This window comes from Anopheles ziemanni, chromosome X, assembly GCF_943734765.1.
Source record: "Anopheles ziemanni chromosome X, idAnoZiCoDA_A2_x.2, whole genome shotgun sequence".
Lineage (NCBI taxonomy): Eukaryota > Metazoa > Arthropoda > Insecta > Diptera > Culicidae > Anopheles > Anopheles ziemanni.
Window position 1 is genome coordinate 11712352 of NC_080707.1, and position 72089 is coordinate 11784440.

General features: G+C 41.1%; 3 protein-coding genes across 3 annotated transcripts in view; 2 read left to right on the forward strand and 1 right to left on the reverse strand.

Annotated features, from left to right (window-relative positions):
* The first annotated feature begins 3526 nt into the window (after positions 1-3526).
* Positions 3527-6983, forward strand: LOC131291064 (fatty acid hydroxylase domain-containing protein 2). Its single transcript, XM_058320253.1, has 3 exons — positions 3527-3759; positions 4926-5630; positions 6773-6983. The coding sequence occupies exons 1-3, from the start codon at positions 3527-3529 to the stop codon at positions 6927-6929; spliced, it is 1095 nt and encodes a 364-aa protein (XP_058176236.1). The 3' UTR covers positions 6930-6983.
* A 2954-nt stretch (positions 6984-9937) lies between these two features.
* LOC131291066 (uncharacterized) lies at positions 9938-57099 on the reverse strand. The gene is made up of 11 exons (XM_058320254.1): positions 56899-57099; positions 45033-45398; positions 33932-34234; positions 22581-22955; positions 17822-18030; positions 17555-17746; positions 16920-17490; positions 15329-15742; positions 12001-12248; positions 11767-11931; positions 9938-10267 (listed from the first exon to the last, which is right to left on the reverse strand). Exons 1-11 carry the CDS (start codon positions 56972-56974, stop codon positions 10007-10009), a joined length of 3180 nt encoding a protein of 1059 aa, XP_058176237.1. The 5' UTR covers positions 56975-57099; the 3' UTR covers positions 9938-10006.
* Positions 57100-71961: 14862 nt separating this feature from the next.
* LOC131291067 (uncharacterized) overlaps positions 71962-72089 on the forward strand; it is a 6809-nt gene continuing 6681 nt past the window's right edge. The window contains exons 1-2 of the mRNA XM_058320255.1: positions 71962-71968; positions 72068-72089. The exon at positions 72068-72089 is cut by the window's right edge and continues 861 nt beyond it. Coding sequence (XP_058176238.1) covers positions 71962-71968; positions 72068-72089 — 29 coding nt within the window. The remainder of the gene's footprint in view (positions 71969-72067) is intronic.

Sequence of the window (72089 nt, forward strand, 5' to 3'; positions counted from 1 at the left end):
TATGAGTTTATAAATTTTTTTGTTTGTTGTGTCGAGGTGAGGGCGATATATTAATTTAGCGTCTAATGTTAGGCCAAGGTATACGACCGTTGCACTCCAGTTTATGGTTCTCCCATCCATATGTAAGTTTTGGTGAGGTTTTGGAATGATGCGTTTTTTAAATGTTGTTGGAAAGAATATGGTGTGAGTTTTCGAGGGGTTTCCAACCCGTTGTGAAATAGAACAGTTGACAAAACTTGACGTACTGGACTTACATTATTCAAATATTTAAATTTTAATTTATTGCTATTCCTTCTGAACTTTTTTTTAGTCAAATTCTGCGAGTCATTTAGTGTTAGTGCAACCTAATACGCCGAACATCATGATCGACAAGGGCACCATAGTATCGGTCTGCAACTCGTGATAAGCGTCCTGCCAAATCAAAGTTCAATAGGTCCAATAGTCTCATGGGGGTACATTTATTTGTAATCTCCTTGCTGAGACCCCCGCTTCCATGCGCTTAAGCTTGTTTGTGCGGTTTAATAGTCTTATTTACTTGCCGTTCCCTGTTCGTCAATGTGCATGTTTGTAATCAATTTCGGACATGACGAATTTTTGTTTTTGGTTGCTGGCTCTGATTTCGAAGGCCAAGGATGAGGGTTCATGTGTAGGAGTTGCTTGTTTTGAAAGTGTAATATAATTCTAGACGGAAGCAGACAGGACATCTTTCCTAACCAGCAGAATGAGCACACAGGAATCATAATCTATTTCCCGCCCGTTTGGCTTCCCACTCCCGATTTGTTTTATCTTTGTGGCGTAACGCACAGCTCGTGTTTTTGTTGTCTGACAAATGCAAGTGCATCGCCGGAAACAAAGAGCAGTGATTTGGCGAAGTGTGGAGGCAGGTCAGGGGAGAGCGTGCAGTTGCATTCGCTGCACTCCAGACCGACACCTTTCTAGCAAACCGCCCCACAAAGAGAAAGCTGCTAAGCGAGCGCGCGAGAGAAAGATAGCGTGCGAAAGGGGGTTATATCATATTGAGAGCAGAAGGAGAATGTCCCCGTCGGTCAAAGAGGGATTTGTTTAGGGGGCTTTGGGTTGGGGTAGCGAAATGGGAACTGTGAAATAAGGGTGGCAAATGAGCCCACTCCAGCCCGATTGATTATATTCACTTTGTTTGCATTATATTGATAAGCGGCCGTTTTGTCTGCCACCTCGCACCCGAACCACTGTGCGCATGCTTTGCGATGTGTTTGGCATTTTTACACTCGTGTTTATCTGGAATTCTAGAAAAAAGGATACTAAGATAAAACGAGACAATCCTGTGAGAGAAAAGTCGCCACTTTCTATCAAAACTTCTCTCTCGCTATCCTGTTGCATTGTTGACTTTTGCTCTCTGATTGCTTGGATCAGCGTTCGGCACACTTTGATTTTTGAAATATTGTTTTTACCGTAATAATATTCAAACCTTAAAATTGTTTGGAAAATTATTCCACATACCAATCAATCTCATTTAAGATTCCAACTTAAGATTCAACTCAACGCAACATGATTATATGTTTTTTTTTTAATTTTTCTTGCTTTATTTGTTATGTTGAACATTGTGAAATATTCATAATTTACTCCTAAGTTGTCTAACTATGCTAGAAAAATAATAAACAAATAATAATAGTAATGATATAATAATAATCATGAGTCAAAATGCAAAATGTTCTAGTGCTCAACCCGTCGTAGTATAGTTTTTGATCTAGATTCGAAGAAAAATTATATTTTCTCAAAAAAATTGTTAATTATTTGTTTAAATTATGGTCAGCTTGCATATGCATTATTTGTGAATTGCGAGCAGCAATAATTGGTTGATAATAAGCAAAGCTTTGGTTCAATTGCATCGATTAGTGTCAAATTTATGAGTTAAAGTTTACAAACACATCGGAACGTGTTTTCGTAGCAGGTACACTCGAAATAAACGACGCGCAACGAAAATAGAAACAGTGAAGGGGTTAAAGAAATACACATAGTTTAGGGACCATTTGTACTAAGCATTGAACATTTGTTAGGAAAAATAATTTTTCTTGCGGTTGAGTTTTGTCTCGTTTCAATTACTTTTACAGAGTTTTCTTTGTGTAATCTTGCTGAACTCGTTTCAGTTACTTTTATATAGTTTTCTTTATGTAATCTTGCTGAACATTGTGGAGTTTTGGCTGAAATTGACACACTTGGAAAAGATCTCTTATAATGATGTGAGAAAAATGTCGGCACGCATTTAATAAGGACCAAATAGAATAAGAGTGAACAAGACTAGGAAGAAAACAGAGTTAAATTTCTTAAATTTTCCATAATCCGTTAAGAGCTTGTTGTTTTGTTGTCACAATGAGCTTCTTAGCAACAAGTTTCCCGACCCCTGACCTCTTATGACTCGCTCCCGTCTCACTTTCTCCGAGCGTATCGTTATCCACGACCTGCCCCAGCCACCCGGTCGTTGTCCGTTCCCGTTTCGCCGGAGAAAACCCCCAATTGTTGTTTGTTGTCGCCGTAGTTGTCGGCTCCGTGTGCGTTCGCACTGTTGTTCAACACAGCCAGGACTTGCTCCGCCAGCTCGTCTCAGTCTCGTTCGTGGACTGGTTGGCAGCAGGCAAGCTTTGGCCGGACTGAGTTTCCACCGACAGGACATACCGCGAACGGAAATCAAACTGACACACGCACTCGCACGGGAATGAGCATCCATCAACCCGCGAGGAAAACCTAAAACTTTCGGCTAAAAACGTCTGCCTGTTTTTGTGTTCAACATTTCCACAGTGTCTCCACCACCGGAAGTGGCGCGGAAGGTAAATATGGTGTGTTATTCTGAATGTACGACCATTTTTCCCACGCAATGTGCCTTGGACAACGGTGTGGAAGGTGGAGGGGAAACAGGGGATAGGGTTGCTTAAAGTGGTTTGAAATGATTGGAAACCTAAGCATTCGATTTGTTTCTCTCGTTTTTTTTTGACGAGAAAAGAGGATTTTCCGGCGTTATTGCGTAACAGTTGGTGTGTTTTGTTTTGATTTTCACGTTCTTCGGTTGGTTGTGTAAGTTGTTGTGATGGTTTTATGTAACGCGTCGGAGTGTCCCGCTTTTTCTGTGGCCAAAGCGCTGCTGCGTAGTTGCCCCGCAAAAGGGGAGGGGGCAATGCGGAAGCGCAAAGATGATCGTGAAGAAAAACCCCGGACCCGGGGACACAACAAAAAAGGGGAACCGCCGGGAGCAGCGGGGTCGGAAAATCGATTCATCGATTTTCCCACCAGCAGCGGTACACACAGGTGTGCCAAGAAAATAAACAACGCGGCAACATCAAAACAAATACACAAACACACGAGCGGAGGTCCTGCGATAGTGGGCAAGGCGATTTGATGACGCGTGTCGATTCCCGGTCGACGACTCCTTCGCAAACTCTCTATCAAACGTTCTTATCAGCCGGTTTTCGGGGCGGGTCTTTTACTTCATCGTTTGGTTCGTTTGAATTTGTTTTGCGCACTACACAAAAAAAAAAAAAATACCGGATCTAAGATGGACATGGACGCTGGCAACGTCTGCGTGGAGCCCGGGGCGACACCGGGACCGTCGGAGGAACCAGCGGACTCGGAACGGACGCAGCGGAAGATGTCCGTGGCGGCTCCTACTGCGACGTCGTCGTCGATTGAATCGCAGAATCCACGGCTGCTATCGTCGCTGTACAGCTTCCTGGTGATCGTCAGCTTCTTTCTGATTGGGTTTGCCGCGTTCCGCAACACGCTGACATGGTGAGAGTTGAAAACACGCACGACACATATCGGTTGGGCAAGGTTAAAGGTCAGCCTGTCTAGATGAGTACACAGTACGTCATTCTGGTAAGAGGAATACTGCGGAAACATTAGGAACTCTGCTTGGTCCTACCTGATATGCGGTAGTCCAAAACATTAAATGATAAGAACTGTTCTTTTAAGAGCTCTCTGAGCTCCCTCTACCAGAGTTATTCATAAACCTACATATTTTGAACTCACCAAAAGGTGGGTCAATTCACTGAGAGTAGCAAAAGTAAGCAGAGCCAATGATCGAATGGTTCACAATATTTTTATAAGAGACTCTGGACCTTTTTGACCTTCGACCATAGAACCTCAAAATTCTACGGCGCCAGAACAGAGACTTCTGAGATACGTAACTACTATTACTTAGAGTAATAGAAGTATCTCCATTATACAACAGGTATTCTGAAGCAAGCAAGGCTTAGTTCTTGGCGTGGCTGTAGGCAGAAGGTAGGGAATCATTGCAAATGTTTGAGAGAAAATATCACGCCCCTCAAGGTTGTACGGTTCAGCATGGAGACTTCTGCTGCTCACTTGCCTCTACTTGGAGTTGCGACAGTAAGCTGAGTCAAAGTTTTAATACTCCATACTCTTTTTCAACGTTACAAGATGAATATCTCCAAGGAGATATGTACCCCTTCTGATCGGTAGGTAAGAAAGGTTTAGTTCCTAATATTTTCCATTGGCAGAAAATAGAACCTCATAGCAATGTTTTGGTAGGATGAGTGTACCTGTGAAATATGAGGATTTCAGGTTCAGAATAGAGACTTCTACAACTCACTTGTCTCTACTTGGAATACAAGTAACCAAAGGACACGGGGGGAAGTACCCTTTCCGACCTACAGGTCCGAAAAGTTTTGTTCTTGGTTTTTCCATGGGTAGAAAAAAGAAGTGAGATATTCTGTTACATCTGAGGATTTCAGAATACCGTAGATCAAGAAGCTTTAAGGTTGTATGAGACATCTGCCACCTACTCGCGTAGATCCAGAGTCTCTGTAGGTCAGAAAAGCTTAGTTTTTAGCTGTGCTAAAGCAGAAAGGAATGAGTGCAGAGATCTAGGACCCACAACTGACCCTTCTGCTATGCTAGGGGGTGATAGTAACTCTGTCCGTTTTGGTGTGCAGGCATCTGCAGCGGTTCTGGGGTGCGTCGGGCGACTTCTGGCAGTCGCAATGGGACCGGTTCATCGACTTCACCGGCGACGACCCGGCCCGGCTGTGGGTGCTGAACACGACCATCTTCACCATGGCCGTGTACTGGCTGTTCGGTGGCATCTACACCCTGTTCGACGTCAGCTGCCGGCCGACCATCATCCGGCGGTACAAGATGCAGCCGGGCACGAACGAGCCGGTCGACCGGCGCCGGCTCGCCAAGGTCATCGCGACGGTGCTGATGAACCAGACCGTGGTGGGCGTCCCGATGGCGTACTGCATGTACCAGGCGATGCGCTTCCGCGGCCTGACCGACCTGCGCGAGCTGCCCACCTTCCACTGGGTGCTGGCCGAGCTGTCCTTCTGCATCTTCATCGAGGAGATCGGCTTCTACTACGCGCACCGGCTGCTGCACAGCCGCCACCTCTACCGGCACATCCACAAGCGGCACCACGAGTGGACGGCCCCGATCGCCATCACCGCCATCTACTGCCACCCGGTCGAGCACGTGTTCAGCAACCTGGTGCCGCCGTTCCTCGGCATCTTCATGCTCGGCAGCCACGTCGCCGTCGCCTGGCTCTGGTTCACGCTCGTCATCCTCTCGACCCTGAACGCGCACTCCGGCTACCACCTGCCGTTCTTTCCCAGTCCCGAGGCGCACGACTTTCATCATCTCAAGTAAGTGTTGAGCATAGCAACTCTTTTTAGAGATTTGAATCGCACTCCCGAATCGTCACGATGAGTCGAATCTTTTAGCTACTCTTTTTTTATTCAAAACTCGAAACATGAGTCATTAGTCCCCACAGCGATTTGAATCCCTAACAAGGTTCCTCCCAAGATTGAGTCGATTTGCACGCCATCTTGGAATTTTAATAGCCAACATAATAAAAATAGTGTTGTGCCTTATGAATCTTTACGTGAGTTTCATTCAGACGAATCTTTCACCTAAGATTCATTCAGATTGGTTCATGAATCTTCTGGGATTCGAATCATACAACATTGATGAATGATGATGATGATCTTTCAAAACTTTCATGAACATTCAGGAATCTTTTATGAATCATTCACGAATCATCAAGATTCCTTCCTTGAAGCGTCTCATCCCATTTTTTAAATCTTTAGAATTCACGAATCTCTCGTTAAAAGATTAATGAATCTCCAAACGAAATTTTTGGACTCAATACTATCGAGAAATGAAAGATACTGTGGCTGTTCCAACTCTTGAAGCAAGTTCATTCCTGTATCCTTGATCCTAAGTAGAGATTTGGATCCCAAGTAGAAGATTCGAATCCCAAGAGTGAGTAAAAGAGTCACTAGGCACCACAGAGAGTTGTATCTGTAATATGGAATTTAATCCTAAACAGCGATTGGACTCCCAACCAAATGAAAAAAAAACTTCATTTGAACACTTTCTCTCAAGTTTATTTACACTTTATATTACACTCATGGGCTCTCTGTCCCTGTCCTTGTTTGAGATTCAAATCCCTGATTGAGAATCGAGTCCCTAATTGAGACTCAATTTCTTGTACGAATTCAAATCTCTTTAGCGATTAGTAACTCTTTTCCTCACTATTTTGGATTCGAATCTCCATTTTGGATTCAAATCCTTCCTTAGAACTCGAGTAGCTTTGGTGACTAGTAACTCAGTTATCTACTGACTCACTCTTTTGGAGTTCGAGTCCATGTTAAGAGTCCATATGAAATAGGAGTCACAAAAACTATTCTTGAGGTTTTAAATAAATCAATTCAGTAGTAAGATTGAACTCACTCCAGGGTACTCTGTCACCTGATGACAATTTCTCCACCTTCCCGTTACGCAGGTTCAACCAGTGCTTCGGTGTGCTGGGAGTGCTGGATCGGTTGCACGGTACGGACGCGCTGTTCCGCACCACGAAGGCGTACGCCCGGCACATCATGATGCTGAGCTTCATACCGGCCCGCGAGGCATTCCCGGAGCCGGCCAAGAAGGCATTCTAGAGCTCCGCAATGGCAATGGCAGGTAGCAGTCACACCTCGCACATCACTCCACAACACAAACTCTCACCGCCCCGAAACCCACACCCAGTTGGGTAGTCCCCCTTTAGGCAGCGAGCTAGTACCAGGTGCAGATGGAGGATGGGACGGGGACGTCTTAGTACACGCGAAAAACCAGCGAACACGTGAAGGCAAATGAAAGCAAGAGCTGGAAACGACAGGAGTACAACGTTCGGTTCGGGGCAAACCGAAACCTCCGGAAGGCATCCGAAGAGTATAAATTTATCACATTTTTGACGCCCAGTAAAATATACACACATAGTAACATAGTCATCAAGAGGAAATTTAGTTTCAGTTTAGAAAGAAAGAAAAGTTCACATAAGTTTGATGATGTATGATAAATATAAGAGTAAATCCGAAATAAACAAAACGTGTAATATTTTGATTCAATTTCAGCATTTCAGACATTTTCGATCACGTGGTACGAAAGAGGCGAAGGAAAATTAAATTGTGGTGTTATTACATTGTATCAGAAATCTTCAAAATCTTCGTTTCAACCATGATTGTTTCATTTGTTTTTAGCAAAACCAATTTACATTTCAGCAAACAACTGTACGATTGTTCATTCTACAGAGAAGCTTGTACAGTATAATAAACAAGTTCGCGTAAGGCATTTTTTTCTTTTTTTTTGTTTTCTTTTTCAAACATACTTTCTTGCTCAATATTTTTGGATACTTTAATATTCTATGTATTTATTGTAGTAGTTGTATAATCGTATAAGCTGTTTCAAAGGAACAGAATTTTGAAAATAAATTCTGTTGGTTTCAGTTCCGGATGTAAAATACCCGGGTAAAGTAAGGATGTAAAGTCCGGGTGCTTGCTTTGTTGATCAGTTGAGTTGTTTGGTTGTAGACATTAAGATTAAAGCATTGTTTTGAGTAATTACCGAACATGTTACTTGGGAAACAAGTCTCGTAAGCCCTTAACGGGGTAGGCATGACCGAGAGGTCGTTACGCCAAGAAGAAGAAGAAGAAGTTACTTGAAGCACTTGAAGCAATGGGTTGTACCTTCACGTAAGCTTAACGTTGCTTAGCAAGCTCCAATGGTCGACGCAGCTTCACAACGAAAAAGCTTTATAACATAGCTTTCGAGCAACAAAGCTCGAACATACGTATTTTAAACTGCAAACGAATTTAAAAAAAAAACCTTTCATTGTTGGATTACTTTATTTTTCAATCGTTTATGATATGTATAAGGAGATTTTACAGAAGTAACTTTACTCATCGTTTGGAAAGTGATTACTGTAAAATCTACAAATACCGCAAATGTAATTGACCTTTTACATCTGATGTAAAATATTGTATGTGTTGAAACATTTATATTCTTGGATCAGAATTCAATATTTGTTTAAAATAAATGGAATATTTAACCTTTTAAATAATAGTATATATTCAATTCTTTAAGAAATATATAAATCGCAGTACGAGTAGAAACCAAATGTGCTAAAACAAACTTACCTGAAACTTATCTTAGCATCAAGAAAGGTATGCCTCGCATGTGCATCTTCTTAACATCTTGACTTCAACAACACGATTGAATAAAGATATTGCAGTACATAATAAACAAGTGCTCGTTTGTGTTTTGTTTTAATGTCTTTAATTTCTTCCGTTCGTTTCCATTTGCACCGGGTTTTTGCTTTCGTTTTTCATTACTCCTACCCGGTTCGCTTCCCGTTTCCCAAGCTTTACCCTACTTTCCCACGTTTTCTTTTGGAATATTGTTTCATTGTTTTCTGTTTTTGGGAACATTCACATTCACATTATTCTTCTTTGGTGGGAGTGTATGGCGGGTGGTGGGGGGATGCCGAAGTGGTGATTGGGGGCCCGACCAGGGGGGTTTCGGCAAAAAAGAGGGTCCACAGCAGGAAAAGCCTTGACGGTAGAGATGTATCCTCGCTCTAGGAGTTTCGCTAGGCCAAAAGTGTGCATCATTTGTCGTTAATTTGTTTGTTGTTTTATTGTTTCCAAGTTCCCTCCACACTTACACACACACACTCACAGTTACCTACACATATGAATGCAATAACACAGTGGCCCATTTCTGTGCGTGTTGGCGTGGACCGATCACTTAGAATGTACCAGTTAAGGGTAGTGACTCTTTGGGGCGCTGCAAAAACCCTCAAAAACCCTTTCGAGCAAAGGACATGAACGGGTCTTTACCTCCTTTTTTTATTTCCCCCACGCCCGAACTGGAACGACTGTTGCTTTTCCTTGTGTTGCTATATATTTTGTAGTTGACGCGCCAGACGCTCTTTGTACTCCCACTTGAAATTTAATATTTGTCTCTTCCCATTTTCCGCTACACTAACAACATTAAAAATTTTCCTACGGTTGAGGGTAAAAAACGGCTATGTTTATCTTGTCTTGCGTGTTCGTTTCGCATTCGGTTGGTTTGGAGTGGGACACTGGAAAGGATGAAAGGAACAACAACGGGAGGTGTGAGAAGGAGGAGTTGGGTGATTCACTAATCCCTAACAGCTCCATGACAGAATGGTGGAGCGACGGGATACGATACAGGTGACGAGCGGTATATTACGGAAATGGATACATAATTGTTGAGTTTGTGTCCACCATTTTTTTTCCCTTCCCTTCCCTAGCGTCCATTCTCTTCGCCTGCTTCGCATTGCAAATGGTGGACCCACCTTCGCCCGGTTCTGATATATTCATTCGTCAACGCGTTTCAGCGTTGTTTGCTTTTAACCTTTAAGCTCTACCTTTTGCTCCGGCTGTCTTACTCTGCTTATATCTCTTTGGAAATGAAGCTATGCTTCGGGATGCTGCGACTGAGCCATCCTGCTATCTACCTTAAAAAAGAATCAATTCCCATTCCCCTTCCTATCACTGCGTTCTTATTTTGTATGTTTCCTCTTGCAGTTAATTGTTTACCTCGGCAAACGACTCTTCCCTTACACAACACTGACACCTGGAATCTCTCTCTCATTTGGAACTGTTTGAAGCAACTAAATAGTGATTTACATTCAACGGACTGGAAAGCGAGCTTGGTCGTGGAGTGTGTCCACTCACTCCAAACCGTCGGCAACACCGTCGGAGGCGCCCTCCGGCAGCGTTCGGTTCAGCTCCTCCACCAAACGGAACGCGTCCTCGACGTCGAGCTCGTCCTCCGGCTCTTCGGGCGTCGGTTGCAGCTTGCCGGCCGCCGGATCGCCCTCCTCTCCGCCGCCCGCAGGTCGCATCAGCACCAGGAAGATGGAACCGCGCGCATTGCGCAGCAGCTCGATCACCTGCGCCGTCGGCATCGACTCGACCGAATCCTCGTTTACCTGTTTGGGATGGGTGAAAAGGCGAAAATGATAGATTTTTGCTCAATGCTGCATTATATTATTTATATGTTAATAAAATATCAGTGTGTTACATGTATATTAGTTCAACTATACGTGTTGTTTTATGCAGAATCGATAAAGCGTCGATTAAATTGGTTAGTTCCAGCTTGGGATTGAAATATGTCTGCGTTAGGTTTTTAAGACAATTTATAAAATGTATACAGGTTATAGGGCCGAATAAATCAATAAACTTGACATTGAAATTGTAAAAAGAACTTGGAAGCGATAGTTTTCATGACCGGGAAAATAACGAAGAATCCACAACTCAAAATCTTGTCAATAGTGTGCCAAATTAAATAATGCAATTAGAGTGATGAATATGAAACTAATAACTATTCCAACCACATTCGACTGACACAAAATAGACTAGTAGTTTTCATACAATATTCATTTAATAGGGTTAATATTACGGAAAAGCCAAACAAACTTTTAGGTTTGAAATGTTTAAAAAGCTATCGTTTATACCCAATTTGTTAAATTTTTCGATGGTGTATGTTACTCTTCTTTGTATGTGAAAAATAGGTATTCCTATTATATAAGTGAAACAAAGAATAACGTAACTGTAAATTAATGGCCTCTTAACATGAAATGGTTTTAAGATGTGTAGAACAGAAAATGATTGAAAAATATTTGGAAATCATTAAACTTTTTTTAGAAAACAAGTAGTGTAAATGGAAAATCCTTTTCAGTACAATTAAATATATTGAAAAAAAATCTATCCTTTTCTTCAGATTGCAGGCTGAAGATTGATCATTTATATACCATTTTCTATTTTTAGATTGTGTATGTTACTCTATTTTGTATGTAAAATATTTAAATTCCTATTATATAAGTAAAACAATAACGTAACTGTAAATTTAACTGGCCATTTAATTGGAAAATGTTTTAAAATTTGTGGAACAGAAAAAGAAAAGTTGGGAAAATAATTAAAGTTTTTTTTTAGAAAATAAGTAATACAAATTGAAACCCCTTTTCAGTACAATTAAATATATTTAAAAAAATAAACTAATTCCGAAATCGTGTAAGGGCATCAATTTTCTCAGATTGAAGGCTATCATTTATAAACGATTTTCGTTTTTCCGATGGTGTATGTTACTCTACTTTCTATGTAAAAAGATGAGAATTCCTGTGATATAAGTCAAACAATAAAGTAACTGTAAATTAATGGCCTTTTAACTTGAAATGGTTTTTAAATTTGTGGAATAATAAAAATAAAATATTAAAAGAATATCATTTTACTTAAAACTAAATCCGAAATGGTGTAAGGGCATTCCTTTTTCCTCAGATAGAATACTTATGTATTGTATTGATCTTAGTAAGGGAAGGTTTAAACAAGGAAATGCTTGCATTTTGCGTCAAGAGACCCGAGTATTATAAGCATTCAAACGGATTGGACTTAAAGTTAGTTGAAGTGAGATCGCGCATAGTTAGAGGCTTACCGATAGCAACACATCGCCGACACGCAGCCGTCCGTTTCGGGAGGCCACGCTGTCGGGATGGATGGCACTGATCACCGTCCGGGCCCGTCCGCTTCCGTCCGGCTCCGACTTGAGGCTGAAACCGAGCCGACTGTTCCATCCTTTGTGCAGGTCGGCGGTGAAAATCTGCAACGCGGGTGAGAAAAACGCGCATTTTAAGAACCACTGGAACTTTTATCAAGTGCGCAAGCTTACCTCGCATCCCTCAGTGTCCCGGCCAAGGGCAAGGGCCGCGTAGTGCTCGTACAGTTCGATCTCGGTGGTGGGTGTGGTGGAGCGGGTGGCCCCCAAGCTGCAGCTCGGCGTTTCCGACGCGACGGTCAGATCCGGCGTCACGGATTGGGCCCGGGTCGCATCGTGGTTCGGCTGCAGTCCACCACCGCCACCGCCGTCCTCTCCGTCCAGCATGCTTGCGCCGTACCATTTCAGCAGGCTTTGCTTTCCTACGGCAACCACAACGAAACAAACATTATTGAGATACCAGGACAAAATTCAATCTAAATCATTAAGTCACACCTCGAGAGTAAAAATAAATTCTTAAATGATGTCATAAAACCTCCAATAAAATCAATTCAAGTGTATAAGGGAGCCCACTCTACAGAACAACAAAATCATTTCTAGACTTAAATAGTCTTATCGTGAGAACTTAACCAAGCCAGAAGAATCTCTTTAAGTACACAAGAAAACCATACGTTAACAACAAAGTTATGAGTAAGGTCACACAAATTCAGATACAATTTGTTGTTATTTAGAAATGCAAAAGAATGCCAAGAAAATATCATAGACAAAATATAATATTGTACTTCGAAATATGATGACGTACCATATTAATGTAAAAAATAAGGAGTTGCAAACACTTTGCGAAATAATTATACATTTATAATATGACCCAAATTTACTCTTATTCATATATAAACGCTAACACTGTACGAGTATTTCATGATACAAAAAACGTTTGGTAGGATTTCGTAAAATTCCATTTTCGTATATAAATGGAATGATTGATGTCTATATAATTTTGGCTGAACCATACTTGAAACAAAAAATGAATAATTATGTCATTAAAAATGGATTCCAATAGCTTAAGTCCTTCAACGTTTTCAGATCGTTTAGGATGAAACAAATATTGTTAGAACCCCTCTAAAACTGGTAGTACATTTTACTACTGCTCTTCTGCTACATCATGTTATTTCCTCCAGAATTTTAGGTTTTGCATCTGATAATGGGTGATTGATCAGTTCTTCTGCATCACATACTTCGATATGATTTGTTTTCATATTTGTTTTGTTTTATGTTTGTTTTTTCGATTCCAATAACCACTTCATTTAAGTTTTCTTCACTTTTTATGACATCAAAATGGCACTTCAATGGCAGTCTACAGTTTTAATAATTCCTCCTAAGTGGATATGGTTTTAAGGGAAGGTTTTAAGACGGACTTAACGACATATTCAAAGACCATTTAAGTTAACAATGCTTTTAGACTCACTGGTCGGTTTTATAGCTATCTTCGTCAAGCCATGCAAAATTTCATTTCTGCTACACATTTTGAAAAGTATTTTATCAAGTTTCAAAACTATGTGCAGTTTGATTTAATTGTAGCTAAAAATAAAAATAGCGCAAACTTTTGCACAACTGATAAATACGTTTGAAATTTTTAAAATTTTAGTATTTAATCTAATGTCAGAATGACAAATTGTAAATCATATTTTTATTGCTATTATTGAGAAGATTTGCTGCAATCAAGCGCCGAACTTTCCGTCTACCAACAACTGGGCGCCTCCATATTGACAGATTAAACCACGTGTTGTAAGAAATACAAAGGAAAGCTGACAAACAGAGCTCTGGATTTGTAGTCGTTCAAAGTAGTTGAGCAAACAAAAACAGTGTGCAAAAAGGTACGTTCCTGGTAGGTTTTATGATAGTTTACAAATAATTGGCAATATTTTTACAAAAAATGTTATTACCGTAGAAGCACCATACTTGGCGCGGGTCCAAACTTGGCGCACTTTCTAATATTTTCTTCGATATTAGACTATTTCCAAATAATTTCAGCCTAAAATATGGAGTTAAATATTTGTTTATGTTTGTACAATACATCCGCATCAAAACATGTTATTGGTTTTTAGTTATTGAATGTATATATAATTAAATGAAAAAATCTATCTCACAAGTGCGCCAATTTTTACTCGCGTTAGCAACGCTGCTTAGGAGTGGGTTCAACTGTTTCCAATAATTTATACGCAAAGGAAAAATTATTAGGGATTTTATTTATCAGAAACTGTTAAAAAGTAAGTATTTTCAATGAATCGTGGTTAGATTCGGTGCTTTTTGAGATTTTTATGCTAATTTTGAAGCGAACAATTTTGCGCCAAGTTTGGCTCACATGTGTTCCTAATTATTCACCGTGGAGAATATGACTGTTTGCGCTGCTAGATATTTTTGAATCATAGAAGGCTTTGATGAATAAGATTATAAAAGTTTGCGATGAGATAGTTTTATTTCCACGAGAGAAGCCAAAGTCCGCTGCAAAAAAAGCTAAATTGTTTTTTAAATTGCTGTTGAAAAGTGTTTCTATTGGTTTAAGTTGACTTTTGAATATAGCTGTTGAATTCAATGAACTACATCCATTTTGTTTTAAGTGCGCCAAATTAGGAACACATCGCGCCAAGTAAGGAACATTGCAAAAACCATGCGCCAAGTTAGGAACATAATGTGCCACACAAAGAGTTTCTGAAACTTGAAGAAATAACAATTTTAGAGTTTCTCACTTATTTTTCTTATATTCTATGGTAGTTAGGCTAGCACTGTGCAAAAAATGGTATGATTTGACCGAACATTTTTTTTGTTATTCAACTTGTTATGCAGAATTTCCTTAACCGCGCCAAATATGGTACATCTACGGTACTCATTCTTCGTAATAATCGTAGCATAGACTACGGAACTGTTCAGTTCAAATTGGCTGTACCGTTTCTGAGAAGGATTCTTCGAAACTATTGGGTAGTCGTAGAGCAGCAACATTCGTGTTAGGAAAGTCTGAAACCTGACAGAAACCATTATCTCGGGATATTCCAACCATATCAACCATGTCTTTCACTAATAGTACCAAGCAACAATTTTTTTGTGGATTTGTTAATTTTGAAACCTTTAGAGTAGTTAGATTGATGCTGCATTGATTTTGTTACAATTTTAGGCATCAATCATAGAGGAATAAAATTCATTGTTATCAATTCAAAATGTTCTAAAATTAACCTTAAAACCAGATACTTGGTCCCACTTGCAACTTTCAGCGTGTTAATTATAATTTTTTAAAGAGTAATTTATAAGTTCACTTTACTTGAATTAAAAAGAACTACGCAATCGAACTAATTATAGAAAAACGAACAAAATTTAAATTTCTTGCAGCTTTCTGTACAAAATATTAATCCCATACGATATGATATTGACAAAAATGTGAAATATTTGGGTTTGAACTTCATCCCCGACACTTCACTCTATTCGATCTACAAAGCCTCCGGCGTCTTACCTCCCTGCTGTACGGCGTCGACCAACTCCGACGGGCCGCTGCTTGCCGGCACGTTGACGGACGAGTAGAGCGGGGACTTGCGGGCGAAGTGCTGCACGTAGATCGCATCGGTGTACGCGTCCTCGCCGGCCTGCAGGTCCCGGTCGGTTTTGCACGCGACCAGGAACGTCTCGCACGGCAGGCTGGTGAAGTCCCGGCCCGCTTCCGGCGCCTCTCCCCGGTCGGGGGCGTTGGGAGTGCTGGTCGCGTCACCACCACCACCGCACGACGCGTCCAGGTCGAGGAAGGTTGGTCGCGAAAGTGGCACCCCTGTCGAGCCGTCGCCATCACCGTCGCCGAGAAGCTGCCCCTCGCCGCTGCACTCCTCCGCGAGCAGATAATCCAGCTCCCAGTCACTGTAGTACCGCTCGTCATCTGGTGGAACGCGAGCGAAGGAAACAGATCAGTTTGGTGAACATTCATAAAACACAGAGACGCACACAAAAGTAACACTGTTCACCCTAAACCCTCGCTTTTTTCGCTTCACTTCTCAAATGTTGCCCTCAACAGACATAACATTCAGTAACTAAACTTATTGTTTATAACAGGGGTCGCCAACTAATTTTATCCGGCTGGTACTAACATTTAAGTACTTCATACTAAAAACCCATAAAATTCAAGTTTTTTTTTACCATAATGAAGATTAAAATTGATGAACGAGTTGTTCAATACCAGGTGGCTTAACTTTTTGCTATCGTATCGTATTTTATCCATCGTATTTTTATTATTGATCATACTAAAATATCGTTGCGTCGTGAGTCTCGTCCAAAATCCGACAGTTCCGTTGATTCAAAAGGGTTTAGTATTGCTTTGAAAACATCAAATCATCGTTTAAGGTATCCGGGCCGCGTTTTCGGTTTCTCTTTAATCATCTGGCCCTTTTGGAAAGCGCGTTCCGACTCCTGCCGTAAATGATGATTACCTTAACCCTTTTGAATAGAGTATCAACATTCTAAATGGTAAAGTAACATTTGAAAGAGCGGTAAGATAAAATATAAGAAATTGTATCATTAAACATTCTTGGACATTTTCATACTTCTTTTCGTTGAATTTTGATATATTAACATTTTTTTTTGATCAGTTGTGCTGTTAATTAATTTCTTTAATTGTACTTTAAAATAATTCCCTACTCAAATTATTTTAGTATATCTTTGTTTTACCGGCTTACTCTCAGTAGTGAAAATGACTTGTTCAATATTGCTAGTCTTATATCTAAATGGATTTAAAAACTAAGTTTTTGCCTCTGGATTTTGGACGAGACCCATGAGACTGTTTGAAATTTAAATTTTCCTTTTTCTGAAAAACAAAGTTGGCATCTTGACAACGAACAAATACAGTAAAAATTTAGATAGGTTTTTGTATGAAGCATTAACATTTTCTTACGGGCCGTACTTTGCCGACCCCTGGTTTAAGATATCCGGCCCGCGCTTTTGGTATCGTATTTAATCAACTGGCCCTTTTCAGGAACTGTATGCCGACCTCTGCTTTAGAGCATTGACCCAACCACCAGCTAATTGTAACGGTGGTGAGATGGCGGTGCGACGTCACGTACCTTGGCTGGCGTTGGAGGCCGCATCGGAGCAGCTGTCGGGATAGTTGCAGCTCTGTTGGCCACCGGTGGTGCCATGCGGGCGCCGATGGGCCGGAAGCCCCCCACGTCGCAGTCGCCGGGAGTTGGCGTCTTCGGCTTTGGCTGCCGGATCGGAGTGTTCGGTGGTGTGTTGCTGGCATTGTTGCTGCTGCTGCTGTTGTTGGCGGGTGGCGGCAAGCGCTGAGAGGAGACTGCGAGCCTCGGGCCGGAGACACACCTTGGGGCGTGCGCATCGGTCGGCGGAACCGGGGCGGGACGAGCTGAGGGAATCGGAGTCGGCCGACGATGGATCGCGGTACAACCGCAACAGCACGACGTCGGCCGCCCGGCGCAGGAACAGCACCGCTTCCGAGTGCGTCATCGACGAGATCGGCACATGGTTGACCTCGAGGATGCGGTCACCGGGCCGGATGCGGCCGTCGGTGAGCGCTGGCTCGCGCATCAGCATTCGCACGTAGTGGCCGTGCACCGATTCGTCGCTCAGCGTGAAACCCAGCGAGCCCTGCTGCTTGGTCAGCACTATCTCGAACTCCTGCAAGGCGTTAAGAAGAGTTGAGCTTTAAGAGGAACATAAGAGAGAGAGAGAAGGGACTTACCCCAGTCAGCGAAACCGGTGACTCCTGGGCTACCGGCTGCGGCCGAGGGAAGTACTCGCTCGAGAGCGTCACCCGAAGAGGCGGCTTGGGCGGTTCGGTCTGGGGTGACAGCTGCAGGTGTTGGTCACCCTTCGGCCGCGCGACGGTGAGGGTCATTTCGTCCGCGGCACTCCGGAGCACCACCAGGGCTTGCTGGAATGGAAGGAGGAACGCGTGAAACATGGCACTTAATTTCCAGACCATGCGAGAGGTGTCAGATTTACTTACAAAGTTCGTGAGCCCCGTGAGCGGACAGCCGTTCACCTCGAGCAGGATGTCGCCCGACTGGAGCAGCCCGGTAGCCCACGCCGCCTGGTGCGGAAAGATCCGCTTGATCCGGATCAGTCCCGGGTACGAGGCCGCCGAATCGATGCCACCGGATACGGACAGCCCGACGCCTCGCGGGCCCTTGGTCAGCGAAACGTAGAAGATGCAATCTGAGGACAACCGGAGAGATGAGCAACCGTTAGAAACAATCCACACAACTCGAAATCGTTAATAGATAGTCAGAGATAGAATATTGATAGTATTTGTATTGGTTACAGTTATTTAAAATTATTTGGTACAAATATCATACAAATGCAATTGCAGAGTAGATAAATGTAACACTTTGGAAGATGAAATGGTTTTTTTACAAATGGAATATATATCAACAGTAAAAACGAAAGAATGCCGCAAAACACTGAATAGTTAGACTTATCCAATGTTAAATGAAATTGCAAATCCAGTATAATTTCCCCCTAATTCTGGAACCAGGAGTTTAGTTACGAATCCTGGTTGAATCACTCAAAAGATATGAGAACCGTTGCAATAAATGGAAACTAACGGAATCGACCTTGAGAAGAATAAAGAACTCAAGCTTAAAAGAAACTAAATTGTTAAAATAAACAGTTAAGTTAAACACTTGCATCCTTACCACGAAAACTGATCAAAAGCATGAAACTAACACTACAACTCAATCGTTATGTCAAACGGAAACTTGTTTTATGGATGTACTGTTATATTTATCCAATGCTGATCCTTTTTCCAAGATGATGAAAGAATCACTCGAAAGATGAGTTGCAATAAAATGAAGCTACGTCATAAACATTCCTAAACCATATTTTTTTAACGGAATCGAGTTTAAAAAGAATAAAGAACTCTACTAATTGATAAAGAACTAAATTAAAGTTATATAATTTAACTACTTGTTTTATTAATGGAACAGTGTACCGTTATACTTAACGAATGTTTATTCTTGCTCGAAGCTGAAGTAAGTCATTTTATGAATATGTTTTAAAGAAACCAGTGGGAACACAGTGAGAAGAAAACAGGAGCTGACAGGATAATAATATCAATAATAAACAAAAAGATCTGTAACCTTTTTTCTGCTGGAAACTTGTTGAAAAAAAAAACCTATGCAGCCAATTTATTGCCAATGTTTGCCCAGTGTTAAGTCAATGATTAAAAATAAACATTGACCTATTAAGAATCGAATATTCCAAAAGGACTAGAGAAAGTAATTGTGGCTTTAGAAAAAAAGGAAATAAATAAAGCTTGCAGCAAACAGTGGAGCTTGTAGTTCAGTAAGTGGGAACTACATAAATTCAAGCAGCAGAAGCGATTTATTTCACACTTTGGCAATGACAACACTTCGAGCGGTGTTTCGGTGTCGTGATACTTTGGCAAAAAGCAAACGCAAGAAAAATGCGCTTCTGCATCTGGCGTTCGTTCTTTCGGGTAAAACTAACAGTCGAAACGCAACGGGTGGGAAAAAAAGTTACCCAACGTGCCCGCGGGGTGACGAGTTGAAGGAGAAAAGGAAAAGAACCAGCAGAAATACCGAAAGCAACACAGCTGCGTTACTAACTGCGTTGGGAACGGCCCAAACAATCCAACTGTAGACGATCGCATCCACTTTACCTTCACCAGCGTTCCACCGCGACTTTCCATTCGTCCGTCCGGCGGGTATGAGTTCAGATGATAAATTTCAGCGAATAAATCCGAGAGAAAATAATAATAAAACAATAAACCGGTACAGCGAAGCGCGGGGCCCCTTCCAAAAACCAAGGGCCGTAGACGTCCCCCGCAGGGCAACAGTGAATAAATTTATTGTACATCAATTTCTCTCAACTCAGCGAAAGAGAACGACACTCACACACACACAAGACCGGGAAAAATAAATTTCCCAAAATTTACTCTAACAACAGACTCCCCGCCGGGGCTAAAAGCACACCGGAGCAAAACCGGAATCGGGAATAACCGCAGGCACCGGCACCGGGCGCCTCCATCGCACAGTGGGCGCTGACGAAACACGGGCGCGGGTAGAAATAATCTGCATTATGCGACGCCCTGTTTGAGGTTTTGCGTGCGCTCGCCGTCTAGACGGTGGGAGACACACACTTTAATGTTATTGGATTTGTTTTGTAATGCTCATCATTTTCCATGTTGCAATAGAAATTGTCTATCGCGCCCTCCCCACGGTTGAAGCACAGTGTCGTTTCGCTTGTCAGACGATAGGAGGGGCAAAAACAAAAAAGGAAGTCTGTTCTTGCCAGGCCGTTGTTGATTTATATTTACTTTCCGTTTGTTGGTATCTTTTTTTTGTTGTGTGTGTGTGTGATGCCCGCTCATAGTTGCCATAATTTCGGGGATGGGATGTAGTTGTTTGTTAGATTGCACGAAATTGGATTGCTTTGCATTACAAATATATGAATAAAAATAAAACAAACGCTGCCGCCCCGGAATGGCACTAAACACACACACACACACACACACAGAAAAACTGAAACAAAAACTGTCGCCCTGCGAAAGTGAACAAAAAAAACGGAAACTTCTCCAACGGTTACAATATAGGATGACTTTCCTCCGCCCTGCGTTGGACAACTTTTTTTTTCACGCAACCCCCCGCTCCCCATTGTCTCCTCTTTTCTGTCCTTCCCGTTTTCCCCCATTTCGGTGGTAATGATCCATCTGTTGCTATGAATCAGATCGGAGCGCGCTCGTTTCCATTCCACTTTTCTTTTTTTTTTGTTTTGTTTTTTGTAGTTTGTTATCCGCTCCTGAGCCCACTCAGCATTCGATTTGGATTTGCGCTATGGAAAAAAAGCGAGCCTAATCTTATTCGCCCACAAATTTGAAAAGGATAATGGAATGTCATTTTCCCCTCCGCCCGGAAAGGGGTTTTACGCCTTTCCGTTTGTTGGTTAGTTTCCGGTGGGGGGTTTTCGCTTTGCAGTTCATTTAACTTTTTCTATTTTGGACCACCGAAACGGTTTGAAATGTTAGCTCAATCTTTATGTCAACGAACGTGGGTTTGGATTTGACTTGCAAAAAATCAATATTTTCAACATCGGTAAAACTGGAAAAAAATCATTGTCATGCGTGATAACTTTTTTTAATACGATTTTTACCACTTTTCAAAAGTAGTAGCGATAGCAAAAATCATTAACAACACACTGTTTGAACAAACTAAACACAAAATAACTACTGTGCAACACGAATTTTTCAAAAGACAAAGCTTTTCGAAATTGTTGATTATTCTTTGACAACACTGAACTATGATAACTCTTTATGCAGATTTCGGTAAAGCTTTTGGTCGCATTGACAACCCTATTTTATTATTTAAATTACAAAAACTTGCAGTGAAATCTAACTTTCGTCTTTCTAAAATGGATGGAATCTAACCCAACTGATCGTAAACAAATTGTTAGATGTAATTGTAATTGAATCTTGGCTTACTTCTTTTCATCATGTTTGTCAATGATATTTTTTGCATTCTCCAGTTTCTTGTTTCTAGTTTTGTTCTTCGTGTTTCTTGAAATCAAAGACGTTAATGCTGTATGGCTATTCCGGGAAGAAACCAACAAATTTTACACTTGGTACAACTGAGCAAAGGAAAGTGCCACAATCATACTCTAAGCAGGAAACGTAACACCTCTACAATTGCAATAAATCTAGGAACCCAGGCAGTAGGTAGCTACGAAAAAGTAAGGGACTTGGGGGTCATTGTAGATTCCCTCAGAATAACGTTACAATAGGATGGGCTAGTAGCATGGTTGGATATAGAAAGCGTTTTAGTATCAGTTTCCAAGATCCATATACATTAAAAAGGTTATAAAATGCCTACGTCGGATCTATTCTGAAATATTGTAGTATTGTTTGGTCACTGTAGAGATTCTAACGACAAAATTAAATTGAATGAGTCCATAGATCTTAAAATGTTAAACTCAAAGCTTTAAAATTATTTTAAATCCAACCATCGGTAATCATTATCTTTAATTTAACAGTTTTAACTAAACCTAGAAATGAGTTATCTTTAAGATTTTGTTTGGTTTACTTGTTTTACGACAAATAAGCAAAAAAAAAAACTAGTGGACAGCATTCAATGAATGAATAAATAAATACCCATGTACGTCACATATTCTGAATAGATTTTTTGTCGATTACTATTTCGTTCCTTTTGTTCAGATGGTTGTAGAACTCTTCCAACCTTAACAAAGGTAATTAACATATTAACTTAAGTGCTCCAATGTGTTGCAAATTGCGAAAAGGGTAGTTATAATGGTAGTTTAAAGATGCTTATGAAGTGCAAACGATAAACAACAAAAAGAAAAGAAGTAAAGTAGTTCAGTGTTTTAGAAAAATCGGTTGACTACCGATAGTGTTAGCGTTTCAATTTGCAATATTAAGTAATTAAAAAACATCACCGATATCACTTTTCAAAAACACAAAAACTTATTGATCCGTACAAAATGTGCGACATTCCCGCTCGTATGGATTTGTAGAATTTAACAGTATCAATTCGCGTTGTTTGAAGCAATCTTTAAGCAAATCTTTTAATTTTCTCTTAGTTTATCACACTTCATTTAAAAAAATAATACTCAAATGTGAACTGACACTTACGTTGAATGGTTTAACTTTCAAAATACATGTAAGAAAACAACGACCTCCTCCCAATTGCCTTCGGTTCAGGCAGGTGTTATGAAAAGTAGGCTAAGCTACTCACCCTCGGTGATGAAACTGTAGGGACCGACGAGCTGCAAGTGTTGGGCCGCGGTGTCCCTGTCGGCGGTATCATTCGCGCCGGAAGACTGGTCGGTCTGCGCAACGGCGGGTGCTCCTTGGGAGCCATCGTCAACTCGATGGCCCTCAGCGAGGGATGGTGTGTGCATGGCGGAAGCGCGCTGAGCCGCGGAAGACGCAAGGATCTCGTTGTACTGGGCCTCGTGGATGAGCAGCAACGGAGGCGGCAGCTCGTCCTCGGGAGATCGCTCGCTTCCGTAGCCCTGATCGCAGCCGGCGTCAACGTTTGTCCTGTGCAGCGGAAGCTTTAACTGCAGATGATGGTGTAGCTGTTGGTGCTGCTGCTGGAGGCCGGATTCTGTAAAGGTTTCAATAGACCGGTTTACTTTCGCGTATCGAAACACAAGAAGAAGAAAATCATACACAAAACACTACGAGAAAAAGCAACTTCACACACATATGACATCTCACTTGCATACCGGCTTTGTAATCTAAGGAGCCATAGACAATGAAAAAAAATCCAGCATAACTGCTCCCTAATTCCGGAACCAGGAACTAAGTTACGAGTCCTGGATCAGTTACGTAAAAGAGATCAGGATCATTGCACAAAAAATAAATGATACGTTATAAAATATGTCAAACCATATTTTGTTAAGAGAATTTGGAATAAACTTAGATCGTTAGAGAAGATAAAACAAGAAATGCCCTAACAAGAAACAGATGATAACGCACGAAACGAAAACTACGACCTAGTAGTTGCAAATATATGTAAATCAAATGTAAATGTTGTACCACTCATACGGTGCCTTTAGTTTGATAAAAAAAAAAATGCAAGATAACGAACGGAAAGGTCTCATCAAGCATCTGTTTATTCAATAATATTAATTCTGATCCGGTACGCCTCAGGTAACGTCAAATAAACTGAAAGCTTAAAATTACCATTTGAAGGAAACCCTTTGTTGAAAGATAAAAATTAAAGAAAAAAAAACTTTAAATCTTTTACTTTTCTTTGCCTATTCGAGCGAGAGCAGCATTTTTAAATTATACGATCGATTTAATATGATTACCATGTTGAGTACCATGGCTATCGTTTTTGATAGGCAGCTGCCATTTGTTCTAAAAAGTTTTTGTCTCATAAATAAATGAAAATGCAACATAACAACTTCAGTAATACTTAAACCAATTGTTCGCAAAGCTAAGTCTTTGCTTAGCCTTCGAAAACCGTCGGTTTAATAAATGTTACAAACAAGTATTATCAAAAACGATTGTACTAAAACAGGGTGGTAAAATCGCTTGGCAAGAACGTGTTAAAGACAGAAACGTGAGTTAAGGATAAAAAAACATACACTACATAACTTTTTCATCTCTCCAATGTTTATTATTGTTTCTTATCAGATAAAGCAATTGTGCAAAATCATAAAAACAATTCTACATTTAAAAGTTGAATTCTAAGCATTTTTCAAACATCTCTTTTAGAACAATTATTTCATTTTAAATCCTTCTCTTACATCATAACTATTGTCAATTTTCATTATTGAAATGCAATCCAGATAGTTGAGTAGCGGTCATTCTGTACGTTTTCAAACTCATTACGAAAGGAAAGTTAAGAAGTATATGTTTTAAAACTATATTGCAAGAGGATAAGCTCCAGTGACAGCATTGTGATGTAATGAAAAAAGTAAATCTGAACAAATTGAACATCACATACCCAATACTTTGTTTCGCACTGTTCTATGAAATATGTAGAAGAATCAATTTCTTCATTACATAATGGAAAAACAAAATTCTGTTTAACACGTTGACTGTCATGACTATCATTTTTCATAGCCAGCTGTCATTAGTTTTAAAAAGTTTTTGTCCCACAAATCAATGAAAATGCAACATAAAAATTATAATAATATTTAATATCAACTCTTTGGGAAGCTAGGTTTTTGCTTAGTCTTCAAAAATCGTTGGTTTAATAAATGTTATAAACAAATTATAATAAAAAAGCTTGTACTAAAAAAGTGTGTTAAAAATATACAAATTTTAATATTTTATGAAGCTGTAAAAAGCGATTACAGTTGAAAATTTCAGATAATAACTAGTCCCAGGGATAGTTTTCGAAACGGAACATAGTTGTAATGGTGACGATACAGTGTTCCAGCTGGTGCATATGGACACCATTTCAACCGAAACGGTATCGGCAGTAGGTGCACCGACAAAAAAAAAAAAGCGTTAATAATGGCACGGACGTTCGTCTAGTCCACGTGACCAATAAACACGAAAGATAAACATGAAAAGAACAAAACCAAACAAACGGAAAATCGGTACCAAGGGAGAAGAAAAGCATAATTTTCATTTCAAATTTCTGTGGTTAGTAAGTTATTGACCCTGCCCTTCTGCGTGAGTGTTTGAACTCGCTCGCTGACTGACCGTTATTACCCCCGCGGGTGGGTGTGTGTGGTGGAAAACCATGAGTCGTTTTTCTTGTTGCATCGCGTTCGGGGTGTGTGTGTTTTTCCCTTTCGACTCGTAAGTTCGTTACGTGCAAGTGCAGACCGAAACATCCAACGCCGTATGTCGCTCCGGCGCTCCCCTGGCGAATCTCGCCGGCTGGAAGGCAAACTTTGGCCGTGGTTTACGTTCGATTATCTATTGCCTGCCTGAGCTGCCATGCACGCGGTTGTACGGTGGCGAAAACTTCGGCGAAAAACGGTTTAGTGGAAGTGGCCGCACGCCCCGAACGCTTCGGAGTGCATGTACCGCACGGGAAGGTAATGATTCTCGACGATTCCCCACTAAGAGCCGGGCGACCGTAATCTAGTTTGATCAAACATTTCTGTGGCATTAAGCTAAGGTTAAGCGAAAGGTGGGGAACCATGTTCTGCTACCGTCGGGGGTTTTTTGGGGCAGACTTGCTCCGTAAATTAATGGTGCAGCTCGTCGAACGTCGGGGCACATACACATCGCTGGTGCGAGTTCGCGTGGAATGCAAAAAGTTTCGCACTTAGTTCCCGCGACGCCAACTCCGAGAAACCGCGAGGGAGTCCTGGCAAGGGTGGAAAATGCGGAAAGAAGCAGCACGTCGCAAGGACGCTGAACTTAAAGCGACCGACAAGCTCCTGCTAAGGTACACTTTTCCCCATTTCAGCCAAGTGTTACCCGGCGCAGTCCGAAATTAGCGCTTGAACTGCAGACACACCCTGCCCCATCTAACTAAAGATTACGAGTTCTTAACGTCGTTGCTCGCTAGTTGCGAAATTGGCTAGTTTCGGGTGCGCACAGGAGCCCGCCGGAAAAGGGGGGGGGGGGGGGGAAGGGACGGTTACCCGTGAGCCGTCGTAAGGTGGATAAACTTTTTCGAGTATAATTCTTGGATACAACAGCACCCACACACGTTTCCTGGTGCAGTTTGAATCGGTCGTACGTACCTTTCCAAATTCACGAGGGCAGGTCTGTCCAACCCACACGATGAACAAATATAAATGCGTTTATCTCAGTTGTCCGGAAAGTCTCTAAATTAAATAGTCCTTAGAAAAACCACATCACCCATCCATTTCGTGGTTGACAGTAGCATTCAACATTAGCCATTAGACCTCCATAGCAGTAGTAGGACTCGTTGTAGACAATATTAATAACCGCATCTTTTGAAGAGCCTTATTTTGCTTGGTTTTTTTTAACACGTTGCGTACCAAGCGTTTTCGCACAATTTTTAGTACAATTTTTTAAATTACAATTTGTTTTAAATATTTGTTAAACCGATGGTTTTCGAAGGCCAAGCAAAAACTTAACTTACCAAAAAACTTATTTTTAATATTACTATAAATTTTATGTTGTATTTTCATTTATTTATGGGTCAAACACTTTTTAGAACTAGAACTGCTGTCACCCATATTTGGGTGACGCGGTACGGAACGTGTTAAATTATCAAACATCATTGTACTAAAAACATCTAAATCTAAAACAGTGCGACAGTCAAAGTGTTAAAAATAAAGGTTAATTAGTAAAGGACATAGAAAATATCGAAACACTAGACTGGCTATGTAATATTGCATGTTGGGAGCAAACAACTATAAACTTAGCAAGGCATGAAATGAATCAGGCGAACACAAACTAAACCGTACATTTTCAACAAAAACGTTGTAAAGAAAACCAATAAACGTAGTCTAATTGAAAATAGCTTTAACACGTTGACTGCCATGTCACCCAAAAGTGGGTTACAGCAAAACTCAGTTCTAAAAAGTGTTTGTCCCATAAATAAATGAAAATGTGACATTAAAATTATACTGATATTTTATTTCAATTCTTTGGGAAGCTAAGTTTTAGCCTACCCTTCAAAAATTGCTGGTTTATTCAATGTTATAAACAAATTATATTTAAAAAAATTGTTCTAAAAATGTGTGCTAAAAACGCTTGGCAGTCAAGGTGTTAACACGTTGACTGCCATGGCGGTCATTTCTTATAACCAGCTGCCATTAGTTCTAAAAAGTTTATAGCCCATAAATAAGTGAGAATCCAGCATAAAAACCATAGAAACATTAAAAATGAATTCTTTGGGAAGCTAACTATTTGTTTAGCCTTCAAAAAACATTGGTTTAATGAGTGTTTTAAACAAATTTAATCAAAGAAGATTGTGCTAAAAACGCTTGTCAACGTTGTAGGCTGTAGAAGTTGTAAAGAATTAAGCTTAGATAAGTTTAGTCTATTTACAATTGGAATGAAAACAAGTCTAGGTATCTGTTTTACAAAAAAAATCGAAACCCAAAAGTGGGTGACAGCAAAAATCAGTTCTAAAAAGTGTTTGACCCATAAATAAATGAAAATTCAACATAAAAATTATAGTAATATTTTATATAAATTCTTTGGGAATCTAAGTTTTTGCTTAGCCTTCAAAAATCGTTGGTTTAATAAATATTATAAACAAATTATATTAATAAAGATTGTACTAAAAAAGTGTGCTAAAAACGCTTGGCAGTCAACGTGATAACTAGGTGCATTACCACTAGTGATTAGTTTAAGAAAGGCTCAAACTTGCCTCAATATCTACAAATAAATGAACAAATATAATATATATAATATTTGCACAAGTTTTTGTACAATCATGTTTGACACAGTTTGATTATAAAATTACGTAAACTAAAGTTGCTAGAAAACTAAGTAAAGACTTTATTTCGTTTTTTAATCAGTGCATTACTATACAAGTTCCTAAACGTTGACTGCCAAGCGTTTTAAATCCACATTTTTAGTACAAATTTGCTTACATTTTTTGTGGGTGAAAATGGGTGAAGAAACCTCAGACTTAAAAATGGTAGAAGTTACAAGGAATCCATAGAAACAACTCAGACCCGTCAATTGACTAGTGGTGAGCAACAATACTAATTTATTCAATTGAAGAAAATAAGGAAAGAAGTAAGAAAAAACAGGTTGGATTTTTCCGTTTTGTATTGCAGCTTCAAACTTATGAAAAGCGGATAATTCTAAAAACCCGCATCAGTGGGTCGTTAGATGTTGGATGTAATGGCGTGTTTTGCCCGCCACAACGTGGAGCGTTGGCATTCGCTTCCTCGCGATTGTTGGAAATTTGTCACCAATTACAGGATGGCTTACGGCTTCATCGCCATCGCACATTGGTGGTGGTGGTGGGAGATGTGAAAAAAACAACTTCTCACCGGGTTCGACGTATCTGCGTTGGCCAAACGCCAACAGTTGCCCGCCACCCGTAGGGCAAAAAACTCTACGTACACACACACACACACACACACACACACACACACATACACAAAAGGAAAAATGGGGGAACTTCAATTTGATGGCCGCTTCATTGGTACCTAGGAAGTAAAAGTTAGTCGCGCGTTAGAACATAGAGAGATGGGAAGGTTCCGACCAGACCAGGCTAGCCCGGTGTGGGGGAAAGGGAAGGGCGGGTGGTTGCGGCATGGCGGTGGCAGTTGTGTGCTGCTATATCCCAAGGATTATGGGCATTTGTTGGGCGGTAACGACAGCAACTTTTGCTCACGGATCACCGAACTCGGAACCGTTATCATCTTTTCCGTTTCCCCCCCCCCCCCCCCATCGTACAGCCGGGTTGGGGAAGGCAAAAAACATGCTCCTGATGTGTGTGTGTGTATTTATGTGTATGTGTGAGAGAAAGGAGGCTGGGTGTGTACGGTGTCCTTGCTACACGAGCCTGTCGCTTTCAAGATGAGCGCTGTACAAGAATTACACAAATTTATAGTGTATTTTGATATTAATGAAATTCGCCCCCTCCCTCTCCCTCCCCCTTCCCCCACCACTCCTCCCCCGACTGCCCATAAATTCGTTTGCTGATGGTCTGCTGGTTTCTTTTTATGCTCCCCCTTTCCCCGCCCTTCGTCGCCTAATTTTCCGGGAAAGAAAGTGCAAGGGAATGTTTGGTTGCAGCCTTGGGAAAAACCCGAACACAACGAAGGTCGGTTGGAAATTTTCCCACCCGTTTGTGTTGCACAGAAACAATTTAAATTGATAGACTGGAAAACAGAATCAAGCGCCGAATTGATCCGGGAGGTGGGCTTAGATTTAGTGGGACTTTAACCTGTTTTAGCTTCGTGTGCTTCACATCCTTTCGCTTTTGGCCATTCATCCAGCGACCGAAACCGATCGCCATACATCACTAGCCTTTTATACGATCCAAGCTTTTGTTTCGCCCACAGTGGGATAACGTTTCGAAAGTGAAGAAACGTTTGAATGGGCGATCTTTTTTTTTCCTAAATCCTATCCCCGTTTTCACTCCACGCTGACCCACTGTGCACGATGGCAAAGGCTTTCGGATGAGAAAGCGGCCACTGTGGCGGCCTGATTTATTGCCCTCACGACCGCCAACCGGGGAACACACACACACAAGCCTTTTCACTGGCGGGCGCCACTTCCAGAAGGACATCCGTTAGATATCTAACTGAAGGAAAGCCGAAAAGGAAAAACAAACAAGCGCCCTAAAGAGACGTTTTCTTTGCAACCGACAACGTGGTGCGCGTGGGGTTTTCGCCGGTTTTCCTTCCCTTCGTACGAGATAGAAAATATGACAGAGCAAACGGGTTTTCACTCGTTTCCTATCCTTTTGCACCGGCTCGCCATAACGAACGGTTCCGATTTTCACCGGAAGTTTGATTGATTTGAGAATCGGTACTTCATGCGAGCGGGCTCCACTCTCTGCACAACGGAAACAGAAACGGGAAATGCAACTTTTTTTTAACGAAATATTCGGCGCATAGAAATTTGCGAGTTTTTATTTCAAGTTAAATTTCTTGATTGATGCTAAATATTTGGATGCAAACAGTAATAAAACTCAAAGAGAAAGTTACAATTTTGTGTCTTACATCGCAAGTAAATTCAACTGTTAAAGTAAAATGTGTGTATGGCATTAATCTAAGTATATTATCACATTATTCGTTCTGAATTGTAAAACAGTTTAATTAACACTAGCAAACAGGATTTTATAGACGCAAAACCTTCTCTAAAACCATTTTAACATCTTAACTGCCATGTCATCCAAAAATGGGTGACAGCAACAATCAGTTCTAAAAAGTTGTTGACCCTTAAATAAATTAAAAACCCAAATGAAACTATAGTAATATTTAAAATAAGTACTTTAGGATGCTAAGTCTTTTCTTGACCGTCGAAAACCGTAGGTTTGATAAATGTTATAAATAAGTTTTTACTAAAAAAGGTTGTACTAAAAGGGTCTGCAAAAACCGCTTGGCAGTTAACGTGTTAAATATTTTACAGATGAATCAGCATCAACTGTAAAATGCGGACCATTTTAGTGAAATTGTTCGATCCACAGCCTTACATGAACATTGTTTAACACGTTGACTGCCATGGCTATCATTTTTGATAGCCTACTATCATTAGTTCTAAACAGTTTTTGCTCCATAAATAATTGAAAATATCACATAAAAACCATAGTAATATAAAACATTTATTCTTGGGATAGCTAAGTCTTCGCTTGGCCTTTGAAAACCATCGGTTTAATGAATGTTATAAACAAATTATATCAAAACATTTTGTACTAAAAAAGTGTGCTCAAAAGACTTGGCAGACAACGTGATAAAATATTAATTAGTACAACTTTTGGTTTGACGCTTGATTGAAGCAAGGGCACGGACAGACTAACTCTTCGCGCCGATTAACACGTTGACTGCCATGGCTATCATTTTTGATTATCAGTTCTAAAAAGTTTTTGTCCCATGAATAAATGAAAATGACTCATAAAAATCATAGTAAAATTAAATATCAATTCCTTAGGAACTTAAGTTTTTGTTTAGCCTTCACAAACCGTTGGTTTTGTGAATGTTATAAACAAATTTTATTAAAAAAGATTGTACTAAAAAAATGTGCTAAAAACACTTGGCAATCAACGTGTTAATGAGTTCGAGGAGTAAAAGCTCTTAAAACGTTAAAGTATAAGTAAAATTGCGACAAACTTTGCGGCACAGAAAAATAAGTTTGGTTTGAATCATGAATAGTTAATTACCATTAGGGCCAATTTTTGAGAAAATTGTTTTAAACTATCTGTTATCGTTGTGATCTGCAATAGTTGTTTTAAAACCTACAAATGCTGTAGTGACAGCTGTCATTCCTACTGACGCATACCGAAACAGTCGAGTTTACAACTCTCATAGCTCTCGAGAGCAAATCAAATGAACGGTTTAATCAAATTTGCGGCATACATTTGTTCGGTGGCGGGTCAAAATGAAACCCTTTTTCCCCGCGTTTCCTCACGCGGGGCTGTTTTCCCTCGGTTATTGTTTGCTTTTGCGTTCGCCCACTCGAAACAACCGTTCAACCCGGGTTGTGTCCCGATCCCGGGGGGTGGTGTTCGGCCTAATAATTTGACGCAGTGACTCAACCGAGCACTATCGGGGAGAGGGAGGGAGGGTTGCGCCTTTTCCTCGCCGTGTCCCGGGATTTTCCGGGACGGGGGTTATTCCCTGTTTTTTTCTCTCACCGGTGCCAATTAGCAAAATCTAAATCAATTAACGCCATCGAGGGCCATTCGGGAGCAGCTAGTGCATATGCGTTAAAAAAGCCATCCCCAGCAGTGGCACAATCAATTCCGAGTGGAAAATAGACTGTGCACGTGTGTGTGTGTGTGAAAGAGAAAGAGAAAAAGAGAAAGAGAAGGTGGCAGAGAAAAACAGAAAAGAAAAACACAGCACTAGCACAGTAGCAATAGGAAGAGCAAATCAATGTTCATCCATTGACACTGACCGCAGATGGTCTCTTCTCCAGCATGGCAGGCCGATTTGTGGAAAAATGGGAAAATCGAGAAAATGGCGCAAAGCGCCCGCTCGCCAGCAGCAGCTGGGCGAAAAAGAAAAACAGCGGGACAAGAGAGAGGGAAAAGTGCGGTCGGTGCCGATGATTTGTAGGCGGGTGGAGAAGGCCCGGCTTAATTAAGAAGGAAATGGTACAGTGTCAATTAAGAGATACTGCAATGCCCGACGACGGCACGGTGGAAAATGGGGCGTGCGTATTCCGCTTTTTCGGCCCCCACCCCTCTCCCCCCTCAACCTTCGTTTGCTTGCGAAGCCTACAGTTCCCCGAGGAGCGATGTTTTCCCAGTGAAGTCGGTCAGATGTCAGCAGGGAAAGCGCTATACAAAGTATGCTGCCCCACTGGCAGTGACTGGCTGTACGGTTCTTTATGAAAAGTGTTATTTATTGTTTGGCGAAATCAACTCCGCGCGATGGCACACTTGAACGCTTGCTTGAACCGTTGAACCGTTGCGAGTGAAATCGTAGCACCGAACATTAATCCTCCGCCCGCTCCTTGGGGGGAAGGGCGAACGGTGTGGGTAATGTGATAGGTTTATGAAATAAGGATAATCAGCGAGCGGACAAACTGTTTCGCTGGCGGAAATGGAAATAAAGTTAAATATAAGGTGTTGACGCGTTAATAAAAATGCTCCTTGGTGGATCGTGAATATTAAAATAAACCATGTTAGTTTAGTGTAATTTTCCCCCTATGGGAGTTGATGGGATTCTTACTTATGCAATGTATTCTGATGTTATGATTTTACCTTGGACCGTAAAAACAAACTAGAAAGTACATCTTTCTAGGCTTTTTTGATTTACTTGTTTGTTATTGCATTTCATATTTTATTTATTTCATTTCAAGATTAGCATAGATCCAATTGGAAACAATCAAACGTGATTTACACAATGGTATTTGAAAGAATTAATTAAAATTTGGTATAAGTTTGCCTTGAAACAAAAACGTTCATTACGGAAGGTATTAAATGAATTACTTTAAAATTATTCATTTAAAAAAAGACTAGATTTTAATACACGACAACACACATTTTTTTTAAATACCTCATATTTTCCTAATAAAAATGTAATACGACATTAGCAAGAAGAGAGAAAATAAATTATAATACATAACACTTAAAACAAAACAATATTAGTTCTTGAATCAAAAACACTAGAAAGTTAACGTATTTCATATGCTCATAATGTAATAATTCACTTATCTGTTACTTTATTACATTCAATGAAGGTTTCGTGGATAAAAATTAAAACTGGCCAAAATGGGAAGAATCAAATATGATTATCAAAATGGTATTTTTAAGAATACAATAAAACATGGTATAAGTTTGTCTTGAAACAAAAACGCACATTACGGAAAGTATTAATTTAATTACTTAAAATTACTAAACATTCTAAGTTTTAATACACGACTAAGCCAGTGCAAAACATCATGTTTTGAATATAACAGATTTTCGTAATAGAAATGTAATAGGACATTAGCAAAACGGGAGAAAATAAATTATAATACGTAACACTAAAAAAAAACAATATAAGTTTTTTTTTAAATCAAAAACACTAGGAAGTAAATGTATTATATACGTTTGTACAAACAAACAAGGTTTCCGTGGATCCAATAAAAATTGGTCAAACATGATTCGCAAATAAATTTTTAAAGAATAAAATAAATATACCATGAAATAGAAAACGAAACTTTACACGGTCTTGTTGAACTACAAGGCAGATGAACTCAGCGAAGATGAATTTTCACATTTTGTTTTCGAATGCTTAAGATACAACTTCTCCAACTATTTAGTTTGATAAGTCGACAAACGTTGTATCAGTTGAAAGCTTTCCTTGTAAATGCGTTAACATTGCGAGGGTGTGCTCGATTCTGAATCGTTGAATTTCGCTTCCCTTGCTTCAGCTACTAAGATATTGCCTACACGTATGCAAGATCAGAAGCACAATTAGTGTCGGAAACACCAATCACCGGAACACATCCACAACAGCAGAAACAGCCTGAAAGCAATCGGAAGCGGAGCGAAAATGGCCGCGGCCTACTCACCTGTTGTGTTTGATCGGAATGTACTGCCAACACCCACGCCACTTCCGCCGAGCGCAACCGCCGGGGGAAAACTGTGCTGCTGACGGTGATGGTACGTGGTCGGTTGTTGCGGGAAAGGTTGATCCTGTTGCTGCTGCTGCTGCTGCTGCTGCTCGGAGGAATGCTGTCCACTGTATGGTGCCATAGAAGAGAGACGGGTCGGCGTCCCGATGGGTTGCTGGACCGGGCCGTTATTTCTCGTCGGCTGCTGCTGCTGCTGTTGCTGATGTTGTTGAACGTTCTTCAAATTCGCTTGCAGGAACTCTGTAGTGGAAATAAATAACGATGAAAGAAAAGAAATAAATTAATAAACATCAAGTTTACAACGAAGCGATCCCACGGAAGGTTTTTTGGCTCGCATGATATTTGATGTTACATCAAAGAGAGTAGGTTAAACTAAAATACTACTTCACCTACAATACCCAAAGGATTGGGTTGGATTAAAAGAAAAATACAAAAAACGAGATCAACACAAACTTAGAAGTTTAGCAACTCTCCCTCCGGCGAACGCTGGTTAAACATAAATAGAAATATTGCTGCCTGGTTCATAGTGGGCAACGTATAAAATTAATGGCGGCTGCAGGTGTGTTGGATGCAAAACCCAAACTCGCTAGTGCCGAGTTTTCTTCAAATCTTTCCTCATTTGTTTGGTTAGCGCCGGTTGCTCTGTTTGCATGCATTCCGACCGCATACCGTGTTTGTTGTGTCGGGCTTTCCCAGTTTCCTTGCTTCTTTTCCTCCGCCCTTTTGTGGGCCTTTTTTGGAGCTTTTTTCCCCCACCGAGAAGGGGCTTTCTCGCCGGAATAGCGATGTATTTATTATGGCGCTATTTTTACTTGCGCACCAATAAACACCGGATTGCCACCGCCAGCCTGTTTGGCGACGAAGTGTGGCTATAGCCAGCTTCTGGCATCGTGTGCGCTGTGAAGTTCGCACCCGCTTTTCACCATAACAATACTTTCATAACCGAGACAACAAGAAGAAAAAAGAAACAACCCCGGGCCATCATACTTTTGTGCTTGATGATCCTGCACGTTCTATAACAATAAATCACTGTATAGTAAGCGATAAATTTAAAACGTTATCGTAAACAATTAAGTTTATAGTTGGGTATTACCGTTTTGATGGCATTTTGGAAAATATTAAGTGAATTTAGCTACTGATTAAAGGTTTAAGTCTTAGCACACGATAATGTAATACGATATTTGTGAGAAAAGTAGAAAATAAATAATATTTCAAAAAGATAAATTTGAAACAGAATAGCGTTTTGATGTCATTTCTAAAAACATTAAAGAAATTTAATTACTGATGAATTTGAGTATTAATAAACAATTAAGACGGTGCTATATTTTACATAAAATACAATAACAAAAGAAAACAATGCAACACCACAACCAACATAAAAGAAGATTCGGAAAAGTTAACAGTTTGATAATGTTAAAAAACGTATAAAAAATATCAAATCAACCAGAAAAATGTCAAGCAGAGTAGCGTTTTGATGACATTTCGGAAATTATTAGTTGAATTTGATAGCTGATTAATTTGAGTTTTGATAAACAACAGCATTTGCTAAAAGAGATAAAAATAAATTAAATTTCAGTCAAAATAATCAAAACAAAAGAGGATTCAGATAAGTTAACTGTTTAATACTGTTAGAAAGCATATTAAAAATATCAAATCAGTCAGGAAAGTCATGAACATGATTGTTAAAGAAAATGATAAAGAATCACGAAACGTGCGGTTTCCGTCAAAGAATGAAAGCAAATAGGAAAATAATGTAAACGATGTACATTACAGGGTTGAGCAAATGATTTCATACGAGAAGATAAAGACTCCCGAAACACTGCTAATTGATTCGAAAGGGTTATTGCACACCAGGGATGTGGTTCTGAGTACGAACTGCCTTCTTCTGCTACCATCAAACTTTCTGCTTTGGTGTTCCAATAGAGATACCTGCCTTCCCTTCTGATTGGCTAACGGACAACCGTTAGCGAAACACACTGGACGTCTTGTGGCAGTTCGGGATCTTATCCGAAACCCCGATCCAGTACTACTTGTTAAGCATCGGCCCGTCGAGGGAACGGACACGCCAAACATAATACTTCTGACAGATGTTTACCCTTCGCTTGAGAACGGTCGTGCCCTAAGCCTGCCATCAACTTGTTTATTACGGTGTTTATTTGTTTGTTTTCGGTTCCGGCTGGCGTGTTGGTTTTCTTCTTTTTTAATCTTTCACCTTTTTTTTCCTTGGCACCCTCCCTCCACACCTTCCTTGCTTCTAATTCCCAATTTCAAATTTCATACTGGCCCTCCGCCTGCTTTTGATTGGGCGGATGTGCTCTTAAGTAATCGATGCAGAGCTCGGGAAGTCGACGCCGGACCGGGCCCAATTGGACACTGCCGGTGATTTCTTCCCACCGACCGAAACCATCGTTTAACAAGGGTTAAATGGACATTGAGACTTCATATTTTAGTCGAAAGAAGTATATTTCGGGACCGACCGGGAAAAAAAGGCGAATAAAAGCAAAACCGCAGGGCTTGTGGCATGGGGTCCGGCCGAGCCGGAAGCCGGTGCTAAACAGCAATATTAACAGCGGTGAAGATTAGTGAAAACAGATCCGGCCGGGACGCGGGGGTGGGTTGGGGTTTTGCGGAAAAAAGGTCAGACAGTAAAACCGAAATATAGTCCCAAGTCTCAGTGGTCCTTCTTGGGGAGGGTTCGTTTGATGTGTTACGCACGTTTAATGCACGAGGGACCGAAAAGGGATGAAGTGTGCAAAGGGCAGAAATCGATTCCGAGCGGCGATGCTCCCGGCAAGGCTTTCAGTCAGTAGCCGGAAAGCCCGGATTACAGCGGAATGGTACTAGACGTGTATTTTCTGGAGAAAAGAATTAACGTACGGGGTCGCGCTACGTCGCGTCGTAATTAACCAATCCCTGTAATGACCGTAACTCGTCGGAAGCTTGGAAAAAAACCCAGAGGAAAGCATCAAAGCGCACAAATCAAAGCACTTCCTGTTTGATGACTATCTCAAGCCTCTTATAGAAAACTTTCCGAAGGAAAAGAAGCATCGATCAATAATAGCATCATCCACCTCCTTCCACACACGCAAGGCTCGTCCTTATCCTCGTTATGGTTGTGGTTATGTCTGCTGGACCGTGAAACAGGAGCTCTAGGCTCTAATGAAGTGTGTAACACGTTTGTCTTTGCCGACGTCACTTTCACGTCGCTAGCGTTTTCCTGATGCGTGTGTGTGTTAGTGTTTTCGCTTAAGCATTTCCTTTGCCCGAAGGTTCGAAGACTTTGAACTGGGCACACATGTCCGCCCTTAATTGGTTCATCGTTTTCTGCTAATTCCCCCTAGGTATTCCAGTTATTCCGTGCATGCCCGGGAGTTCCCTCAACCATATTCCTGTTGACCCGACTCCGCCGGGACGCTCGTTCCTCGGGGAATCAGTTGCCAGAGAAAGTAATTTGCGTCGCGCAACCTTGAAGCATTCAATTTGATCGTCACCGTGCTGATCCGGCACGTTCTAGAGTTTGGAAAACTCATCGAGCTGGAGGTGTGGCGAGGAATGTCTCAATCTCTCCTATCGTTCGTATCGGTTTACATGACTTTCGTAATGTCCTTCCAAGATGGTCAGCTTTTGCATCAAGTGGCGTCTTCCGAAGGGTCTTTAGCTAAATCTATTATTTCGCCTATTGGAGACATCTCTAAACGGGCTGAATAGACATTGAGGAAGTTAGACTTAGAGGTCTCTGGAATTGATTCTGACGCTCACAATGGCGGCCTTAGTATCCTAGGCAAGTGCAGAGTCAAAGACAGCTTAACACGATGACTGCCAATGACTCACATAGTGGGTGATACGCAATTCGGCACTTGCCATGAAACTCATTAAGTATTGCACAAACATAGTGGATGGATGTAGTAGTTGTTAAAACTTAGGAAACCTTAGTCAATTTGGTATTCGATAGCAAACTAGTCTTGGCCTTTTGTTTTAAAACCAAATATCATCAACGTGTTAACACGTTGATTGCCAATCGTTTTTAGAACAGTTAAGTTTCTTAGCCAGTTCTGAATTGCCTGTTCTGACGCATTGACTGCCATGGCTATCATTTTTTGTACCCAGCTGTCATTAGTTCTAAAAAGTATTTACCCCATAAATAAATGAAAATGCAACATACAACCTTTAGTAATATTTAAACTTATTCTTCGGGAAGCTAAGTCTGATCTTAGCCTACTAAAACCATCGGTTCAATAAATGTTTAAGCAAATAAAATCCAGAAAGATTGTACTAAAAAAGTGTGGTTAAAATGTTTGGCAGTCAACGTGTTAAAATAGTGGGCTTATATCGATGTAGGATAGAGTAACTACAAAAATGTACGTTTTCGGGAGCCTAGTTTTTGATCGGTTTCCTAAAACCGTCGGTTTTATAAATGTTATAACCAAATTTTGAAAAAAATGTTGTACTGTTAACAATTTGACTGCTAAAGCTATTTATCATTTTTCTTAGTACAATCATTTTACGACAAAATTGTATCTAAAACATATACAGTTGGTCCCCGCAGAACGCGAATGTTTGGGACCGGACGCAATCGCGTATATCGAATTTTCGCGTATTGCGGATTTCCTCTGCCATTTCGTTTATACCTCATATTGAAGAGTTGACACTGAGGGGGAACCGCTTATTTAACATATCTTTTATCGAAATCACTAATAAGTGTTCCATTTCTTCTACTTCTTCTTTTTGGCCTAACGACCTCTTGGTCATGCCTGCCCGTTAAGGGCTTACGAGACTTGTTTCCCTGTTGTACGTGGATAGTCAGTCCTCTCGTACAGGGGAGGGTCCGGTCTCGGTTGGGATTCGAACCCACGCCGTCGAGGTGGTGAGCCCCGGCGCTCATGGGCCGATTTTCTAACCGGCGCTACCGCTCGGCTGTCGCGGACCCTCGGGTTCCATTTCTTACATTGCATAATTATGTCTCTGTTAAAAAGTGCATATTAAAAACTTCATTCTACCAAAACAAAGTAAAATTGACTAGTCAGAACTCAAGCAACGCTATGAGCTGTCAGTTGTAAAAAATCGCGTATTGCGAATTCGCGTATATCGAGTATCGCGTACTGCGGGGACCAACTGTACTAAGTATTTTTTATAACCCAATTAAAAACATAAGCTTCCGAAAAGGCATTTCATTTTCATGTTGTATTATTTCAAAACCATAAAGAAAGGTTATTTTACATTTTTACTCAACCCTTTTTTCAAGTCCGAAAACAACCTAACGATAAAATGTCTTGTTCCGTCTTCTGCTACAAATGAAAAATAACCGTAAGTTAAGCAAATTTTAAACTTTTCCTTTTCTGCATGGAATTCAAGCGAAACAAACTGTTTCTTCATCCATTTTAAACTATGCTCAGCTGCTAAACTTTTAATTACTCGAAATGATGGCAATGAAGTGCGAAGAGCAAGTGAGAGACTTAATTTATTTCGCTTTAATTTCTACTTTTCTCTGGTGAAATGGGTGAATAGTGGTTGATGCTGTAATTTATGTCAAAGGACAACTAGATAGTTTAAACGTGTTTATTCTAGAATGTGTAAATAAGTTGATTGTACATTGTGATTTCGTAGCTTGATGTTCTGATGTGTCCTTATATTCCTTTTCCAAATGCAACAAGTAGTAAGTTACACTTGCTATCTATTCTTGTGCGCACCATTTAATGCATGTTTGCAAATGTTAAATGATTTGATTATCTTGCAATTTAGTTCGTTTCATTATTCGCTTATATGTATAACACCATATTTTTAAAATAGAGTTTTGACCGAACATCAAAACGAAATAAAGTATAATTGCATAACCATTTTCCAAACTTCGCACTGTCTAGGAAACGGCCTGGTGTGGCTGTTTTTGATGCTGCTTTTTGAAGCCCCAATACGGCCCCTGGGTCTAGTATCTTTGTAGCTTCTGCAAACTTACCCCCCGCTGCGCACCAAAGCTCGTTTTCCCTCGATTATGATGCAAACCGCTTAGCAAAGGGGGCGTTGTACAGTTTGTGCTAGGCACAACTTCGTCTCCATCGCTTGCCGAGGGCTAGCATGGATAATAAAGCGCACAGGTTGTGGCATACAAATATTTGCTCACCAATGTGTGTTGGGTTTGTTTGTGTGCGAGCAAAAAAAAAAAGTGTCTATCAACTGGGGGGAGGGTGGCCGCGTCGTTGTAATTGGTAGGTCCTATCGAGCCTGAAGCCGTCTCGGCTCGACTCCAGCAAGTCTCGAGCCTCAACCTCAACCGAGGACGGATATAGGCACAGTTGTTCGTAGTCGTCCGCCCTCGGCAGGCCGGTTAGGTTCATTAGAAGCAGGGCTTTGACTTTTGCCACCGGTGGAGGGGTTTTCCCAGTACTCGAGCCCACCTCGCGCTCCTTTCCGTGCGTCAAGTCATGGAACCGAGCGAGCAAACTGTACGACGGTGTCTACAGGATACAGCCGGCGGGGTTAGATCGACCTCCTCATCTCCCTGCCGGCACCTTCCGGTATGTTCCGGGCTAGCTATCAGCAGACCACGGCATAAGTGAGCGCTTCCGGACAGGCCGCCCCGGCAGCACTGCTTGGCAGTTGAGCCTAACCTCCAAAAAAGCGCAAACAGCAAGCCGCCATCACTAAAACAAAAAACAAGCTATGCTTAAAGCAAGCGGCCAGAAACGAGAATGAAAAGGCAAAGCCTCGAGTCGACGGGAATCACGGCCCGGTTGGCCTCCAGGGATGTGTCTCTAGCCGGGCTCCATTATTCGCAACTCCGCACAACCTCGCAAGTCCTTCCAGGACTCACCGGAGGTTGAGCGAACGGTCGCTTATCTGCCAGCCCTCGGTACCCATCGGGCTGCTATCTTGCGTTTGACGTTATTATTGCAGTGATTATTTCTAGCAGTTTATTAAATTAAGAACACATGAAAAGAGGCTCGGCCGGAAGTGGAGACTCAGGGAGTGGGTGCGGGTTTAGAAGCGGCCGTAGCCTTTCCTCATTTTTTTTTTAAATTCTTGCTGTCCCCAGGTTTTGCCCTTTCCCCTTCTGCTCCAGTTTAAACCATGTCCCGCCGGAAGCGGGCAGAGAGACATTTTGTACACAAATTAAGGGCACTCGCTGTTTAGCACTCGGCAACTTCCTTGCGCCTGTGCCTGGCAGGTCGAGCCGGCATGCGTCAAAAGTTTTCGACTGCTGATAGCAAGCCAGGCGGGGGGAATGTTTCCATAATGAAGTGTACCACTTTCCTCCTGAAGCGCTCGGTAGTGTGGGAGAAGTGACTCCGAGCCGCTTGTGCTGGTTGACACTTCATTAGCCCACCCGGGGGGGAGGAGGAGGAGGAGTGTGCCGGAGATGAAACGAAAACCAAAAGCAAAATTGGGAAGGCGCACACAGTGCGGACGGACTCTTGGTGTAACCTTTGTTGGGTTTGAGCAGCTTGACAGAACGGTCGCCTTTTCAGTCAAAAGGCGGCGATAGCGCGTGCTCTAGAGTGATGGTTGAAGCAGTCTCCTGTTTAACCCAGTCCCTCTTCGAAATGGTCATGTGCAGTGAGAAATGAAATGAATCAAATATCACCAGCTTGCGCACAACAGTCTGGCTGCATCACGAACTACGTCGTAACCTCAAATCAACAAGAGGCAATCAAAGCAGACAAAATGTAGAGATACGTAGGTTAAATGTTTTTTTTCCTACACAGCCCTCTTCATTGGTTTTCTGCTGATAATCTTCGTTACGGTGATTTTTATGAGTTTCCTAGAACTGGTTTTGGTTTAGGACTAAAATTTGTACATTATATATTATTCTTACTATTTTTATCATTTTATTTCTTCTTGTCTGCCATAAAGGCCCCAGAAGGCATGTAGCAAACAAATGCTTCATTCTAATACAGGAATTTCTTAATTTGGTACATGTCTTTAACCTTCTCTAACAACATCCGTGCTCACATGAAAATCAATAGCGTAGTAAACCTCATTAAAACTTCTCATTATTGTCGTAATTGATTCTCGGCTCCTATATATTGTATTATGCCGCTCATGATTCAATAAGTAATGGTGTCGTGTAGAGGTCCTCGGTGTATGAAAATTATTTTTTTTCTAAAATGCATGGTGCATCAACTTTTCCTTTTTTTTCAACGTCTCTTACGTCATTTTAGTTTCTTTATAGCATAACAAGTCAGTCTGTTCTGAATCATTTCTAGTCTGTTATCAATGATCGTTAGTTATTAGTTAATGTAGCTTTCCATCGATGCCTGTTTGTTTAGTTTTGTTTTACCAGACGGACCATTTGCCGTTGTATTTTAGTAAAAACAAATTAACATATGTTTCTTCTTCAAACTGCTCTAAGATTTGTACTGAAAATTGTATAACATGTTATCATCGATAACCAAATGAAAGATAAGGGACTTATTTGCTAATATTTTAAAGGCAAGTAACGTATTTTAGCGTGTGTAACGATCCCCTTCCAGTTCATAAATGACCAAAGTCAGTTACTATGGTAACAGGAACAATACATCAGATTCTGATTTTCATTATGAATTGTAAATAAAATTGTTAAAAATGACTAACATTAGAAATAAAAAGCGATTTTGTTATGAACTTTGAATAATTTATCAGAAGGGCTGTTATACACGCCTAGCTACGGCATTTGTTTTATATTCAATACAGAAAAAATGCAGTTCTCCACAATGGAGGCGCCTGGTGCCCTTTCCCCCGAGAAGGCATTTCCCTAACAACATTCTTTTATCCAACAACATTTTTTTTAAATTTCATGTACACCGATTGATATTTCATTCAATTTCCCATTGATAAAAACCTATAAACCTTTAATGAATACACCTTTATAAATACAATGTCACTTTATAAATACCATCTCGAAATAAGAGTTATTTTTGTTAAAATCAGGTATTAGCCATAATTTAGTTTAACAATTTGACTGCCAATGGTTTTTAGTACATTTTGTAATACCATTAGTTTTATTTTTAAACAACAAATACTAACCCTTGTTTATAAACAAATAACAAATAGACTAAGCTTTTCAAAGGATACATTTTTAAAACTACTCTAGTCCACTTGTATAGTAGTGCAATATTATATGAGTTTTGAAGCTGAGGATGAAACCGTGATTGAAGCTCAACCAATTGTTAAATATCTATCTGATATTAAATATGATGTTAGTTAAACATAAAACTGCGCCACAAATGGCACTCCGAAAGCGATTTTCAATCGAAAATGCTATAAGAAGCTCCACTCGTTGATCAAGAATAAGAAGGCGAAGATTACGAAGCTGTAGTCATTTTGTCTTCTCCATGTTTTCCATACTCTAAGTCCGACATGCTACCCCATCTGGTTAATCTGCAACGAAACAAACTGATGGTACTCGGGCACAAGGTGTAAAACAAACGAAAACCTCCTCCAACGGAACCTGCTTCAATGTTTACAAGAGCCCGCGATGCTCCATCGTTCACTGTGTCTTATGTGCCGGATGCTGGCGGTAGTGGGCGGGATTGTAAGTGGTAGTAACTTTAATTCCTTCCAGTTTGCTGTCATTTGCTGCCGCTACAAGGGCCGGTTCGGGTCGCTTTTTCCGTTTTTCTTGACAACGCATTACTGCAATGGCTACGATAAACTTTTGCAATTTTCCCTGTGCAATCGTGCGATTATCACCGAAACATTTCGCTGTGCGAAAAAAGGGCCACGCACGCTGGAGTGGTACCATGATTTGCGAGACAGTAAAAAACAGCGGTAAGATAAACACCAGAAGCAATGAATGAGAGTGGATGAGTATCAGCTGTTGCACGCTTTGGGATACTTGCACAGTTGGATACTATGTGGAGAAACAAAGTATCAAAGAATTTTTCTGTCGACATTTCTAACGAAACTGATCCAAAAACAAATAAAAAATAGGTTAAATATTAACATAGAATACAGTATAAAAGACTATTTCTATTCTGTCCCATGCGGGAAAAAAAACTCATGATTGATGATTAAATTCATTTTCAAAATAGGAAAACATTTTTTCCCTCACCTTGTTCAGCATGAACATTCACATTGTTTGCATTTTGAAACAAAGCCAATTCTGTCTAAGTAAACATTGAAATTCATCACAAACCGAACAGAACCCAATAGATAACGAAACCGAATATGTTTTCTCCGCTCCCTGTTTAGCATGAAAATCCCCATTGGTTCAATTTGAAAACATGAGTTTATATTGTGTCCAAGTTAACATTTTTTTTTATCTCACAAACAGAAAAATAAATAGAACCGACTTTTTTAGTACAATATTTTTTAATAAAATTTATTTATAACATTTGTTAAACCGACGGTTTTCGAAAGCCAACCAGAGAGTTATCTTTCCAAAGAACTTGTTTTTAATATTACTACAGTGTTTATGTTGCATTTTCAATTATTTATAGTTCAAAAATTTTGTAGAACTCATTGTTGCTGTCACCCACTTTTGGGTAACATGGCAGTCAACGTGTTATACGAATTTTAAGACGAAGATGGACCGCTTGAAGATTTTTGCCATGCAGCCATGAAAAAAAAACAATTGATCTAAATAAACACTTCAGCCTTGTTTTAAGCCGACGGTCGACAAACCCAGCTGAAAAGATTGGCATTATTTTTCACATGCCAGTTTTATCCACCCACTTGTCCCACTATGCGGGCGAGGGCAATTGAAATTCAAAACGGGACAGAAAATCGATACGGTGTGATTGCGTATCGGTATGCGCAATGTTAATTAAATTTACGTAGAAAAATATTGTACTGACAGCAAACACGGTTGGCCTTTTTCTGTGCTACAATGTACCAATGTTAATAAAGTCAGCAAATGGGCTGTTGAAAGTATACACATGAAAAACAGTGTGCTCTCGTTTGGTTTTGTAAACCTTAGCGAAGGTTGGAAAGGATTAGCCGCAAATTCTAATCAGTTTGAAAACTTCCCCTTTGCAATTGGTCCATTATAGAATAGAGCCACTATTTGATTTGCATGACACTTTGTTCAGTAAGTTTAGCGATAGGAAGTAATCGTGAGGCTTACCGTTCTGCCGCACGATGGCCTGGCAGTCCCGGTCGAGCGCGGAATCGCCGTCGAGGTCGAGATGGTTCGGCAGGCTGCCGCAGAACTTGTTGCGATCCTTCTGGCTGACGTAGATGGCGTGCTGATCCGTCGGTTGTTGCTGCTGCTGCTGCTGGCTCCAGTGGTCCCGCCTCGGGAGCGCCCGGCTCGTGTCGATGCAGGCCAGGTCCGGGGGCGGCGGCTTCTCCCCGCCACCATCGTCGGCGACGTGCTCCGGCTCCGGCAGGAACGTTTGCGGATGGAACGGGTCGCCGTGATGGTGGTGGTTGTTGTTATTGTTGTGGTGGTACTGGTGGAAGTACTGCGTCGTGTCCGACTTCAGGTTATCTGTGAGAAAACGAGAGATGACGCACGGGATGAGCAACGCCGAATGTGTAACGCGGTCGGGCGAGTTTTACGGGCATTTAGCTCGGGCTGCCGCTCGTCACGTGCTCTGGTGGAGCTGGAATCACATTACGACTAGCCGCCGTCGGAAATATGATGCCAAAACCAAACCACGAGCATCCTTGCATCGGTAGCTTTCTTTATCTCTGCTCGCGTCTACACACACACACTCGCTCGATTTACAGTGACTGACAATGCAGTGGAGGTTCAATCTCACTTCGTTCCAATCTCAATAATATTAGTCACTAAACGTAAAAGTATAACACTATAAACACCTTCACGAACAGTATGTTCACGATATGACAATCATTTATAATTCGATAAAAAAAGGGAACATTGGCTATTTATTGTTGTATCTTAAAATGTTCGAATCGAATATGACAGAAAGAATAACTTATGATATATCAAAATTAAAGGTTCTGCACATAAATAAATGACTAGGTAAAAACCATAAACTACCGATTATACTCGATAGAAGGTGGTGCAGAAAAATCTGTATAATGTTCAATAGTTCAAAACAGTACAAATCAATGCTTCATTGCAAAGAAGTTTATCGAAAACTCAGAAGATTAAAGTTCATAGATGTATAAATATAATTCCTTTTAAAGAAATGTGGCTGAGTAATAGTATATGCCATAGAATCGAGAAAAATCGTGTTACTGTGAGTTGTCTTCAATAGAGTAATAAATAGCACTTGCCAATGGTTCGCTTATTTCTAGGAAAAATAATTTAAAATTATACATGAAATAACCACTGATGCATCAAAATTAAAGGTTCTGCACATAAATAAATGTCATGGTAAAAATCAATAAACTACCGATTATACTCGATAGCAGTTGACACGGTAACTGTGAATAAGAAGATCTGTATAATGTCAATTAGTGATGAGAAGAAGGAATAGCTTCTTATGATCCGATCTGCTCTCTTGTTTATATGATCTGATCTGATCCTAAAATATGAGAGCAAATGCTCCATTATGCTCCTAGTGACGCCATTACCCGTAGCGGTATGGCGATGTGTTCTGATCTGATCCAATATGCTCTTTGCCTGTAGACCTACGGCGATGCGATCCGATCTGCTCCATTATGATCCTAGTGACGCCATTACCCGTAGCGCTATGGCGATGTGCTCTGATCTGATCCAATACGCTCTTTGCCGGCAGACCTATGGCAATGTGATCTGATCTGCTCCATTATGATCCTAGTGACGCCATTACCCGTAGCGCTATGGCGATGTGTTCTGATCTGATCCAATACGCTCTTTGCCGGCAGACCTATGGCGATGTGATCTGATCTGCTCCATTATGATCCTAGTGACGCCATTACCCGTAGCGCTATGGCGATGTGTTCTGATCTGATCCAATACGCTCTTTGCCGGCAGACCTATGGCGATGTGATCTGATCTGCTCCATTATGATCCTAGTGACGCCATTACCCGTAGCGCTATGGCGATGTGTTCTGATCTGATCCAATACGCTCTTTGCCGGCAGACCTATGGCGATGTGATCTGATCTGCTCCATTATGATCCTAGTGACGCCATTACCCGTAGCGGTATCTGACGCAAAGTTCCACAAAATGGGTTTTGCAGTTATTTGATGATTTGCATGTTTGAATTTTGCGTATTGTTCGAGCAAGAGTAATGAACAAAGTTTGTTGCAAACAACAGAGCAAAAAGTAATCACCACTTTGTCATAAAAATTTCAGTCGAAAGAAAATCGGAGCAATATTTCTGCCAATGGCGATTTGACACTATTATCTAAAATCGAGTGGCAGAAATATTCCTCATCCAATATAAAAGGGTATATTACCCTTATTAGACAAGGAATGTATCTATCATATTTTTCCATCCTTTTACTGTCAAAGTAGGCTCTGGCATGGCGTTTGACATATAAATGATGACCGCTCGTGTAATAACGCAAAGTTCCACAAAATGGGTTTTGCAGTTATTTGATCATTTTCATGTTTGAATTTAGCGTATTGTTCATCCTAGAGTGACGAACAAAATCCGTTGCAAACAACAAAGCAAAAAGTAAACAAACCGCCTCTTTGACATATAAATGCCAGTCGAAAGAAAATCGGAACCGGTCATGCCTGATTCCGATTTTGAGGAAGGAATGTATCTGTCAAGAGCGTTTGGCAGATAACTTCTGGAAAAATATGACAGATACATTCCTTGTCTAAAGCAGCCCGTAGACGTCACATATCAATCTGTGCAGATCTTTGACGTCTACAGATTTCCTTTGTTCTCTCGTACCCATCGTCTGTCAAACATCCCTCCAGATATCCCGAATATCTCGAGGGATGTTGGAAAGAGCTAAGGAAAAGCCGTAGACGTCAAACATCTGTGCAGATTAATATGTAACGTCTACGGCTTGCTTAATAAGGGTAATAAGGGTAATTTACTCATATTAACGCCGGCGGGGGTAAAGGTTGTTCAAACAAAGCTGTGTTTCTCCAGTTTTTTTTTCTCGCAGAGTAATCTGACTGAAATAAAAATTGTGAATCTATTTCATCAGGTTAATTTTATTCGCGGTTAGCCAGGTTCGATTCTATAGTATTTTGATAATTGAAATATGGTTTGTAACATTGGTGGTAAGTATTCTAGCATTTCATATCACTGAAAAATTATTTGTATAGCTCACCTCATTAAATATTATCGAGCCAAACATGTTTTACGTCATTCACAAAATACTTAATTAGTGCTACATTTTATTCCAACATATTGAGATACACTAATTAACCTTGGTTAACCAACTCAATGTAAGGGCATTCTCAGGTGATAAATTGTATTAACCGACAATTCAAATAGAGATGTTAAATCTTCTGAACCTCTGGTCTCAGCTTTACGCAAGGTCTGGCATTTGCGTTTTTGAAATGTCAAACGAGCACAGTTTTCTGCCCCATAAAATACTTTAATTTTTTATTATACCGCTTATCTGAGTATAAAATCTCATTAAAATCTACTTGAAACAATATTTACTATTGTCATATAAAAACGCAAGAGTCTGCGGCAAGAATCATCGATTGATTTTTAGTACAGAAAACGCAAGGTCTTGCGTCATCGGTGACAGCCCCTGTCTCTCCCATGGGAAAAAGGCAAACGCATGCGTTTGCGTAAAGCTGAGTGCGTCTCCGTTATAGCAGCGTGATTCTTGGTAAATGTTTCAAAGTGAACGAAACACCTAGTTGTGCTTCCCATAGTTCTGCCTTTTGCGACATATTCAACTGCAGTTTCTAACCTCAATTTTGTCCATTTTTATTCGGTGAGTATTGTAAAAAACTTATTACCTTTAGACGATTATAATTATAATTATGGATGGATAACGCATTTGTGCTTTCAGTGAATCTGCTAGCCGACGAGTTCGCACAGTTCACACAGTTCACACAGTTCGCACAGTCCAGTATTAGTTTCGCGTATATCCTTTCCGGTGAGTTTTGAAACGACAAGCTTGCTACTACGCTATTTTGGTATAAACGCATGCGTTTGCGTAAAGCTGAGTGCGTCTCCGTTATAGTAGCCGTTATAGAGGCAGGTGATTCTTGGTAAATGTTTCAAAGTAAACGAAACACCTAGTTGTGCTTCCCATAGTTCTGCCTTTTGCGACATATTCAACTGCAGTTTCTAACCTCAATTTTGTCCATTTTTATTCGGTGAGTATTGTAAAAAACTTATTACCTTTAGACGATTATAATTATAATTATGGATGGATAACGCATTTGTGCTTTCAGTGAATCTGCTAGCCGACGAGTTCGCACAGTTCACACAGTTCACACAGTTCGCACAGTCCAGTATTAGTTTCGCGTATATCCTTTCCGGTGAGTTTTGAAACGACAAGCTTGCTACTACGCTATTTTTGTTTTCGTAAACATAATATGTTAGATCTTATTATTTTTTATGTCTCTTCAAATTCTAGGCGATGGCTCCTCCAAGGAAACTTGAAATTTGGAACCATTTCAAATTGATTGGTAACCAAGCACATTGCAAGTATTGTGCTTCGAAACTGGCGTATTCACAAAACAAATCGACATCGAACATGAAACGGCATTTAAAAACTCATACATTTCTTAACACCCAAGTAAGTGCGATAAGGTTGAATCCAACAGAACAGATATGTTTATCCGATAGCGAAGAGACTGATCAGCCAACCACCTCTAATCAGCCCATCTCATCAGTTTTGCAAGATAGAATTCACCAGTATTTCCCGGTCAGATCACCTTTAACAACAGCAGATAAACAGGAAATAGATAAGACAATTTTGATGTGCGTGTGTAAAGAGTATTTCCCATTTTCCATAGTAGACGGCAAATATTTTAAAAAGCTCATATCAAAACTTAATCCTTATTATCAATTACCATCCAGAAAAACTTTGTCAAATTCACTCTTGCCTACTCTTTATCACGAAACTTACCGCACTGTATTCCATAACATCGCAGAAGCCAAAGTGATCTCACTTACAGCGGATGGGTGGACAAATATTAATAACATTAGTTTTTATGCCGTTACGGCACATTATATAAATACAAATTTTGAATTAGTTTCCGTCATGCTTCAATGTGCAGAATTTAAGGAGCAGCATACCGGAAAAAATATAGCCACATGGCTTAAAAATGTTATGGACGAATACGAAATTCAACAAAAAGTTTTTTCTTTAACAACCGACAATGCTGCTAATATGATTACAGCAGTGTCTGAGTTGCACATAAAACATTTTCCCTGCTTTGCACATTCGTTAAACTTGGTTGTGCAACATGCCATCCAAAAAAATATAAAACCCATAGTACAGGAAGTAAAAGAAATAGTCATGCATTTTAAAAAAAGTTCAACAGCTGCCATGAAGCTTACCGAAATACAAACAAATCTAAACATGCCTCAGTTAAAGTTAAAACAGGATGTCTGTACCAGATGGAACTCGACGCATGATATGCTTGATCGTTTCGTAAAAAATAGAGTGGCAATTGGAGTGTGTATAGATTCTTTACGCCTGCCTTTCAATTTGACTAATCGACAGTGGTTAGTAATGGAGCAAGCGGTCAAAGTGCTTGCCCATTTTAACGAGGCAACAGTAGTCATGTCCGCTGAAAAAAGTGTGACTATTTCGAAAATCGGACTGCTGGTAAAAATTCTAATGGAAAAAACACAGGCATATACACTCGAGAAGTTTGAAGAGGAAGTGATCAATTTAGTGGTGGATCTCAATAAAGGAATGGAGGAAAGATTTAGGCTCTCAACTTCCAATGAGACATTAAAAGAAGCCATGATGTTAGATCCAAGAATAAAAAATATTCCTTTCAAAGATCCAGGAGTAGCCAGGACCATTCGTGAAAGAATTGTGGACAAACTCACTGCTTTGTACAGGGAAGATAGAAATGTTGCGGAATCATCGGAATCGTTAGTAGAGCCAGCCGCACCAAGCACTTTGTTCAGCGATTTTATCAGGGAAGTTTCGGAAACAAGAACTGAACTGAACCCTAGGGCGGCAGCAATAATGGAATTAGATTTATATTTGAAATCAAACCCGCTTGGCTTTGATGAAGATCCGTTAAAATGGTGGAAACAAGAGGGACATAGATTCCCAAAGATGTGTCATCTAGTAAGATCGCGATTATGCATACCAGCAACATCTGTTCCCTGCGAACGGATATTTTCTAAAGCAGGACAGATAAACACAGAAAAACGAAACAGGTTAGCTCCGAAGAAGTTGAATGAAATTTTGTTTATCAATAACAATGCAGACTCAGATTAATGGTTTTGTAAATATATGTATGTAGTAGGTTTAGTTGATTAACTATGAACAAAGATAAGAATTTGAACTAGGTGAAATAAGGATAATGATATGATGACTGAAATGAATTTAGAATTGAATATGAATTAACAATATAAAGGGATGTTAGGAAGGGAAGCGGTTAGAACTGAAATGAATTGAGAATTGAATAAGAATAAACAATAAAAAAGGACGCAGTGTACATACATAACACACGGGTAGAAGTGAAATGAATTTAGAACGTACGAGTAGTATGTGCGAGCTTGCGGTTTTGGTTGGTGAGGTTTTTTTTTTTTTTTTTTTTTTGGTCATATTGCTCTTCTGATCTGATCCGATCTTTGCACAGGAGCAAATGATCTGATCTGCTCTTCGATTTTCAGAGTTTTCCCATCACTAATGTGAATCGTTCAACAAAACAGAACAAATCAATCCTTGGTAAAGAAGTTTATTGCAAACTCAGAAGAATAAGTGGCTAAGTAATAGAATATGCCATAGAATTTAGAGAAACGGTGTTTCTGTAAGTTGTCTTCCGTAGAGTAATAGCATTAGCCAAAGGTTCGATTATTTCTAGGAAAAATAATTTAAAATTATACATGAAATAACCACTGATGCATCAAAATCAAAGGTTTTGTAAATTAATAAATGTCTATAGATAAAACAATAAACTACCGATTATATTTTATAAGGGGTGGGACGGCAACTGTGAACAAGAAAACCTTTATAATGTTCAATAGCTCAACAAAACAAGACAAAGTAATACTTGGCAAAGAAGTTTATCGAAAACTCAGAAGAATAAAGTTCATAGAGGCATAATTCACTTCTTTTTAAAGAAAAGTGGCTGAGAAATAGAACATGCCATCGAATCGCACATGGACTTGTGAGAGAAATGTTGTTACTGAAAGTTGTCTTCTCTAGAGTAATAGCATTCGGCAATGGTTTGCTTATTTATAGGAAACATAATTTAAAATTAAAGAAACAGTTGTCTTGATGCACAAAGGTGTGGAGTAGAAAACAGTCCACATATGACACTATAAGATGAGTCATAAGCGAATTGTTTCATCCGAGGAAAAGGGGATTGAAGCTGTTTTAAAATTGATTTTTCATTCTTCATTATTTATCAAAATTTATCATTTTCCTTAAATAGTGTTTAAGAGCTTCCAATAAAAGTTTATTTCATTGCAAACGGTTGCGATATGGTATTTTTGTAATTATCACTGTACCGACCGGTGGCCCCCACCCTTGCCCTCCCTCGTGCCCTCCGCAATCAGGTGTGGGAAATATGGAAACATGAAATCTGGCTCGAGTTCCCGGGCGCAAGCACGGCAAGCGCCGGTCGACCGGATTGTAATTTCAGTTAATATTCATAGCAGTATCAGAAGCAGCTTATTTCCCCAGTGTTGGCATATAATTTTATTAGCTTTCGAGGTGGAATACGAAAGGCAGCGTCGTCGGCTGGCGAAGGCCGAAACGTGAGAGCTGTGCGAGCTCGGCTAGACCTGCCGCCATCGAACCGAACATCCGATGTGAAGATTAATGCTCTCTTTGTCGGTCGCGGGGGAGGGTGGAAGGGGCGGCGGGCACGGCGGGCCTGCCCACGGGGCAGAGATGCGATTGAGACGGATGTAAAATTGATGAGCACGTGCTCAGTTTTCCCGGGTAGTTTCCTAAGGTCCTGGCCCTGTTCCGGAAAGCCCCGGGAAAGTGCGGGTCGTAAACTGCATCTCGCTGGCAGAAGGCCTCCCGATTCCGGTGAGCCAGGCGGGGGACGGTTATTGGGCAGATATTCGACCTTAAATTATTCATACCAGTACACGCCAGCCATTCCTGCCGGCCAGTTCTGCCTCAATCTGAAGAGTGCGCTACCCTCGCCACCATTATGTTCGAGGTGACGAGGCGAGAATCGGACGAATCTTACGTTCCACCTCAATCCGTCGGATGTAAGACACTCGAAAGAATTTGCCAATGGTTTGGAGGGCGCATGAAAATGTAACCGTCAAACAAAAGAAAGAAAGGAAGCAAGAAAGAAAACACATAACCTTTGATGCGCCCATCAAATCAAATGAAAGATGGTTTTCCATACCATTCTACACTGAATCGAGCGATTGGGTTCTTCAAACGTTTCCTGAAGTTTATTCTGTGTAGCTTTATTCCCCTTCATTAGACCTACACAATAATCGGTGTATAGTCATTTAGCTTAAAATTTTGAACGAGTCTACTTTTGGTTCCTTAAAATTTAAAGTCTTTAACTAACGAAGAAACAGTTTTATTCTAAAGAGCGACATTATAAAATTCTTGATACAAATTATCAGTTATCCAAGTTATGTGTTTCAAGTAAAAGTTATTGTTTAGAAAACTTTTACCTAGTACAACTATTTCATTTCTGATGGCGCACCATTTAAATGAACTCTCACAAACGAGTCACGTTCATCTTCTAATAGACTTTATTTTCCATTCTAGGTTTTTTTGCATTTTTTGATCCTGAGCAAAGAGGAACAGATGACTAAGTGGATGCAAGTTAATTTTACATGTACATTTCCATGTTGCATGCTGCATGTATATTAGTAACATACTCATAAGACAAACAAAACGCACGTCGTAAGCTTTCTGTTTAAGCATCCTATCCACAAACAATCGAAACGAAACAGAATAAAAACCGACGAAAAGTAACATTTTCAAGATCGTGAACCCTGGCTAAGAAATTAAACTTCACTTTGGTTTGTTGATCGACTTACTAAGGAGAACTTTTCCTCAAAAGAAAGGTCGTCCAGAGGGATTCCAAGATATGAAAAGTGGAATCCTCGTTCGTAGTAACGTTGCAAAGATAGAACAGTGACAAATGCGTTCCCCTTCAGCTCGCAGCAAAGATCCGGCTGTGTTTTCATCTGCCATTTACCATTGCTGATGAGTTTAACCTTTTCATTCTCGACACCCGACCTGAGCCCGTTCCGTCGCAGATGGAATGGGCACCGGGTTGACTACCGGTTTGAAATTTCAATCACTTAATCGCGCAAGTGGCTCGATAAAGTTTACCGGCGCCGTTTAAAACTCAGTTGGTGATTTGTTTTTTTGTTTCCCGCCCAACTCGGCTGACTGTTGTTACCTCGGCAGGTATTGCCAATCCACTCAGCCGTGTCACGTCTCGGCTTGATTGGGAACCTCTGCTTAGCTCCTTGCTTTGCCGATTCTTTACGTGCGTACTAAAAGCACGGCGCTGGGTCAGAGAACTCCACAGAAACAAAAATCCGGAAGCCATTTCGCCCAGTAGCTTAGGAAATTCATCCCGGGGGGGAGTGGGGGAGGCAGTTGGTTTTAACGAGAAACTTAAGGAATGAGCTTGAAGTTGATTAACGATCCGGATGTTTCAGGTTTCTCTCTCACGACGAACGTTCATTCCCTTTTTTTTCCGGAACCATTCGGACGCAGTCACGCCCCATCGGCAGAAGCGCTTGCAATCAATACCTGCCCCTCCCGGGAGGATTGGGATTTTCCTTCCCTTGCGTCTAATTTCCACCGGCCCGCATCCCGCATTTTCGCTCTTGCCATTGTTGCGTTTCAATTTCCTGGAGCCATATTTCTGAACCAAAGCGCTGGACGAAGGAATATGACACTGCGCAAGGGGAAGGGAGGAAGGAGGAGGGGAAGAAGCAAGTGACTTTTCAACTTTTCCATTCCATTCCGGATGGTGGAAGGTCCAAGGAGGGGAGGGGCGGTCGACAGATAGTGGTTTCAATGCCTCTGATGTTGCTGGTTGGTGCCACTTTTCCGTAAATGATCGTAAATGAATGTAAATTCAATTACATGTGCCCGTGCCTCTCGTTGCCCCTTCCCCAAACCGTTTGCCACTCCCTTCGCTTGATGCCACTCTCTCTCGAAGAAGAAGAAGAAGGTCCTCTTACGCTCCCTGCTCCCGGTTAGGGCATCTGACGTTGATTTCATGTTTTTTCAGGTAACATCATGCTCGTGCCCTTGCCTCTTCCGATAAAGCCACGGAATACAGTATGTCCTATAAAAAAAATGCGATAATCAATACCTAAGATTCACATAATTTATTCATTTTTCAGAAAGAACGGCCTGGCCGTATTGCTTCACATAATTTTTTCATACAAAATTATAATTTTAATTAGGGATTCGTTTTTTAAGCCTTTAACGATTACATTACTAAATTGGTCTACCATTTTCCTCGATTACCTTCTCCAGACTAAGACATAATCGAGAGCTTATCTTCTCAATGTATGAGTCAGTTTTCGAGATCCATGCCTTGGCAATTGATGCTGTCAGGGCCCCAACAACGGGCAAGACGTTCTCAGGCCTTAACCTGAACATATGCCCATATTGTTTAATCCAAAGGATTCATGCTCGGTCTGGTAGGAGGTCAAGTGTAATTGCCAAAAAATCCATGTTTTTCTTCTGCCACGCAATTACGTGCTTTTGTACTCCAAACGAGGCTTCCATCCATGGCAGAACGTGGTCCTTCACAATGTTCATATTGATCTCGGATTTAAATTTCAATTCAGTTTTCATTAATGCTGGAGGCATTTTCAAGGCATTGGGAGCAACTGTTCCAAAATCTATGACTTCGGCCGAATGTTTGGTTGTAAACTTGATTTTTAGGTTCTCTGGAACATTCTCAATCGTCTTTGGCGATATAAACTTTTCTGTACGAGCGTTAGACACGCGATCGACGATAAACAATTTTTTCATCAGGGAATATGGTTTCTTTATTTTAATGTTGACATCAAACGTTTCGAGAACTTCAGCCGAAGATGTTTGATTCGGTCTGGTGCAAGATGACGGTTTACTCTGACTCTGGACGAACATTTCAAGTCACGTTTGAGCAACCGATTCATGATAGATTTTGAATCATCGGCTTCCTTAGCCAATTTCCGTATCGATCTGATAGGATTTTGACCCACTTATCCTTTGGCGTATGAGTGGACCGTGGATGGCCACTTCCTGGCTTCCGAGAACGTGGTTCATCAAGGAGCGATCGTTGGATACGTTAGATGGTAGCTAGGTGGCATCTCGCAATCGGTGCAAATTGTTCTACGGGCTTTTGGGCGAACAGTGAACTAGTCACAATCTCCTTCGCGAACATTTTTTATCAACTTTATCACTAGAGATCCGCTGCTTTGAAGACATCGTCTCAGAGTTTACTAACAGATGATCACCCACCGACATGTCCACGGTAAAAATAATGTTTAAAAGTACCCAAAACTAAGCATTGAAAACTTTCACATTTTGTTATGGGACATACTGTAGTCCCTGCGCCGTTGTGCTCTTGTGATTCCATTCCGTATTGGATCATTTTTCCTCCTTGGGCTCGGGCACCACGTTGGCTTTGTCCGTGTGCTTGCCAAGTACGACTATAGGAACGGTTCTTCTTTGCCACACACCGAACTGTGAGCTGACTGGATCATTGGCGTGTATAATTTATTCATCATTCGCCGGAAAACGAAACGAAACTACGAGTTCCAGCGGGGGAAAGTTCTCTGCCGCTGCCTCTGGGCGAACTTTCGCGGGAGGCAAAGACCGGGCGCTCTTTTGTAAGCGCGCTAGGTTAACCTACAATTGTAGTTTTGCTTTAAGTTCCCTTAAGGTAAACAAACCAAACCGGGTGGGTTGCGCTTTAATGCTGAAATGTATACAGTGTATTAGTAGCGTGTACAGCGAATGATGCTCACCGATCGATTGCGCCCTGCGACCACCGGGGAGTCCCTTCGCGTGATGTCTGGCGGACGACGACACATTCGCTCCCATATTCGGTGCCGGGACGGCGCGACGGAACCGGTCGGGACGATCGCTGGCTGCCCGCCGGAGTTGGTTCGCTTGGTCGTTCGAGAGGTCGTAGCTGCTACACCCGGACCCTAACAGTTGGCCGGTGTATCTAACGTCGTTCGGGGTAAAATCTTCGACCGTGGACACTACTGACGCTTCGAGCAGGTGCTGCAGTTGTCCACACAGGTGGATGTACTGGTCGTCGGGTGCGTAGTCGATCCCTCCTGGTCGGTCAGGTTCATCGTGACTGTCGGAGCAACGGAGCTGCTCGGTCAGCTCTAGCTCGGGGTCGTGCGCCTCGACATCGACATCAGTGGCCGTCGGCGATAAAGACTTCCGCGAACCAGCGCAACATCCCGGAACGTGCCGGAACCAGAACGAGCTTCCCTTGCGCTTCGCTTCAGGACGATCCGCGCCGCGTTTGCAGGAATGTAGTGATCGACGGAAGCTTTGTACGAGCTTTAGAAGAACCTGCAAAAGGAAAAAAAGAAACAAAATTAAATTAATAAAGAAGGAAAAAACTATTAAATTACTAAAGAAAGCCTACACAAACTCTACCAGAGCGAGACACTTCGTAAACATCAGCTCACAGAGGATGGGTCATATAGTTCCACATAATGATCGAAACATTACCATATTCGTGTGAATTTGAATGTTGAACTAAAATTTTTAATACTTAATGATTCGTGTTTACAAAACCCAGATTTTGTAAACGTAAACTAACATATTGCTACTAACTAATCTGTCTTATTGAACTTAAAGCAATCTTCTATGTTTAGAAGAAATGAGAACGAAATATGACTCTAAAGAAATAACGGGAGAAACCCGTTTCTCTACAGTATATCACACTAGGCGATTGAAAAACATGCCTTAAAAAACTAGTAAAAGGAAAATTTGTGTACATTTTACATGTTCAATTGCTTCTTTGGGGTAAATAATATTGCAAAGAGTTTTACTATTGCAGGGTGGTGTTGAATGAATATCTTTACTTCTGATATTCCCATCCCAAGAGGATGTGTCATTGCGACTTATGCCGATGACACCGCCCTAATCTCAGCCAGCAAAGTAACGAAAACCGTGATACGTAATCTTCAAAAAAGTTCTACGATTACTTCCGGAGTTGGAAAATTAAAATTAACGACACGAAAACCCAAACCATATTCGTTCCATACAAATTGAACAGTCGCGGTATCCATAAGCTGGAGTGGAACTGTCGTATACCTTGCCCTAAAAAGGCTACACAACGAATAATAAATTGGATAAACCGATTAGATTATTACATCCAATTATCAACAAAAAACCAAACAAAACACTCTGGAAAAAAACAAAATACAATATTCCCAATGATACGCAATTTGCGAATACACACAAAAAGAAATAGTAAATCAGAACAAACAAGATAATAAAAATAATGTTAATCCTTGATTGGAGGACCCCTACCAATCGTGTTCTGGAGATTGCTGGTGTGGATCGAATAAACAACCAGTTGACCACTACAAATATCACGACAAGAGCTAATGTTTTTTTTCTTCTTCTTTTTGGTTTCATTTTAGAAACCTTGACAACATTTTACAGATAAAAGTAGTAATAAATTAGTATGTAAGAACGTAAAACACATACTACAGAAGAGAAACGTGTGGTTTCATTTATCATTATTAACTTTTGCTAGTTCTGGTTGCAAAAGAGATGGAAGGGCTAATATTTACTAATCTGCCTTATTTAAATGTTAAACAACGTTGCATGTTTAAAGCTAACGAGAACGAGATATGAATCTGAATAAATCATGGTGAAAAACGTTTCGCTAAACAACACTACACTAAACGATTGAAAAACAAGTGAATGAAATATTTGTGTACAATTTACATGTTCAAATGTTTCTCTTTGTTAAATTGTTTTGCAAAGAGTTTTACTATGGACGGATGGTGTTGAATGTAAAACACATACTACACGTATTTTATTTATCATTATTAACTTTTGCTAGTTCTAATTGCCAAAGAGTTTACTTTAACTTGCTACTATACTTATGTGTTGAATTTACTTTACGGTTTGAGGCGTTTTAATGTCGCTTCCCGGAAAACGCACGGTTGATGTTCCACTACATGTTGTGTACTTCATGGAGACGGAACCATGGTATTTAAATGCGAGCTCAGCGCATCTACGAAACACCGTGAAACATTGTTAGGGCTGACCACATTGTTGGAAATCGAATCAGGTGCATGCGGCACCTACCGTCGGCCACCATCATTGCAGCCGGTCTTACTCACCTTATCCGAGGCGGAGTAGCTGTCGATCAGGAAGAACGATACGGTCGGTGTGGATTCGGAGTTGTCGCTTGATTTCGTCTGCGCTATCGGTGTCGGTTGGCCGGCACGTGCAACGTGATTGCCGCTCGTCGACGTTGTTGTGGTGCCGACGGTGCTCGAAACGACGGTTCGCTTCGCGTGGGCGGCACTGTTGGCCTTCAAGTGAGCTGCACCACCGTTGGCATTTGCGGCCGCTTTCGTCCCACCGGCGATTGCGATGAGTTCATCAGCTGCAACGACAGGAGAGAAAAAAGGGCGACGAAAGGTTTACAAATCGATCAGGTGGACGCCGGTAAGGCAACGAAGTTATCGTGTCAGGTAAGTATAACGATTTTATATCAGAGGCATGTAAAAATAGCATGCAAGGAATGATGGAAGAATTTTCATTACAAAGTAATGTTGTGCGAAGCCACCAGCGGTATTCAGTAAATATAAAAATAGCCAAATTCGCGTTCAAAGCGAATTCGTGTAGAGTGTTTATATTTAAATGTGTTTAAAAACATGTACGATGCAACATTATTAGGCTTAAAAGTTGAAAATTAAATAGGTTAAATGGAGTAAGGAAACGAAAGAAAAGTATTACAACACTAAAGTTTGTTGTTTGCCGAATCTAAATAGTTGTTCAAATGCTTTATATCAAGAAACAATTTGATGAAAGGTACAGAATACGACGAATTTCGCTCGGTCAGTATCAGTTTGACAATCCTGCACCGAAGGTACCATGTTGACCAACCGGTAGCAACAGCTAAAGCAACGTTTTGGACTTGGCACGATACGTTACCATCGGCGTTCGGTCACTAATCACTCGGTGCGACGTAGATATTTTTACATTCTCCCAAAAGGGGAAGGGGAGCTGACAGCGGCATATATGATACCCGGCGGTGATTCAAAAGTGATTGAGCATGTATCGCTGATGATTTGGTGACACGGAATTTCGCGTTTATCGAGACCAGCGCGCGCTTTGACGTTGACGGACGCTGTCCACCAATCAAACAAAAAAAAAATGAATTGCTGATTGAGTCGGACCTCGGTCCGAAACGTGTTTCGAGGACAAATCCCATGAAACGTGCGGAAGCACTTCTCTACACGCGCATCGGATACGGAAGCACGAAAAGTTGGGCAAGCTCTGTTTCGAATGGTGAATATTTTTGGCAAACAAATAGGATAAAAATGGAACGAGAAATAAAATGTGAAAAGCCTCTTCTATGCGTTCATGAATTAGTTTTGGATGAAGTTTTCACTTTAATTGCTTTTTGAACTACACCCAATGCTTTGAAACTGTAGTTTAATTTACTTTAAACACTGTCAAACCATCTACCACTTTTAAGACACCACCACATCATTTATTGGCATTGTAAGTTTTACCAGACAAGCCAAAGAAATAGATAAGCGACTCAAAAGTTATGAACATTTTTTTATCAAAGAAACAAACAAACAATAATTAGAACAGTAGGATCGCGTAATGGATTGAAATCAGACGTTATCTAACTTATCGAGATTTTCACAAAATGCTTTTAATTTTTCTAGAAACGCCATCACCGCCTAACATAAAATTGTAAGAATCTAACATGAAAAAAGTAACCAAATATAAAAAAAAACATAAATTGGCTCCAACAATATGGAAATATCAATAATACCAGAATAAATGAAGCAAAACAAATAAATAAATTGCGTAAAGCCGTTTAATCGCCAAGATATAGCCTATTTTACAGAAAAACTTATAGAACAGAGCTTTTGGTTTTAGACTATTTTCAAAACTGGCTAATTTTCGCTACAATACAGCATAGGAAAATAAATATTAGTATTAAAGAATGAAAAAGAGAATATGTTTCCATTTTTAATTTTATTCTACATTTCCTTGGGCACTAGAAGAGCAAAATTTTCTCATTATCATGCACAGATTGGATGTTGAAGGTCAGTTTAATGCTTGAACGGTTCCGATTGTCCTCTCTTCCTTTTGAAACTTCCATCGGCAGATGTAATTTCTTATTTAATGTTTATATAACTCTTCAGCTCGAAGCATTCTTATTTCTTCTTTCTGTCTTCCAAATGAGAATCGAAGCGAGTAAAAAACGAATCATAAAACTCGATCGTGCTGTCCGATAATTCATCTTCCGAAACTTGCGAATCAAATCCCAATAACTCACTCAACTCCGCCGTCGATGAAGGGATAAGGACGCCCCCGGGAAAAAGTTCGGCCCGATGCCGGGAGATAGCATAGCCCCCATCGCCACGCCACCGACGACGACCTTCCATCGTCCTTTGCTGATCGAGCTGGCGTTGTACCGGGACGACACTCGCAAAACTAATAAAATCAAGGCACGACGGCAGGGGCATATATACAAAATTTAATCAACTACAAGCTGCGTCAAAGAGTTCGGCCGAGGGAAAAGTCTGATTGGGTTCTGATTTGTTTCATGCATACACACCCTCCCACACAAACACATCGAAAAGTTTCCCTTTAGATAGGAGTGGCTCAGCCGAGTGGCGTGAAATGAGCCGGATAACGATAAAGACAGAGGCCGAGATAAGGGTTTTGGTCCGGAATTCAACGATTGAGCCATTCGGTTCGGTTCCAATCCTTCAAAGTGAGTGTCACTTGTCACGACACCACCAGTCCAGTCGTTCGACCCCGGGAAAACGCACCGGGCGCTAGCGGAACCGGATTATTTAAACCATCTCGAGCCCGTTCTCGAAGGCGAAAATGGATTCGTAAAGAATGTGTGTCTTACCCCGAACGGCCGAGGGTGTGGCGGATAAGATCGCTCCCCATATCGATCCGAACTGCAATCCGGCGGACTCGTCGTCCGCTTTTGCGCGTCCGGAGTTCGAGTGTGCGCGCGGAATTATCATTCTCTTTAAAGGCCACCACCTTGGGAAGGAAAATCAAAGCCCTCAACGGGCCTCCGGTAGCCGGGCTCGGTCCGGGGGGATGGGGGGTTTTCCACTTCCATTCCATTCCGAGTCCCGGCTCCCGATGTGTCCAATAATAGTGAAAACGAGTGAAGAGTGAAATAGGTTTCTTCTGTTTTTGCAGCGACCGCCACCTTTCGTCGGTTTGCGACTCGAGAGGAGTCCACTTTTCCGGTCGGGTAAAATTGAAACTCAAACAGCGAAGGAGCGGGCGGACAAAAGGGCCCGGAAGGGGGTGGCAACGTGGCTGGGGAGAATCTCGGTTAGATCAAAGCGGGCGGTTACCCGTGAATGCGTGGCGCTTCGAACGTGTTTTATTTGCTGCGTCTTATCTTTACTTTCCTTTTCTTCTCAGGCCACACGGGCCAAGCACAAGTAGAATATGGTGAACTTTTGTATGAGTTTTTTAATTAACTTTCGTTGCGCTGGGGCCCCCGAGCAGCGGGACCGTTCCCAACCACACCACCTCTTCGTTTGACTAACTTTGACCTGACATGCCGATCGATCGGATACAAATGCTAAAACTATAGGATAATGAAATCCAGCACTATGTTACACGCTTCTCTTCGCTCGTCATGAGACTCAAGACTAACCGGTTTGATTCCTGCTGAATGTTTGCTAGCTAGATCGATGTAATTGTTGATCTTTCAATTTGTTGCACGATATAGCGGGAAGAAGAGTGTTTTCAAACTGGATTTTTAATCGATGAAATCTCCTTTTTCGTTGTGTGTTCAGTTTTCTATATATTTTATACGTCGTTAAGGAATACTATTAAAAGGGGTTTTTTCTAACCTTTTACCGTGTTTTGAACGATTATAAATCGACTTAAATTGGGTTTAAATTTGGTTGAAACACAAAAAAGAAGTATTCACTTCTTAAACTTAAAATAAAAAAAAAACAAATGAAAGCTGAATGCTTTTTGCAAAGGAAAAGTAACACGAGAAGACCAAAAGAGGGATTAAGAAAAGGGAATGCAAAGAAGCAAAAAACAAAAGCTAAAAGTAAATCCACTACCAAATTAATAAAAAAAAAGCACTAGGAAGGCAAATGGGAGTAAAATCGACCCATTAAAGACGAAACAAATCTCACAGGATAAGTATAAGCCACTCTGCTGCTTTTTTAACGTTGAGAACGCCGCTTTCGTTGTGTTTAAAGTTTTCTATAATGTTGTCTCATATGTGTAATTATTTTTTCTAGCTTGTTGAATTTTATTGAAGTACAAAAGCAAGCATGAAACGAAACTAAACCATCAGAAAATCTAAATGCGTTAAATAGCCAAGAAATGTAACACGATTAGGACGAGGAAATGTGGGGTTACAAACCCCAAAGAAACATACAAAGAAAAAAATGAAAGAAAATATTACTAAAAAAAATGCATTTTGAATACACATGTACCTAGTAGTAAATCTAGGTGTGTAAATGAAAAAAGGTCAAGAGGAATATGGAAGTGAAGGATAAGTATTAACCAGGAAAGGAAAATACAAAGTCAATGGCTGTTGGGTTTGGAACGGAAAGGAATGGCTTAAAGCTTCATCGACGAGTTCTGTACATTGCAAAAGCTAAGTTCAAATGTGAATTTACCGCACGATTGCATGACTGGTCGCAAATCGAAACGAGGCAATGGGCCGAGTGTTTTTGACGAGATTTCTTTCAACCCACGGTTGGCAACGATAAGTTTAACTCCCAGCACACCAGAGAGAGAGAGAGAGAGACATACTGGCTGTCAAATATGTCGCGTGTCGAATGTCCGCACAGGGATTTTGGTTTTCCCGGTCTTGGGTTTTACTTTCGTACCACTGCGAAACGACTGCCCTGCCGAGCAGCGGTTCCATTTTCCAAAGACTACGAGGACGGCGGAGAAGGTGGGCAAGGGAAAGGGAAGGAGGTTTACGTGGTGTACGGACAAAAATTTGGTGAATGCCGAGCTACCGGAAGCGTTCGGCTTACTTACGCTCACCGGAAACGATGCGCTTCTGTTGCGCCACTTTCTAAGCGGAAAACAAATCGTGCGAAATGACAGTTGAAAATTTATCGGCGACTTCTGCTGCACGGGGGAGGAGGGAGGGAGGGTGGGGCGTGTTGGCAATGTAATGGGCTCGCGCTTACGGAAAAACAGGCGCCTCGGATGAACGTGTGAAAATGTGCGGACCGAACGGCGAAACGGGCGGCTGTTCTGCAGCGCTACGCATTATCGCCATTCGCCATTTTCCGAGCGTCCCCGAGCGAGTGGAAATATCGACTTGTCGAAGAACGGCGAAAGGCGGTGCCCGGCGTTTTTCCGCCCCCGGGATTGCAATGAACCCTTTCCGCTTCGCTCGCAGGACGCTTTGTAAGCTGTCATGTTCATGTGGCAATTTTACAGCGACACGAGCAAAAAAAAAACAAATGACACCCGGAGCAAGCAAGGAAAACCCGCCCCCAAACACCAGCGAGTTCAAAAGGACGAAGGCGAAGTTTGTCCTGCGAGTCCATACGCAGGCACACTGTGCACCGACGCAGCACACAGACACACACACACACAAGTGTGCCAGCTTGCGCGGGATTCGGCGGGAATGATGATTTATGAGCTTTCACAGGACGGTGTAAAATATGATGTTACGTTTTTACCCCCTCCTCCCCCCCCGCGTGCAAACAACGAAACTCATGCCGTATCTCAGCCGTGCGACCTGCTCGTAGAAGCAGGTCCCTGTTAGCACCGGGGCAGTCATTCTCAAAGGAATTGCATGCTGTGGTGGGTGCTTTTTATTGCCCTATCAGTGAGTCCTTTAAAGTCATGAATGAATTTGGAAAAGATTATGAATAAATTGTACTAAGAAAGAACTCAATAAAGAGGAGTGTTTACGAGACCGTTGAGAAACGAAGAGGCAGAATACAAATAACAACTACGCTCTCTTTTTGTTACCTATTATTTTCATCGTGGAAGAAATAAAATCTCCAACTGAAAGAGAATAAACAAAATAAGTTGTTTCAGGAGAGTTGGAACACCTTGCACTGTACAAAGTATCCTTTTTTATTATCATTTGAATTATTTTTTAGCCAATTTATTTTTTAGTAATGAAAGAAGTAAGTCTGTATATTGATAAAATGTTTTCTTGGCTTTTATTTGTTTAACTACCAAATTCATATTATTTTGACTTTAAAAATGGGTAAGTGTGCTGTGACATTATTTTTATATGAGATTGATTAACTACTAATGAATAGTGACAGGCAATTCTGATCTGATCTCAAGCTAGTATATTATTGCACTTATATACTAGTAGAATCTAGTACTACTAGCAGTTTTTAAATGTTATCCTTAACGCGTTGACTACCATAACAATCTGTTTTGATAGCCGGCTGTCATTAGTTCTAAAAAGTGTTTGTCTCACAAGTAAATAAAAATGCAACATAACAATTACAGTGATATTAAAATCTAATTCTTTGGGAAGGTAAGTCTTTGCTTAGCCTTAGAAAACCGTCGGTTTTATGCATTATCTAAACAAATTTAATAACAAGAGAGTGTACTAAAAAAGTGTGCTAAAAACGCTTGGTAGTCAACGTGTTAAGGAAGCTCAGTTGCATATTTGTTATTTCTTTACAAGCAAGTTTTAGTATTTGTTTTATAAACAAATTTTATCAAAAACGATAATACTAAACACATGTTTAAAAATACAAAAAGCTAACGGTGTATTGTTCAAAACACTTCACGGAAAATTTAAAAAGAATGTCTAATGAACGACTCGCTTAAGAATATAAAGAAAACTATTAAAATTCCTCCAAATAATTGCGGCTAATGAATGTCCTGTGGGCTCTTAAAGGTAATTGTGGTTATCAACCTGGGTTGTCTAATCCGTTTGAGAATCCCTGCCAACGAACGGAAGGCCCCGGAAGGAGGGGGAGGGGTGAAAACGAGCGGATGCAATTGCATCAAGTTGAAAGTGGTGAATTTATGGCGACTAAGGGGAACAAACACAGGAGCCACCCAGGTACGGTGTGTTCTTCAACAACATGCTCCTCTAAGCATGTCCATCTCGTTCCGAGAAATAACGAAACGGACCCTTGTACCTGTAGGGAGACAACAACAACAACAACGACAACACCCAAATTGCCACTGGCGGAATAATTCCGTTGGCCATTGGAGAAAAAGGGACGTGATCGACATACACCCCTTTACTCACACGCACACACACGAAAATGGGGGAAGAGATTGGTTTGAGGAAAAACATGGAAAAACCGGGCGATTTTGAAATTGTTCTACAGCTTCGGTATCCGTTGTTCGACAAATATTTGCCTTCTCCACACTGCACATCGACTGTATTTAAAGCACATTTGACGTTCCGGTTCATACATACTATACACCGACCGATACCCATATACCGTGCTCTATTGCTATCCTCGGTACCGGCCGTTCATCGAGCTATCGGGCTCTAAAGGAACGTATGTTCATTCCACGCTCGACCGAATTGAGAAGAAACGGTACGATGGATGGGCTCGCAGAAGTCATGAGTAATTAATTAAGAAAATGATCCAATGCAACGAGGCATGCAAAAAAAAACAGGGAGGGGGAAAGAGGGGAGGGGACCTGAGCGCCGGTGTTTTATAGTTTTGCACGTCATATGTATATGAGCGAAATATTTATTTTCTAGAATGAAACATGTTCGCACAGAAAACAAGCGAACTATATGTGCTGACCGTTGCACGAGGAAAACGCACGAGCACATAACCACAAAACAACCGAGCACGATGGCAGGAGTACAAGGACTTTACAAGCTGAAATATTAACGCTATTAATTGTCCAGCTTTTCGCCGCACGCAAGGCAAGGATTAAAATACGCTGTTCCGCCGGCATTCCGCAGCGCAAAGAAGCGGAAAACGATTGACGTAGGGAGGGAAAATGAATACATTATGGAAAACCTATACACGAAAGTGGTAAAACACACCACGAGGGCCTGATACTAGCAAAGAGCAAAGGATGTTTCATTCGAATTCGTTGAAATGTCTGTCAACTCGACAGTGTTGTTGAATCCAGAAAGAATAAGTTCTGATTTGGATTTGGAACATTGGTTATCCTGTTGAAACCGTATTATTGTTAGGCTTTTAGATATTGGAAATTCTATAAAATACAAGCTGACCCAACGAACTTCGCCTCGTCAAATTTTAATAACCCGCTAAAATTGAAATAACAATGCATTGGAACACAAAGGAAGTCCTTTATGTTCGTTGGTCCAATGGCATCAGTTTTTTAAACGCAGCCAAAACTGCACGCGCACTCAACTATTCGTAGTTTCGATACTATGCGCAAAGTTCAGATAAAGATTTGTAATACAATTTTCGATGGTAGCGCATTGCAAAATAACAACACTCACGTTACAATCCAGGATCCAGTACAGATTTAACTCGTTAATTCTAATTTTCATTTGCAATTTTTGAACTTTTCGTTTTCCTAAATTTTGTTTGGCCCAAAAGGAACAATTGATCCCACAACATGGTTAAGATTGAATTTCTTAGTTTTAGTTGTAAATTGTATATTTGATTATATGGAAAAAGTCGTTTTTACAATTCTTCCCATTTTCTGGATTTTCCTTCAAGAATTTCACATTTTTTCCTAACTCTTCGTTGGTTAAAAAGGAACATCATCCCATGACATCTTCAAGATTGGCTCAGCCGATTTTAAATATTAGCGTTACAAACAACCAAAAAATTTTTTTTATATGACTTTTCGTATGGAAAGAGCCTTTTTCGAGTTTTCTAGTTTTCTTCCTTTTTACTAGAAATTTTTAAAAATATTCATACTTATAAATTCTTAATTGAGTTAAAAGAAATCAACCACCAGAAGGCTTCGTACGAATTAGTCTAGTCGTTATTCAGTATCCGTTATAGAAACTTTTTTTATATGGAAAACGCCGTTTTTACAAATTTTCGAAATTTCCGGCTTTTTCTTGGAAATTTTCAAATTTGTTTTTTAAACCTTTCTAATGTGAAAGGAACAAATCATACAAATATTGGTCGTACCAATGGTTTCCAGCCGATTTTAGCATTCATTTTTATAGATATAGATAATTACTTTTATGGGAAAAAGCCTTTTATCGAGTTTTTTTTAATATTTTCTGGCTTTTTCTTGAAAATTTTCAAACTTTTCATTTTTCTAAACCTTAGTTCAGAACCTTATTAGACTTCGCAGTAATAAGTCCAATCAATTTTTAGTTTTCGTTAGAGAAGGTAAATTAATTTTTTTTTATATGGAAAAAAGCCGTTTTTACAGAATTTTTCCATTTTTCGGCGTTTCCCTGGGAATTTTCAAATTCTCTTTTTTCCTAAACCTTCCTTGGGTAAAAAGGAACAAATCATACGAAGACGTCATCAAAATTGGTCCAGCCGATTTTGAGTTTTAGCATCACGAACATACAAACATTCATTTTTATAGATATAGAGAAGAAGAAGAGAAGAGAAGAAGAAGAAGAAAAGAAGAGAAGAAGAAGAGAAGAGAAGATTGTGTGTACCCCTTAGTTGCTTAGATGACGGTTAACAGATTGGAGTTTCGCATGCCTGTTCGCCTAAAAGTTAGACATGAAAAAATGCATACCATAATCAGACACATCAAAGAAAAATTGATGAGCGTTGAGATTGATTGATGGAAAGCCGAGGGACGCACACCCGAAAATTTGGCTATACATCAACCGACCATCCATTTGCTGCTCCCTTCAAAACTTCGACATTGACGCCTTCCGAAATGAATCAGTTATAAGCTCGATGATTTGTCACCTGTGTTCACCTTCACCACCAGCATTTGGCTGATTCGCTAATCGAAACGTGGGTTCTACAGCGAGTCCGACATTTTTACCGACTCATGGTGCACGCAACGAAACTCCCGCATTATATCGAAATCAAACCGGAGCTCTGGAACCTTTTTCTTCCCAATCATTACCATACGGGCAGTAATTCATCAGCTTGTGCAATCAAAGGGCCCCAGAAGGATGAACGTGTGCGTGTGCGCCAAGCTGCCAAGAGATTGTTGCGACCAGCGATCCCTAAAGGTTGATTACGTGATGCACCAACAGCGACCCCGCAGGATACACGCAGGTTCAAGAACAGAATACTGCTGACATGACCAATTTCATCGCGCTCGTCTGAGCGTGAGCGGGTGTGTGAGTGTGTGCTTGAAGGATACCGATTCCCGAAGACAATAGGGAGCGAGATAATGAACGTGACGTAACACTGGCAAGCGAGCATGGGATTCCAACTAAATCCGATAAAAGATGGGCAGATACGCTGAACACTGGAGTGGCTGCCGAGGCTGAATGGGGGCAGCTGGCACTTTCATCCAATAAAGTCCGACAGGGAAAGGCAGATTGACTTTTTTTTTCTTCATTTTGCTGATACCAGTGTTGTATCCCCTCCCCATCCCCTCGCTCTGGAATCTCCTCTCCGTAGGGCTCCTCGTTCGCCCATTTAACCTAATTGAATCTGGAAGAAATCTCGCCATAATCGTTCCAAGTAGCGATAAGTAATGGACGTGCCGAAGGACGTGTCGGAACCGTTCGGCGCGATGTGCTGAAACCTCAAGGGCAGAAAACCCATCGAGGACGCGCGCTCCTTCCCGCCGGAGAGGTCATTGCGGCTGGCGATGAGAACAGTTTGACTGGTCGGAATTCAGAATTGGCACGAGTTCTGATTCCGGATCACACTCTCGGATGGGTTCAATCGTTTTGGGGGAGTCTAACAATCACGAGAATTAGGACACCCTTTTGCGGAGCGGAACATGAGTTCTGAAACGAACTGAAAGACTTCTGGAGCGATCCACATTTGCTGTCAAAGTATCATCCATAGTCTGATCACATTACGAAAGTCTTATGAAGTTTTTGATTACTATTAGACCTCCGTTTAGCTTCAATCAAAGTTAACGAGTTCTAGGAAAAGGCAAGAATTAATTCATTAAGAATGGTAAAACGATTCATCAAATGGATTCCTCGAATTCGGAATCGAATCCAGATATCTAGAGCTAAGCACGGAGCGACCTGCCTAAGGCACCCATCACTGGCTACAAAAAACCAAAGCCGACGCAACGACAGCAAAGGATTTCGGCGATTGGGAGCAGGAAAGTGCTGCACACAACGATTGCCTCAAACATAGTCAGGCTTAGAACGGTAGGGCGGGCTGATGGTTTGCCCTTCGGGGAAGATTCGCCGAGCTAAACTCGTTTGCGGTCGGTTGTGGGGCGTTCACCCGCCCCGGGTTCCACCGTTTTACATGTATTTCATGCGCTACGCCTAATCGCCATTAATGGGCCCAGTATTGCCATTTTACGACGGTGCTTTGACGTACGCCGACGTTACGAATTTCGGACCAATTTTCGATGGCGGAGACGTTGTCGCAGTTGTCACCGATTTGTCGCGGGGAACAAGAATCAACCATCGGAAGCGGGGGCATCGATTTTTAAATGGATTACATTTAAATAAGCCTGTGGCTGTCAGCCTAAATGTGAGGCAGCTCGGGGAAAAAAGCCTTCACGCGATGGTGATGCTGTTTATAATGCCATAGCGTTGGAGAATGTGCCTACTTTGTGGCTTATTTTTTAGCACTTCCGAATATCTGCCTCGTATCTGGATAACGTTGAAAGGAAACTCTAACAGTGTGATTCATACTACCAAGACACACAATATGCCTGAATCCAGAATCTAAAGTGTGATTCTTTTATGTCCTCAGTCTCAATTTAATGGTATAAGCCAATCAAACATTGAGGAACTAATCACAAAAACGATAGGTCAGGAGTCTACAATGGTTTTGCATTAAAGTATAGGCAATATTTTGTAATTGAAGTTAAAAGAACTAAAAATTACTTCACAGTAACTCGGGTGACAGGTTTTGTGGTAAAGTCTGTCCTTTACAGCAGGGATGTTTACTAATGAGCGCATTGCAACATTCATTATCATTCCCAACTCTTCATCTGTGACCTTTGAGGCACTTCGGGGGGTGAGCTTTGACGGCGAAACCATTCGGCCAGTTTTCTTTGGTGGACGCAATCATTAGGCCGCGCACAGCCATTCACACCGACTTATCATCATTCGTGTCGTTTGGCTGTGTTTTTGTTGAACGCCCCCTTTTTTTCCGGTGGCGTGGCCCCCGTCAACTTTCGACATTGATTAACGATGACACTGACGAGGATACCATGTTTCCTCCCGCCCCGGTTGGCACAACAATGGGTTAGGTGCGCCGCCAGAACTCGGGCTGGACGTGAGCAGCAGCGTTTGCGAGCCATGTCGATTGTGTCAGCAGCAAGATAAACATAGTCCCGCTCTCCTAGCTAGCTGGGACCACAATCGTTCGACAGGACGTCACAGAAAAAGGGGTTCTCGAAGCGAAAACCACGTCAAGTGTGGGAGCTCTGGAGACCGTTTTGCGTTTGGTCTGCCGTTCCGGGCTTCAGCTTTCATTTGTCCAGAAAGCCATTTCAGACAAAGAATTGCGTGGAATGCCGGGTGTGCTTGGGCGACGCGGAAGTATGACGACAGCCAGGAAGTAGATGACGGCAAAAATAAACCATAAATCTTTCACGCCCCCGCCTCCGTCGAAATGCCGCTGCGTCTTTGAGATGGATTAGTATTCGCGAGCCGACCCGAGGAGAGAAAAAAAGTGAGGAGAAAAGAAAATACGCATAAATAAATAAGGTGCAGGCAAAATAAATCATATCACAACCGGTCTCAATAGGATGGGATTGATCGAACTGGAGCATAGACACGGCCTGCCATCACCGTTTCGGTAGTCAGTATCCGGACGATGCCGGGTATGGTCGTGTCGAGCAGTGGTCGTCGGCGCTGTTGTTGTTGTTGTTATTGTGGTTCTCAGCCATCTTTGACCTGGTTGATGCTGCTACTGCTACCAGGTACTACCGTCGGTCTTTGGTT

Coding starts and splice junctions, on each gene's coding strand:
- LOC131291064 (XM_058320253.1), top strand. CDS start 3,527: ATGGACATGGACGCTGGCAACGTCTGCGTGGAGCCCGGGGCGACACCG. Junction 3,760..4,925: donor TTCCGCAACACGCTGACATG/GTGAGAGTTGAA, acceptor TTTGGTGTGCAG/GCATCTGCAGCGGTTCTGGG. Junction 5,631..6,772: donor CACGACTTTCATCATCTCAA/GTAAGTGTTGAG, acceptor CCCGTTACGCAG/GTTCAACCAGTGCTTCGGTG.
- LOC131291066 (XM_058320254.1), bottom strand. CDS start 56,974: ATGGGAGCGAATGTGTCGTCGTCCGCCAGACATCACGCGAAGGGACTC. Junction 45,399..56,898: donor TCGCAGGGCGCAATCGATCG/GTGAGCATCATT, acceptor GTTTTCTCACAG/ATAACCTGAAGTCGGACACG. Junction 34,235..45,032: donor GGCCATCGTGCGGCAGAACG/GTAAGCCTCACG, acceptor TTTCCACTACAG/AGTTCCTGCAAGCGAATTTG.